This window comes from Phodopus roborovskii, unplaced genomic scaffold (assembly GCF_943737965.1).
Source record: "Phodopus roborovskii unplaced genomic scaffold, PHOROB, whole genome shotgun sequence".
In the NCBI taxonomy this organism is placed as follows: domain Eukaryota; kingdom Metazoa; phylum Chordata; class Mammalia; order Rodentia; family Cricetidae; genus Phodopus; species Phodopus roborovskii.
The window spans coordinates 31,285,664-31,357,752 of NW_026126407.1; positions in this window are offsets into that span (position 1 = coordinate 31,285,664).

Below are 72,089 nucleotides of genomic sequence, written 5' to 3' on the forward strand. Positions count from 1 at the left end.
CCCTCCAGGCATTTTCAGGTATGGGTTCCCTCTCACAGTATGGGTGTCAAGTTGGAACAGTCATTGGTTGGCTACTGCCATGAAGTTGGCTTCTTCTGTGCCACCTTTGCCCCAGCATGTCTTTGTAGGCAGAACAAATTGTAGGTCAGATGTTATGTGGCTGGGTTGGGGTACCAATCCCTGGAATTGGTTGCTGGAGATGGCAGGTTCAGGCTCTGTGTCTCTCATCACTAGTAGTCTTAGCTAGGGTTACCCTCATAAATTCCTGGGAGTTTCTGTTGCACTAGGTTTCTAGTTCATCCCAGAAATGCTCTTAGTTTCTCATTTTCTTTCTCTCTCCTTCGATTCTCCCCCCTACCTAATCCCTCTTGTTCCCACGCCCACCCCCCCCTACTGAGATCCTCTGTAGACACCTCTGATATCTGTTCTATTTCCCCTTCACAGTGATATTCTTGTGCCCCCCCCCACTTGAGTCCTCCTTATTACTTAGCTTCTTTGGGTCTATGTATTGTGGCATGGTTATCCTTTACAGCTAATATCTACCTACGTGTGAGTACATACTCTGTCTTTCTGAGTCTGGGTTACCTCACTCAGGATGATCTTTTCTCGTTCTATCCATTTGTCTGCAAATTTCCTGATGTTTGTGTTTTTTTTTAAACAGCTGAGTAATACTCTAGTGTATAAATGTACCATATTTTCTTTATCCATTCTTGGGTTGATGGACATCTACTTTGTTTCCAGTTTCTGGCTATTATGGACAAAGCTGCTATGAACATAGTTGAGCAAGTGTCCTTGTGGTATGGTATAGCATCCTTTGGGCATATGCCCAGGATTAGTTAAACTGAGTATCTTTGTAGCTGAAGTGTTTCATTTCTTTTTCTTTTGCAAGGGGATAGGTTCTTTTGCAAGTCAAGCTGGTCCTGAACTCTCTTTGTAGCTAAGGTTGGCATTGAAATTCTGTTCCTCGTTTAGCTGCTGCTTTCCTCTGGGAAAATTTACAGTTGTTGATTTGTCCAGTCAGTGCTTGATACTTTTTGTTTCTAATTTAGCCTATTAAAATGATTCCATGGACAATTGTGTACATTTCCTTTGGTATACATGAATGTATTTCTGAAATATGTAGTTCTAGTAGTTCTAGGGGTGAGATGATGTATTTCTGAAAGATGTAATTCTAAAGGTAAGATGACTTGGTCATAGATTAGGTGTATGTACAAAATTAAAGTGGGAACTGTTCAATTTTACTACATGGCTACATCAATTTAAACTCCTATCAGCAGAATTGAGCTTTCCTTACCCCCATTCTTTGCTTTCTGGTAGTCATTTTGTAGTCATTTATGGATCTTCTTGGATGAAGTGACTGCTCACCTATTTTCCTGGCTTATTCTTCTGCTGGATTTTCTGTCAATTTCATTATTTATTGGGTTTACTTTTATGTTCTTCATATAAATCCTTCCCTGGTTATATGTTATAAATGTCTTTCCTGTGACCCAAATTTCCAGTCTCATGATGATGCCTCCTATGGAGCAGGTACTCTTAATTTTTAGCTATTCAAAATTATCAACCTTTTCCTTATTGATAATTTTTGTCACAGAGTTATAAAAAAAATCTTCCTATGAATCACTCTCACAAAGTTTTACCTTCCACACTTAGATTACAACCTAGCTAAGATTCATTTATTAATGGAATAAAAATTGGGATGAAGTTTTATAGTTACTGTATGGGCTCCATGCATAAAAAAACAGCAAAAACTGTTATTACCTTCCTACTTAAATGCACTGCTGTGTAAGCTCCAGGGCAAAGACTTTCATAGAGGATGTGTGTTTGGCAACATATTTCCAAGAAGACAAATTACAGGAGAAGCTAATGAAACAAATCAAAAGAAATCAAAAACAAGGAGCGAACAACCAAGCCAGTCACTGATAAAACTCACTGGTGCTCAGACCTTATGAAGCAGCCTCATTAAATGGAACTCATATTGTGTCTTGAGACAAAAGGAGGAAAGTTTCCCTAGTGGGTCTCCCACTGGCCATGCTGGCTCTCAGCTTTGGTTGTGTATGTGTATATGTGTGGGGATATTAGGGGTTGGCTCTGCTCTCTCTTGCCACCTTACAGAATCTGGGGATTTTGCTCAGGTCTTTGGGTCCACAGGCAAGCACTTCTATCTGATGGACCATATCACCAGCCTTGTATGCATTACTTTAAAATATTGATTTATAATTATGAATAAGATTTGCTTTAATGATTGAGAGTACTATATTTCTGGGTCTCTTGCTTCAATCATCTCAAGTTGTAGTTCTGTGCTTGTCTTTATCCCTGCCATTCTTCCACGGGTGGAAAAGGTTTTTTTTTCCTCTCTCAGTTTCATTGAGATTTCATTTGTCCCAGGGACAGAAACCTGTTCTCTCTCTCTCTCTCTCTCTCTCTCTCTCTCTCTCTCTCTCTCTCTCTCTCTCTCTCTCTCTCTCTCACACACACACACACACACACACACAAACACACACACACACACAATGAATAGGTAACAGAAAGAAGGATCCAGGCAGTCTTCATAAGCCTCCTGCTGAGACTACTCTCGTTTTCTTCAGGTGTCCTCTAGGGACTCTTATGGTGTGACTTTTCCTGGAGAAATGTGAGCAAACATCCATTCACCTCCAGATCAAATGTTCTACACATGTCTGGCTTGAACAAATTAGCCTATTGGGGTTACTTGCAGGAGCACAGATAATTCAAAGGCAGCGTCATTACCTAAAAGCCCACCTCAACATGGGTGATCACTCAGAAAAATCCCTATTCCTGTTGCTCCTTGTGAAACATGTAGACAGTTCAGCCAGACGGTCTCCTATTCTCAGAAACAGTATATGACCTTGGGAAGGGGCCTTGTGAGTCTTCAGCTTTCTGATCTTTCTCAGATGTGAGCTTTCTGTATCTTGTAAGTTGCACAAACTGTTTTCTCTCTCTGTGAGAGAATGTTCTATTTTGGAAGAAATGGCTACACAACAGCTCACCCCCACCTTCTTCTGAGGTAGGGTGGTGGGGTCTCTGGAGAAAAAAACTATAGATGGACCACGAGGGCCCCATGTCTTTACAGCCCACAGAGCGCTCTGCACACTCTTGACTATTTCATGCTTAGCTTTTTGCAGATCATGAGTAATTCTAACTGAATGCATCTGCTTTAGATAAGTGAATGCTTCCAGCCTGCCTTTCCCCTTGCACCTGCTTCCCCTCCCACTTTGAATTTATCATTGTTTCATAACTTCAGCTCCATGATTCAAGAAAAACCACAGGCTTAAATTTCTCAGAATTTTGTGTTAGTAATGTAAGAGATGGAGTTTTTTTCTTGCTAAATATTCTATGCAAGCTGAAGTCCAATGAAGCTTTAATTCTGTACATTAATATCTATCACCCATTTCAGAAAATCTGTAGCCATCATCTATTTCAATATTTCCTCTGCTTCATCTAATAAAGAATAAGCATTCTCATTATGTCCCCCTTTTGAGACAGAATCTTGCTGTGTAGATGAAACTGCCCTGGAACTCACTATGTGTCCTATTCTGGCCTTGAGCTTGTGACAATATTCCGATCTCAGACTCTAGAGCAGTAAACTTAGAGGCACAAGGCACCACACCCACTGCTCATTATTGTCATTTTACATTTTATACTCTTTGGTATTTAGTGCTTATGCTGATGTGTTATTCCAAATAAAATCTTCTGACCCTTCAGTGAACCTATTTTTATCTTTGGGAAAATTTATTAAATTATCTTCATTTGCTATTAAGCTGAACATTGATGCTTTAATTTCATTGATTTTTGTTGTTTCCTATTTGAGAGTGTAATTGGCACTGTTCTCCTTTTCTTACATAGTTTTACCATTCTTGGTAGAACTTTTAAGTTGAGATGTTTTTCTTCATAGACATTATAATCACAGTGGTGTAGCATCTGGGTCTGGGAGTTTAATCTGGAAAACCCCTGTCAAATGACTGGTTTCTTGCTGTCTTTCTATCTGTAGGTTCTACTCAGGCCAGTTTATCTTTTGACTCTTCAGTTTGCCTCTGTTTTGTGTCTGCCATCACATTAGAAACTGTATAAATTATAGGCCAAAATGGCCTTCTATTGTTCTCCAGAAACTTAAGCTTACTTTGCCAGGTATTTCTGGTATTAGTGATCTGGAGTCTCCCTAACTTGTGTCTGACAGAATTCCTGGGCACTCAATCATCTTCATTGGGAACTCTAGTTCCCAAGATCAGGTTGTATTCTTTCTGAGATGAAGGTTTTAGTGTCATCAATCCAGTCCATCAGTGGTTATTGTGTCTTTCCTTCTAAGCAGGTTTTGGGAGATATTTTTTGTATTTCCAGCTCTGAAGAAAGTATTGATTGTCCTTTCTGTTGACTTTTCAAGGTAGACAAATACCCCATGGGCTAATACAATGGATATGCTTAGCCTTGGGGATTTTATCTTTCTCTGAGCTCTCTTAGCTCATTAGAGATCATTCCTTACAATGGTGTTAGCTCATTCAAAAATTGTCAGAAGCTTTAGTTGATGGTTTTACTGTTTTTTGTTTTGTTTTGTTTTTATTTTTGTTTGCAGAGTATTTAATTATCTGGACATCTTTGAGTTAGTATGGTATCTAAAAACTAAATCCAGCCAGTCTCAATTAAATATGAGCATCTGTAATTGTTTGAATATCCTCCCAAGATAGATGTTAATAACCCTACAGGATGGCTAAAGGATGAAGCTGTTTGACTTTAAAGGTGTCTTTCTTAGTACTAGGTGATACCTCCCTATATTCTCTACCAGCTTGTGTACCATGTTGAGTGTGTTTGGAGAATGAACGGTATGGAATGTTTGCTGGAGCTGGTGAATGGTGGGCTAACATCTCATTTTTTTAAAACAAAGCTTAGAGTAGTATTTGATTTTAGGTAATTAAGCAATTTAGGTACATTTTACTCACCATATATTGTATATCTGTGTTTTACATAGACTAGTGAACAGTCTGTCTACCTTATTCTTTGTATGATTCTCACATATACAAATTATTAATTACTTATATCTGTGAATTATATTGCTTTACTTTAGGTAATATTTGTCATATAACTTACTGCTCTTCAGTGCCCATAAAAGAAACAGCGTGAACTACACATATCATGTAAGAGAAAAAATAAAGGTTAATTCACTATCTCATTAATACACAGCTGCTAATGGGTAGGTTGAAAAAATGTTCCAAGGACTGGAAAGACAGCTCAGGTTTTAATAGCATATGTGGTTCTTGCAGAGAGCCCAGTTTGGTTCCCAGCACCCACACTGGGCAGCTCACAATCACAACCACTCTGGCTCTCAGAGATTTGACGTCTGCTTCTAAACTTTGTGGGCACTGCACTCACACGTGCACATATCTACACACAGAAATGCATACACACAATTAAAAGATAAGTCTTAAAATTGGATTTTTTCTCTTAATAACCATGTGATTAATGTTTTCATCACAATATGTGAAAAGTACCATTTTTCCATTAACAAGCACTTAAAATTTCTATAGGATAAACATTACAATAAGGGAAGGCTAAAATCTCAGATGCTGAAGACTCACACACTTTCAAATCTCTGCAGTGCTATTAGCCTATCATTAGTATTGGGAAAACACACAGTACACTTCACCTCAGTATATTCATCCAGAGAACTGAGATAAAGTGCTTTATCTAGGTTTTATTATGATAACTAAGTGGAGTAATTCATATCAATCCTTTATGCAGTACATGGGAAGTAGTGGGTACTTAATGAAGCGCCTCTGTTATCATTGCTGTTTCAGATGTGACTTAGGAAGAATGATGACCAATGTGAGGCTTTACTGTGGGTCAGAGTTAATGTTCTCAGATTAGAATCAAGAATAGTCAAGAATAGTTTCTTTTTTTTGTGACTTTATTTGTAACACTCCAAAGAGCTGAAAATTTCCTTTGCCTCCTTTCCATGGGCAGTAATGGGAAATAGAATTTACGTGAGTGTAGACCTCCGCAATGTTGACCAGTGTGTTTGCTTTCAGGGATTTTCATATAATTTTTTCTACTTAAAGCTAGAACATTCTGGAAATTGTGGTTTGTGAGGTCTGGGGGTAGAGCAGAGCCTGAGATAGTAAGAGATTAAATGGCTAGTTTATTCTACATCCCATTAAACATTTATTTCCTTCTTTTGAAGCAGTTAACTGAGCTTTCTGCTGTGCTCAAACCATGATGGAACCATGAGGTATCCACTCTAGTATTGCATCCTTCTTAGTAGTAGTGATTCTTGTAGAAATATGTATCTTTTAGTACTTAGGCATATTGAATTTGGGGAAGAAGAAGAGAGACCCATTTTATTTATTTTTTAGTATTTTTTTATTATTACTTTTTCTTATTTTACGTATCGATCCCAGTTTCCTCACCCTCCCATCCTCCCATGCCCCTGACACCCCTCCCATTCTATTCCCCACCCACTCCAGAGGGAGGGTGAGGCCTTCCAGAAGGAATCATCAAAATCTGTCAAGTCATTTGGAGTAGGGCCTAGGCCCTCCCTCCTGGAGAGACCCACTTGAACTCTGCAAACAGAAATAAAAGTACCAGAAAAATAGAGTGAAACAGGATATATTCTGACTTTCTAGTTTATTACAGTTATTCCTCTAACCTTAGGCAATGTCAAGAATTTCAAAGTGCTGGGCTGATTTTTAGCCTGGTCTATGTTGTTCATGTATTTAAATAATTGCTTCCCTTTAAGTGTGAATTGGTCTGTGATATGTTTACAATCCATAGCAACAAGTGACAGTGCATGCCACTCCAATGAGGACATTGCAGGCAGAGCAAAGGGATGGGTTGTGGTTGTGTTTCACTTATTTTTTTTCTGTATGTATGAGGCTTAGTCTTGATCTCCTTGCTGACTTTGAAGAAGTGAATTTCCTTGAGCTCTACTGTCAGAAACACTGAAAAAAAATCCAGCAAAATTGATTCTTTCAAGTTGGGTGAGTTTTATGATCCTAGAGAATTCTCCCAGCCAGGCATGATGACAATCCCATCACATGAGAGATGGAAGCAGGAAGATGGTGGTAAACCCAACAAGTGTGAGAAAGCAGGAAACAGGAAGATCAGGACTTTAGTCATCCATAGCCAATTTAGGGTGAGGATAAGATACATGAAAGTCTGTACCAAAGCAAACAAAAGGCTTTCTTCTATATTTTTTCCCAATTAAGAATCTTCATTTTAATTATAACATTTCTCTCTTTCCTTTTTACACTCCAAATCTTCCTAAATACTAATACCTTCTTTCTTTCAAATCATGGTCTCCTTTTTTATCAATTGTTGTTGAACCATATATGTTTGTTTTAGAATAATATGAAACAATTTTATTCTTTCCAAATCAAAGCAGTATTAAGCAATATTGGTTTTTTAAAAGATCTTTGATACTGTATGTGTTTCTTTAATTCTGTTACTAAATGATTTAGACTGTTACTAGATTCTCTTATATTGATTTATTTGTCCATCTAAACATTGTTATACTCCTCGTTATTATTAATCTATAACAATTCTGTTTGAACTTCATTATAATAGTCTTGAATTTTATAGATTAATTCAAATAAAATCTAAGTTACTAAATCTTTTTCTCAACATTATGATTATTTCTGTATTTATACAGATCTGTTTTTATAATCTCAGCATTCATAAATTTTCCCTGAAGTTTGAAGCTTGTTTTTAGATAGCTTTCTTGATTTTCATAATTAAAATAACTCTATTATTGTTGGGGTTTTTTTTGAGTGTTTTGTTTATAGTCATGTATTACATACAGCATGCATGTGCCTGGTACATGCAGAAACCAGAACTGGGAATCAAACCTCCTGGAACTGTAGTTATAGATGGTTATGAGTTGTCATGTCAGTGCTGGGAACTGAACTTGGAATTTTTGCAATAGTACCAAGTACTCTTAACCACTGAGCCATATCTCCAACCCCAATTCTCCTAATTTTATTACATTTATAAATGCAGATAATCGTTTCAGCACTCCTGTAACATTATATACTAGAATCGAGTCTATATTTAGGAGTCCTAAGGATTATTTCATATAATTGGCAGTTTGATATTTTGGGAAGACTTCTTTTACAAGTAAATCATTGTCAAATAACCAGGTATAATCCTTGTCTCGGCCTTTCTCCTGTCTCATTTCACTGAGTTAAATAGTGATAGAGTTATAGTGGGAACATTTGCCCTGTTTCTAAATTCAAAGGGAATTTGTCTAAAATTTTGAAAGTATTATGCTTTCTATATACTTTATCAGAAGACATTTCTTGTTTGGTAGAGCAAAACTTTTTCACTAGGGCAATTCTATCTGGAATATTGAGTGCCTGACAAAACACTTTCCTTGGGGAACGTGGCACTCTGAATATTCTCTAATGATTTTTCTGTGTGGATTGGAATGATCTTATGTTTTCCATCACTGATCTATTTATATGATGAGTTTTGAAAATTCTGATATTGAAACTGTCTTGTATTTTGGGATAAAGCTTACCTGGGACATGATTATTTTATTTAAAATACTACTGGATTTACCAAATGAGTACTTTATTTGAGATTTTTATTTCTATGTTTATAAATTAGGTTGGTTGATAATTCTCTCTTTTAATATTATGCCTTTCTCCTCTGGGTGTCACAATCTTACAAACTGAGTTGGAGTGTTGCCTCTTTCCTCTAATCTTCGAGATAATTTATACCACATGCAATTTTAATGTTCTTTGAATATTTGTTAGATCCTTTCCTAAAACTGTGCTTGAAATCTTTGCAAGAGAGGGATTTTTCACAATCCATCTGATAGTACAAGATGGGAAAGGGTTGTTTACTGTCAGCTCAGTTTGCCATTCTGAAAAAAAAATCATGAATATTGAATTTTTTTCTGTTAGAGGGAGGTAAATGTACAAACTTCTGTAAAACTATAGCTAAAACAGGTTCTCATCAATACAGGGTTTAGGGGATGGCTTTTCTGTATATGTAGGCTGGTGTTTGACATTGGAAAACTTTGCCCCAATCCACATATAAGTGGATTTCTGTTATTTGACACCTATAAATCTACTGCCCAAACGACTGAGGAAGGAGGATTAAATGTGGTATATTTCATGCCTAGATTGCTAGTCAGTAACCAGAGTTGGCATTTAATGTATTTATCTCATCCTTCTATATATGCAATAATGATCTTGTGAAAGATATTTTATTATTTCCCAAAAGATGCTTAAAAGAGTAAAATAGCTTGTTTAGCCTAATCATTTAAATTAATGAAGGGAGATGCCAAAGCCTTGCATAACGCTTTCATTTCATCATGGTTAGTTAGCATTTCCATATTTGCTCTTTCCCTTTAAAACAATTTTTTTTTTTATCTCTCAGCTCTTTATCTATGGATGGTACCTTGTGAAATGTTAACAGTCCACCTTGGCATGTCAACTGATGTTGTCATTGTGCAGGTCTTGATTAGACAATCATATTGTTGAGATTTGATGCCTACAGCTTCGCTATTTTATCTTAAGGATGATACATACATACACACACACACACACACACACACACACACACACACACACACACACACACACACACACATATATATATATATCATCAGGTACCCTGGTCCTCTAGCTCTTAGGTATTTCTTCCCATCTCATTTGTGATTTACCCCTGATCCTTAGGTGTCCGGATTACATTGAATCATCTATCAATTGGGCTTGTGCACACCATGATTGCTCTGAGACTAGCTGTGCACCTTTGCACTAGTCTTTATCTATTGCAAAAAAGATGTATCTTTGATGATAGGGGAGAGCTATACTTTCCTGTGGGCATAAGGATAACCTCAATTTCCGCATTTTTATACTTTAGGTTTCATATAGTGAATACATCTCAAGTTGTACTAGCCATATTTTGATACCTACAGGTTGCTAGCAACTACCATACTGCACAGCACAGGTTCATAGCTTAAGCAATGCATAGCACAGTATCTCTCCAAAAGATATGTAGCCAGAAACACCACAGCCTGCAGCCAAGGCTTCTAAGATGGTTACTTTCCATCTGCTTAGCTTCATCTTCTTCTTTTTCTCCAGCCCCAAGGCATCTGCTCACCTCAACTAAGTAGAGTGAGAAATTATGAATGATAGTTCTTTCCTCACATCCCAAGTCCTCAATAGTCAGTGCCCGTGAAGCCCACACAACAAGGGCATCATCTTTCCAGGCTGACAGCTCTGGGATGGTGACATTTGTGATAAATTAAGCAGAATACAGGTGAAAAATGAAGTGTGGCCACAATCTAGCCATACTAGCAGTCAGTAAACTCTACTGCTCCCCTTGATAAATACATTCTCTTTTAGGTCTTTCCATCCTCTTTGAGTATGGGGGCATCCATTATCCTTCATTTTATATGTGAGGAAGGAAATAAAATGAAATGGAACTCCCATGCTAATCATAAAGGCAGATTATCTAGACACCATCCCAGTATGTCTGGAGGAGGAAGTTCCTCTTGGAAAGGCATGCTTGTTAAAAACACTATATGTATAAAAGTGCAGTGAATTTGCACTTTTATATAGTTCAGAAACACAGGACCACCTTGGAAAAGTGAAAGGAGAATAAACTCTCCCTTTCATTGATCAGGGAGAACAACTAAGACAGAATATATATAAAAAACCTACAAAATGTGCAAAATTTTGCTTCATTCTTATTGACAGAGAATCCAGCAATCAAGTTATGAGTATAGTCAACAGTGTAGTTGGTTCATAGTTTGTTATTGTTAAGATAAACCTATAAAACCATCAAAGCATTAATATTTATATATAAAAATTGATATTGATGAATGCAATATGGGAATAAATATAGTGTAGAAATCCTTTCAAGACAGGAACTGGTTTTAGAAGTGCATCTATTTTATCATTTTGTAAAGGGGGCAAAGTGATGTGCATTTGACATTGTATTACAAATCAGTGAGGAATCCACAGTAACCAGGAGTAAGATATAGCTTGCTTCTCATCTGGGGCACATGATTCTAATTAAGCCTTTCTCCCAGAAAGCCTGAATATAGTAAGGAATGTTCTCTCAGGGAGGAGTTTCAGGCAACACATACAAAGCAGTTAGCAATATCAGGTGAGCTTGGTTCTAACCCTGCCTCCAGCCCAACCTCTCATCTTATGTAAGAGGATGTAGAGCTAAAGAAGTGATCCATGTTCTGTCTGCTCATTTTCCAGGAACTATGGGAAGGATGTGTTCAAGGGGTAGAATGCAACCATTGTTTCCAAGCCCTAGGGCTTTCCTTTTGCCAATGTGTTCTACCTGTGTGTGCCTTAGTCTTAGGAAAGTGATGGTGCAGAACTCTGTGCTGTGGATCTATTCTGGTACTAAGTCTATCCTTTAGAGACATGAATACAAATTCAGTAGGGTCTCATTCACTTGACAGCCCTTGAGTTTCATCACAATGGTTTTTATGCCTCAGTATAGAGACCTCTACTCTTCTCACACTTTTCTTGGATTGTGAGCATGATTCTACTTCCTTTGCCATCATCCTTGAGTCACTCTGGAAATGCTGTGGTATAATGGAGATGAAAATTATGTCATTTGATCTTTATTATCTAATAATATGGCATTTTAAACACTTACATTTTTTTCTTACACAAACTTATCTTAAAATCTTTTATCAACATACATAAAAAAATACTTGACATAAATAGTAGGCAGCTTTGAAAGTGAACACAATGAATGAAGAATAGTGTTATTCACTACAAAGTTAAATCCTGTGTTCCTTGCCAATGTCTACTTTTTGAAAGGGGAGGATACAGGTGTCAGAAAATTGTTAAAAACATACCAGTATCAAATTAGACTTTATAATAATCAGAAGAATGGTGAAGATAATGCAGAAAGAATAGCTCTTCCCTGTGTGATTGTGTCATTTGAAGTTGTGCCCACACAACCCTAAGATCATCACCCATGCTGCTTAGCACATCCCCACCTACCATCTCATGTCATTCCCAGAGGTATGTGCTCCACAGTGGAAATGCAACAGTTCTACCACTGCATTCCCTCTTAGCTGTCCGGAGAAGCAGTGGCTTATTTTCAAACTCTCATGTATGTCTCTCTCCTGAAGCCACAGTTTCTTTCTGTGCGTCCAGGGGCCTTCTTTCTTTCCCAGCTTTGTTCCTTTAATCCTGTGCAATGAATAAGGATGTTTCCCACATTCACTGAAAATCTCCAAGGGTTGTCACTAGTGTCCTTCTGAGTGATGTATTTTTCTCCTTGATGATTTCCAGGCTCTTTTCTGCCTAAAGTGATCCCAAAACAAAATCAGGAAGACCACAGGCTTCAAGAGAAACAAGGACATAAATTCTTAATAGACATTGAAGTCATATAGATAAAGTTACATGTTTGTGGTTGTTTGAGGGCTATAGAAGGGTCTTCCTGACAATTCACTTCGCTGAATTTGTCACCTAAAGTCCCAATATTTGAGACATGGTTAAGGGCACTGGGCTCTGAAATCAAGCTCCTTAGATTTCAATGATAGCATCACTACACTCAGCCTGAGTGTCACCACAGGCCCCTTTTTAAAATAAAAATTTCACCAGTGCCCTCTTCGTGTAGGAAAGTGGAGAATGTGTTTTATAAGGAAGGAACATAAGGATAGAAATGGTCTCCCTAATTTTCACTCCTGTCTGTGTAATGAAAAGCAGTTTTTGAATTGTGTGCTTTGGTTTCTCTTGTTATATATATATATAAAAAAGGAAGAACAGGTTAATAGTCACAACTTTAAATACTTGTGAAACAATTCTTGAAGCAAACTTGTAAGAGATATCTGGATCATTACAGCAGTTTACCCTCTCTCCCCCCTCCCACCCTCCCATTCCCCTCGACTACCCTCCCATCTCCCCCCCACCACCACCACTTCACAGATAGAATGATGCCTTCCAGGAGGGATCAACAAAATCTGTCAAGTCATTTGGAATACGGACTAGGCCTTCCCTCCTGTCTCTAGGTTAAGGGAGTATCCCTCCATGACAAATATGCTCCCAAAGTCCTTTTGTGCACCAGGGATACATCCTGGTTCCACTATCAGAGTCCCTTAGACTGCTCAGGCCTTCTAATTGAGACCCATGTTTAGGGGGCCTAGGTCAGTCCAATGCTTTTTTACCACCTATCACTCTGACATCCATGAGCTCCCCCTTATTCGGGTCAGCTGTCTCTGTGGGTTTCTGTAGCCTGGTCTTGACTCATTTGCTTATCATTCTTCCCTCTCTGCAGCTGGATTCCAGGAGTTCAGCTCAGTGTTTAGCTGTGGGTGTCTGCTTCTGTTTCCATAAGCTATTAGATGAAGGCTCTAGGATGGCATATAAGTTGGTTATCGATGTAATTACCAGGGAAGGACATTTAAGGTAGCCTGTCCCCTATTGCTCAAAGTGTTAGTTGAAGTCATCCTTCTAGGTCTCTGGATATCTGTCAGTTTTATCTTCAAACGTATAATGGCTCTCTCTATTACTGTATCTCTTTTCTTGCTCTCATCTATTTTTTTCCCCAACTCAATCCTCCTGGTTCCTCATGTTCTCCTCACCCCTCTTTTCTCCCCTTGTCTTTCTCCTAACTCCTTCTCCACTCACTGCCCCCCCAATATGCTCAGGAGATCTTGTCCCTTTCCCCTTCTGTGGGGGACCATATATGAAACTCTTAGGGTCCTCCTTGTATCCTAGCTTTTCTGGCGGTGTGAATTGTAGGCTGGTGATCCTTTGCTCTATGTCTAAAATCCATATGTGAGTGAGTACATACACTGTTCCTCTTTTTATGACTGGGTTACCTCACTCAGGATGGTTTCTTCAAGTTCCATCCATTTGCCTGCAAATTTCCAGATTCCATTTTTTCTTCCACCGAGTAGTATTCCATTGTGTAGATGTACCACAATTTTTTTTATCCATTCTTCATTTGTGAGGCATCTAGGTTGCTTCCAGGTTCTTGCTATTACAAATAATGCTATGAACATAGTTGAGCACATGCCTTTGTTTCATGGATGTGGATCATTTGGGTGTATGCCTAAGAGGGGGATTGCTGTGTCCTGTGGTAGACTGATTCCCATTTTCCAGAGGAACTGCCATACTGATCTGAATAATGGCTGTACAAGTTTGCACTTACACCAGCAGTGGAGGAGTGTTTCCCTATCTCCACATCCTCTCCAACACAAACTGTCATTGGTGTTTCCAATTTTAGGCATTCTGGCAGGTATTTCAGAGTTGCCTTGATTTGCATTTCCCTGATGGCTAAGGATGTTGAGCACTTTCAGCCACTTATGATTCCTCTATTGAGAATTCTCTATTCAGTTCTGTGCCCCATATTTTAATTGGATTATTTGGTTTTGTGACTAGTTTCTTGAGTTTTTTGTATATTTTGGAGATCAGCCCTCTGTATGCTGTGGGGTTGGTGAAGATCTTTTCCCATTCTGTGTGCTGCTGTTTGGTCTTGTTGACTGTGTCCTTTGCCTTACAGAAGCTTCTCAGTTTCAGGAGGTCCCATTTATTAGTTGTTGATCTCAGTGTCTGTGCTACTGGTGTTATATTCAGGAACTGGTCTCCTGTACCAATTCATTCAAGGGTACCTCCCACTTTCTCTTCTAAGAGGTTCAGTGTGGCTGGGTTTATATTGAGGTCTTTGATCCATTTGGACTTAAGTTTTGTTCATGGATCTATCTGTAGTTTTCTACACATTATCATCTAGTTAAGCCAGCACCATTTGTTGAAGATGTATACTTTTATCTGTTTTTTCAAAAATCAGGTGTTCATAGGTGTGTGGGTTAGTATCAGGATTTTTGATTCAATTCCCATTCATCTGTCTATTTTTGTGCCAGTATCAAGCTGTTTTCAGGACTATAGCTCTATAATAGAGCTTGAAGTCAGGGATGGTGATGCTTCCTGTAGTTCCTTTATTGTACGGGGTTATTTTGGCTATTCCTGGTCTTTTGTTTTTCCATATAAAGTTGAGTGTTATCCTTTCAAAGTCAGTGAAGAATTATGCTGGGATTTTGATGGGGCATTACATTGAATCTGTAACTTGCTTTTTTCAAGATTGCCAGTTTTATTGTGTTGATCCTACTTATAAGAGCATGCAAGGTCTTTCCATTTTCTGGTGTCTTCTTTAATTTCTTTCTTTAAAGATACAAAGTTCTTTCTATGTAGGTCTTTCACTTATTTGTTTGAATTACCCCAAGATATTTAATGTTTGTGGCTATTGTAAAGGGTGATGTTTCTCTGATTTCTTTCTCAGCCTATTTATCATCTGTATATAGTAGGGCTACTGATATTTTTTTTTTGAGTTAATCTTGTATCCTGCCACTTTGCTGAAGGTGTTCAGCAGCTAGCTGTAGGAGTTCCCTGGTAGAGTTTTATGTAAACTATTATATCATCTGCAAATAATGAAAGTTTGACTTCTTCCTTTCCAATTTGCATCCCCTTGATCTCCATTTGTTGTCTTATTGCTGTAGATAGAACTTCATGTACAATATTGAAGAGATATAGAGAGAGTGGACAGCCTTGTCCTGTTCCTGATTTTAGAGAAATTGCATTAAGTTTCTCTCCATTTAGTTTGGCCTTGGCTGCTGGTTTACTTTATATTGCTTTTATTATGTTTAGGTATATTTATGTTTATGATCTCTCCAAGACCTTAATCATTCAGGGATTTTGTGGAAGACTTTTTCAGCATCTAGTGAGATGATTATATCATTTTTTTCTAGTTTGTTTATATACACTGATAGATTTTTATGTTGAACCATCCCTGGGATGAAGCCTACTTGGTCATGGTGGATGATTTCTCTGATGTGTTCTTGGATTTGTTTTGCCAGTATTTTATTTAGTATTTTGCATCAATGTTCATGAGGGACAGTAGTCTGTAGTTCTCTTCCTTAGTTGTGTCTTTGTATGGCTTGGGTACCAAGGTAATTGTGGCCTCGTACAAAGAGGTAGCAATGAACCTTTTCTTCTTTTGTATGGAACAATTTGAGGAGTATTGGCATTAGCTATTCCTTGAATTTCTGGTAGAATTCTGCACTGAAGCCATCTGGCCCTGAGCTTTTTTGGTTGGGAGGCTTTTGATGACTGCTTCTATTTCATTAGTGGTTATAGGTCTATTTAAATTGCTTATCTGTTCTTGATTTAATTTTGGTAAGTGATAGTTATCCAGAAATTTGTCAATTGTCTTTGAATTTTCAAATTTGGTGGAGTACAGGTTTTCAAAATATGACCTGAGGAGTATCTGGATTTCCTCAGTGCCCATTGTTATATCCCCATTTTCATTTCTGATTTTTCTGATTTATATGTTCTCACTGTGCCTTTTGGTTATTTGAATAAGGGTTTGTCTATCTTGTTGATTTTCTTGAAGAAGCAGCTCTTTGTTATGTTGATTCTTTGTATTGTTTTCCTACTTTCGACTTGATTGATTTCAGCCCTCAAAGTGAGTATTCCCTGGCATCTACTCCTCCATCTTCCACATATTTAAATGCACTTCAGTGTCTTCATCAAAGTTGTTTTCCTCCTTTTGCTCTGGCCTCACTCACTTCCATCACTTGTGCTGATACCACCTTGGAGTCCTTCTACTCTTCTTCCATTTTTTTCATTGAATCATCATCTTTACTTCATATGGATCTATAAATGGTTCCTTTATATGTTTTAATATATAATTAATTAATATATAATATAATAATTCCTAATATATTTTTTAAAGAAACATATATTTTATTTGTGTGTGTGTGTGTGTGTGTGTGTGTGTGTGTAGGTCAAAAGAAGCAGTCAAATCCCCTGGACGTGGAACAACAGTGGTTGTGATCCACTCAACATGGATCCTGGGAATGGAACTGAACTCCATCTTCTAAAAGGGAGGCAAATGCTCTTAATCCCAAACCATTTCTTCAGCTCAGCCCTTCATTTCTAATCTTGATTTAATTCAGTAAGAGCCTCTTTACCTATTCCATTACTTGTTTCACTTGCCCCTTCTCATACTCCTCTGATCTATAACTGAAAGATTTCCTTGAATATGCACCAAGCCTCATGAAGAATGAACCTAAACACTTACATGTTCAGCCTGCCCCATATCTCTGGTTCTCACGCATCCTTCAGCCTCTCTTATAACATAGCTCTGATCCCAACATTCATGTTTCACTGTTTCTCTGAGAAGCAGGTTCCCTGACAACTTTCTCTTAATTATTTCTGTTTTTCTTTGGGGAGAGTAGTATATCCAAAAAGCAGTTCTATGTGATAAGTCAGAGCATGAATTAAACTATCTGGAATTTAACTTCAGCTTGTGTGGAACACAGTGGGAAAATTCCACAGTGATCCTATGACTAAATCTCATTGTTCTTCAGTTTGACCATGTTTTAGAAGAGGAAAGGATTTCCATGTTTGGGTCCTGCCTCTGGGGTTTCTGATTTAGTTGGTGAAGCCAAGCTGAGAGCCACTACACCATAAAACGTTTGTTAAAATCAGGATGATAATAATAGTGTGTACCTTCCAGTGCTGTTTGAAGATTGAGAGAACTATTACTGTGAAGTTCTTAGTACAATATCTAACACACTGTATGTAATCAGTAAAAGTGAGTTACAATGTACTCAAAAAGGGATTGCTTTATTATTAGCCTTTTTGTTAGGATATACATCACACAGAGAAAAGTTGTAAGAAAAATGTGTAGCCTAAGTAATTATTATAAATCAATGTATGTGGTTTGAATGTGAATTGAACACCCAGAAAAGCTTATGTGTTTGAATAATTGGTGCACAGCTGGTGGCACCTTCCTTGGGAGAATGTGGAGCTAGTAGGACCTGGAGATTTGCTGGAACAAGTGGACAATTAGGGGCAGGCCTTATAGTTATATAGCCAGGAACGTCTCCCATTTTCCTTTATGCTTCCTAGTCTATGGAGTTTAGAAAGATGTGAACAATACAATGTCTTATATCCCCACTGCCATGCAACTACACGTTGGCATGCTTGCTCTGCCATGGAGGGCCACATGCACCCAATCAATGAGCTAAAGGCAATTCTCCTTCCTTATGTTCCTTCTTATCAGATATTATGTCATAGTGATTATCAAAGTAACTAATACAGAAAATGAGTGCTGAGAGGTTGAGTCCTTGTACTTACAACATAACTATTGGTTTCTAGGCATTTGGAACTGCTCTGTGAAAGGAATATGGAAGAATTTAGAGTTATAGACTAGAGATACACCAAATCATATAAGCATAGTTTACTGGGTCATTCTAGTTGGAGTTTAGGGACTAGAATGCTGATAGGAATACAGCCAGTTAAGATTTGGCTTACAAGGTTTTATCAATGAACAAGGACTATACTGGGAATTGGACAAGAGGCTATTCATTTGGGTTACATTCTGGCAAAGAGTCAGGCTGCATTACCCATGTGTCTTGAAAATTGAAGTGTGTTCTGAATTAAAAAATAATGGACTAAATTCTTAGGCAGAGAAAAATTTCAAGATAGTATAACATTTGGGCTGAATCATGGTTATTACCCACTGCATTTAAACAAGTTTAAACTGAAAATATAAGATATGAAAAATGGCCATTTTGGCCAGGAAAATAAGGTAAACCTGGTAAATGTTAAAGGAAATTTGCAAGCAGTTGGGGATGAAAGGAGATAGAATCTGATGTAAGTTAGGGTCAGGATAGTTATGAACAAAGTTGTTGAGGTTGCTAAATGGATTAGCAGAAGTAAGGAGAAGCCCAAGACTTTGCACTGGGACAGTAGGAAAGATGAGTTGAGGTCAAGACCAAATTAACCCATTGAGAAATCTAGGCTATAATAATGTGAATTCACTTACAATACTTTGATCTGAAAAGCAATGAAACAAAGAGACTCTTCATGGTTCCTTGATGGAGCAGGGAAATCTGGGGAAATGTTTTCTAGTGCTTAGTCATGCAGACATATAGCCAAACTTGTAGTAGAATTTGGCATTACCTATGTGGAGAGTTAAGGAGACATGGAGACTTGCACCGAGGTCCCAGAAAGCCAGTAATGCCAGGGACACTACGGGAAGGTTTGATTTCTTACACAGAAATCCCATGTAAAAGTTGGCTCTACCTGAGGCAGTAAAAGTGAACCTTAATTTGCAGTGGAGATCTCAGAATATTTGAGGTACCAGAAGTATGGATGCTTATCAAGGAAAGATGCAGTGACTGAAGGCAGCTAGCCCAGGAAAGGGGCCATGTGTGCATCAGAGCTGTAGGAGCAGTGCTACCCAAGGCTGTTATAGCATAGGTGATACCATCAAGAACTCCTAATCTGGACATGGAGCTGCAAGGTTTGGTGTTTGGCCAGCTGGAGTTCAGTCTTGCTTAGCTCAGATTTTCTTTGCTGTCTGCATGATGATAACATTAGGAATGGGAATATTTACCTTGTACCATTGTATGTTAGAATTTATATTTATTTTATTTTATTTTATAGTGGTTCACAGTTACAGAGATTGCTTTGAGTTTCAGGAAGTTTTGAATTTTAGAACAGTGTTGAAAATGATGACTCTGGAGTCTTTTGAATGCAAACGGAATGCATTTTGAGTTATGAGATAGTCAATACCTTATGGGTTCAGAGGCAGAATGTTATGATTTAAATGTGATATGTTCCTTATATGAGGATTTGGTCTCCAGCTGGTGGTACTGTTTTGAAAGGGTGTAGAATGGTTAGGAGATGAAGACTGGAGGAAGTGCGTTAGCAAGAGAAGGCCTTAAGCTTTTCTGATTTGATTCTGTTTCCTGGTCTGCTGAGATGTGAGCAAGCATCTGCCTCATACTCATAGCCATGGAACCACCCACTACAATGCATCCCCTACCATGATGGAACTATAGCCCCTATATGCCATAAGCCAAAATCAGGAGTTTGGGGCACAAGTATCATTTCAGCATGTAGGAAGGCAGGAGGAGTACCATGAATTTGAGGCTAACCTTCGCTATTGAGTAAGTCTTAGGCCTTTCTGGGTTATATAGAAAAACCTACCTCAACAATTAAAACAAAATAATAAAATATTATTCAAAAATAAGCCTCTTTTCCATTAAGTTGCTTCCTGTCAGTTGTGTCAAAGTTATGAGATAAGTAATTAGTACTGCAACTACCTAGAGAACCAATCCTAACAGTAAATGGACATGTCTCTTCCTCAGAAAGACCCTTGGGGTTCTTCTGTATAATCATTACTATACATTTTATGACAAATGCAGTATTTCATATTTTTTCACAACATATACATCTGTAATCATTAAAAGCTGATATTTTCTGTTTTCCAATGTTGATTGAATGGAATAGTCTGGTGGATTTTTCTGTTCATCATTATGCTGAATATATTCATTCGCAATGGTCGTGTTTGGATATGCCACAGTGTATCTATCCATTTAGGTACTGGGGGGGGGTATTTAGATTTTTCTGCTTTATTTAAGTCTATCTTTTATTGAGAAATGTTAGTTTTTGTTTATTTAAATCATATGATCAATGCATTTATGGTCATTCTACATATAACTTTATCCATATGTATAAACATTCAGTAATAAAAAGACAAGGATGTGATAAATCACTGCATATATGCATATTTTGCTTTTGCAGACAAATCTTTTCCAATGTGGATGGACCAATTTATACTCCACCCGAGTACATAAGGGTTCCCATTGCTTTATTATCTTTAACACTTGGTACATTTAATCTATTTTTGGTCATTCTGGAACAGTCCTAGTTTTCCACTGTGGTTTTCATTTTTGTTTCCCTGGTTACTAATAAGGCTAATTATATTTTTATATGTTTTCTGACCATTTTATCCTCTTTTGACCAGTACCTGCCAAGTCGTTTGTCTAGTTTTCTATTGTCTGTAATTATCTTAAATATTGGTAGTTTAAAATATGAGACCCTTCTTAGTTTAAATGTAGAAAATTCCTCCAGTTTATTGCTTATACTTTTCCCTTCCTTAGTGATATGATTTAACAATAAAATCCTAATTCTGATATGATTTATCAATTTTTGTGCCTAAATGTTTTTAAGTTCTGTGTAAGATGCCTTTATCTACCACAAGGTATGAAATATATCTTCTTATTTTGTGTTCTAGATGTAGTATTGATTGCATCTTCTTATTTGGATCACATACTTGTTTCAAGTAAATGAGGACTTCTGGTCTAGATTTCTCCTTACACAGGTATCCTGTTGACCTAGTACCAATTACTAGAAAGTCTCTGTAGTGCAAACTTAATTTTAAGAAGCTAGATGTACTTTTAAGTACAAATCTGTTTCAAAGGTCTTGTTTTTGTCCGTATCCCATGCTGTTTTAATACTGCAGTCTTTTTAGGAAGTTTTTCTTTATGGTTCTGGGGATTGAACACTTGATCTTGAATATGCCAGAGTAGTGCTCAATACTGAACTATATTCTCGGGCCTTCTTACTTTTGTTTTTCGAGTGTCTCATTAAATTGGATAGACTGGCCTTGTATACTACTGTGTACTGTAGCCTAACCCTAACTCAGAATCCTCTGTCTCAGGCTCCTGAGTGCTGGGAATCCAGTGTTTACCACTAACGCAGCTCCTCCAGGCTCTCATATTGTCCTGTTTTCTTTATTATGTTATAAATATCAAGTTTAAACCTCTGGGAGGTGGCCTGATAGTATATTCCTCCGAAGAGAACTTTGATTTGCTTCTACTGTGTACCTAAACATTGTAGTTTTGGAGAGAAACAATTCTGGTCTCTGAGTTGTATTTACTGGTTGACCAAAATTACACATTTATACCAAAGCCCATGAGAAGATCCTGTGACACTTACTTCTCTATATTTTTAGGAGTCTCAAGATTAAGAATAAAGGGATTTCCCAGAGTGCCTATGAGCTTGGCAGATATTCTGCTGCAAGTCTGCTAGTCCTATGTCAGAGGGGTGGTCCATGACCTCTCATACACTCTTCCCATTTTGAAAATTTCCTAAGATAGCTCCAAATGTCTAACTTTAACCTAGATTTCCTTCCCCAGGTCTTGGGCCAGGGAATTTCCATGGCTTTGGCACCCACTTCTCTGTTTGTTAAACTAACTTTCAAACTTTGTGTTTTCTCACTGTCCTCAGCAGGAGAATGTGAATTATTTAAGTGCCCAAACAAGAATAACTCTCTTTATAACAAATGGAAAACAGAGTCTCCTAAGTTTTCTTATAAATGGATGTTGGTTTCCTGCTTGGACACTATTCTATTGAGCTATCTTAAAAGCCTAGAATGACTCAGATATCTTAGTTCTTATGTATTTGAAAATCCAGTCTGAGAATCTCTGTGGACAGAAGGAAGTTACCCCATGTGGTGAAGATGATGGTGGCTAACACTGGTGCTAGAAAGAGCTGTCAGTGAAAGTGTCATTCACTGGGAATGGTTGCCTGGGCAGGTCAGACCATCTTAACTGTCTTTATCAGCAATATAAAATACAGAAAGAAAGTCTTGTCCATTTCTCACTCTACTTTGTTACCACAGGGCAAGAGAAAAGAGGCTGCCTGTAGGAGCTCTTGTGACTCCCATTATATGACAGTATCTGATAAATATTTGTAGAATTGGGAAAGAAAATTTTAATTTCAAAGTGATTTTTTTTTTTTTTTTTTTTTTTTTTTTTGAGAACCACCGAGACTTACCTCCAGGATCATATGCCTGGAAATGTTAATGTCCAGTTCCTATATTTCCATTTATCACATCAGGAGATTATAACACTGTATAAATGTGTATGAGGGGAAGGAGTAATAGGGAAGGGATTTCTTATGATAGCTTAGAATCTAAGGTCTTACTGCATGCAGCATTTTTGCAGCTCAATGTTGTTCACAGTGACAGGAAATATAACATGAGATTTATCACTTTGGAACTTCCATGTCAATGACATCTCTGAATACTCCATAGATGGAGAAGATGCTTGGTAATAAAAACCTTTTCAGTGAGAAAGTGCTTCCTCCACTGTGAGAGGCTGCAAGAGCTGTAACTCACAAAGGCACACATTTCAAAATAAATCATGGGCTGAGTTTAGATTTCGTCTGCAACATTTGGAACATGTGTATTTAGATGATGCCTATCCAGTTCAAGCTCAAAGCCATCAAATCCACATCACTATGTGGCTGGTTAGTTTGCGAGAGGGACTGGAGGTCAGAGAGAGTCTTATCTGCAAATGAGGGTTCAACCCCAGACTTACTGTTATTAATGTGGGGATGTTCACTTTTCTAAGTACTTAACATCTGCATTGATTTTTAAGGGCTTGGGAGCTCAGCAAGGTCACCCTAGGAGAGGGTAACAGTTGATTCCCCTGGATAGTCAAGCTCCACATCTCCCTGCTCAAGAGCAAGAGCCTGAATTGCTCTTACATCTGCCTCTATTCTTAGGGTTGCCATTAAAAAAAAAAAAAAAACAGGTAAGGAGGCAGTTTCCTGTTTAGTTCAAGATGCACAAGTTAGCTTAATTCTGGGGCAAACAAAGATCACAGTCTTGTTGAGGAAGCAGACATTGTACAACAATTAAACATGCTGAAATGAAGGAAGCAAATGTCAGGAAAATTGAGGCCTGGGAGTGTGCATCTCAGCTGTATCATATTGAAAAGAAATCTCCAAGGTGCATGTTTCAGGCGCACAGCCGATGTAGTGGATCTCAGGATGAGAGACTCACTGTTGCCACATGCCAGTAGAATTGGTCCCACTGAAGTGAAAACTGAGATTTTACATTTTATTCCCTCTACATTGAAGTTTCAGGAACCTGATTAGGTGTTTGGAATTTTTCCCCTTAAATCGAGGTCTTATGTTCTTATTTACAGATACAGAGGAAGAAATACTACAAAGTTAATTTCACCATGAGATCCACACACATTGAGCACCACTGTGTCATAAGAATTGATATATGGCTCACAAAACAGAAGGAGGGACATCCTAAGCATATTCAATGTATGACACATGGGCAAAATGTAGCTTAGGATAGCTATAAATATTGCCCAAAACAAGATCACAAACTTATCAAAACATTATTCTTGAGGCATATCCTCAGGTCTAGGGATGACCTTGAGCTTTCAGATCCTCCAAGCCTCTACTTTTCCAGTACCAGAATTATAGTCTTGGACCACCAAACATCATTTAATTGGGGCTGTGTATCTTAGGCATCCACTCTGTCAACTGAGCTATATCCCAGCCCCAATTATAAGAGGCTTTATTTTCTGTGACTTTTTCTTTTTTATTTTTGGTAATAGAACTATACAGTTCCAAAACATGGACTTTGTAGATGACAATGTTCTCTCATGATATCAAAAGATTGGATATAGCAGGTAAAGGCATGAAACATGCCTTTATACCCATTGACTCTTAGTCTAGGGATTGAATTGTGATATGAATACAAGTACAGAGAAGATAAAAAACAAAGGACTATATGAATAAGAAAAAAGAATAATTTAGTTTTTGTTTTTATTTTTTAATTTTTTTATTTATTTATTTATTTATTTATTTATTTTGTAGAACACTTATGGATAGTTTCTGATGGCTTTGTTTGAGTCTTAAAAAGTGGTTTGGATTTTCCTGTAGTGAAATAAAGTAGGGATAGAGGGAATGTTCCAGAGTAGTCTCTATCTTTCTTCCATGTACTTCCTAGACACCTTGACTGAATTCAAGTGTACCTTGTAATCATGCTTACGGTCTCAGTAAGGAATTGTTCATTCAGCCTCACAATCAGCTTTCCATAGACAGGCTTGCCTTCCCTCCCACTTCCTGTCTTTAGGCTATCTATTGGGAAAGCGGGCCATCTGTTCTGGCAGACATTACCCGGAGCCAGCAGCGTTTCCTTTCTCTTCTGACCTACTTAAGTCTTTCTCTGAGTGATTTCTTCCCCTTCCTTTCCATATCACATTATGTGCTCATTGTCTTCTGTCCTCTGTTTCTCTCTAGTTGATACTTCTTGTAGGGAAGCATGTAGCCATGGGCATGGCTTCCGAATCCTCCTGCAATCTGTATGCAATCATCTGCTTATTAAGGTTAAATGAGTTCAACTGATACCATAAACCTGATTAATGTGAACATATGGGTAACACTTCTGGTTAATTGAATTTTCAGGTTAACTGAGGGTTAAATGGGAGATTTAATAAAGCTGCCAAGCTCTTATCTTTAATTGTTATATGACACTTATTGTATTTTCCCTCGCCTGGGTACATTGTACTTCATGGTTTATCTTTCTGGATAGACTAAATTCTCAGGGGATGGAGTCTGCCCAGGTACTTGTCTGCTATTTAGTGTGACCCAAAAGATCATATTTTATTTGTGTGTGTGTGTGTGTGTGTGTGTGTGTGTGTGTGTGTGGTGAGTTCATAGTCATAGGTGTGAGTATTCATGTGTGTGAGTGTATGGGTCAGAAGACAACCTAAAATTGTCCTTGTCTCCATATTGTTTGAAGCAAGGTCTTTCCTGTTGTTTACTGCTGCATATCCCAGACCAGCTGGCCTATGAGCAATGGGTGATTCGTGTCTCTCTACAACCCATCTTGCCATACAAACACTGGGATAACAGATGTAATAAACCACTTCTTGGCTTACCTGGTTTCTCAGGATCTGATCTTGACTTGGTACTCATGCCTTTGTAGAAAGTGCATGAGCTAATTTTTCCTGCATTAAAGATAGAAACATGACTGGAGAAATAACTCAATGGTTAAGAGCATTCACTGTTCTTCCAGAAGATCTAAGTTTGAATCCTAGTACCCACATCAGATGACTGATCATCTGCTATTGCTCTAGGGTGATCAGATGCCTCTGACCTCCAAGGATACACACATTACACACACACACACACACTCACACACACACACACACACACACACACAGAGAGAGAGAGAGAGTTAACTAAAAAATAATAAAAATAATCTAAAAATGAAAGTAGCACACTTACACTCATTACCACTGTTTTTGTCATTGTAGTCGTCATCATCATCATCATCATCGTCATCATCACCACCACCATCTCATAATATACTCTATAGCCAGGCAGTGAGAGTTTCACTATTTCCCCTTCTGTTTGCTATTTCTGTGGCTTGGACAAAATGCTTAACCTCCTGGTACCTGAATTTCCTTACTCATGCAGTAGGGATATGAGGATATACATCTTATAAGCTATTATGATATTAATTGAGCCAGTGTTTACAAACTACTTGGCAAGAAAGATGTTACTGAGTATTCTCCATGTAGATCCCAATGTTATCTCAAAGGAAGATGTCAATGACCTTACTGTGTTCTGAAGAAGTTTCTAATAAGTACTTGAACTTGCATCCTTGAATCTCTGTGGAGAACTCCTTTCCTTTGCTTTATTTCCAATACGATATCTTCTTGAAATGGCTTCTACAGTGGCTTTATACTCTGCAGAGTTCTTCAGTGAATTCACCTCAAATTGTCAGCCCTGTGATTTTCAGTGCATTTATTTTTCCTTGGTTCTCCGTGGAAGTTGGGAACAGCTGGCCATCATGTTCTGTGTAATAACTTTTCATATATTTGATGACTGTTATTAAACTAACCCAAGCTTCTTTTTTCTGGGTAGTTGTTATACTCAGACATGTGCTAAGAATTGTGCAAAGCCTGGAGTCTCCAGACTAATAGTTGTGCATTTAAATGGAAGGAAAACAAATTTTTGGCTGAAATATCAACTGAGAAATGAAGCTAAAATCTGAGGCTGTGAGGTTTAGTTTTCAGGGTTTTATTTTCTGGTTGTTTATTGTAAGCTAGAAATTCTAGTTTATTATCATGGAAAGTCAATGCCCTAATTAAGATTTTTATAGTACTTTTATCTTAATTGTATTTTAATAGTAATCCAATGGTGACAGTACACTGAGTCTCTGCTTGCCACATCTCAGGATATGACCTGACATAATGCAATTAACTGTACTGGCATTTATGAGAGGCCATGGCTTGGAATGAGACCTTCCTACAATAATATGCTACTTCGATAATCACTGATTAATAATGATAAAAAGCTCTCATGCAATCTTTGCTTTCTGTCTGCCAAACTAAATGCTGAGGGATTTACAAGAATTATATCTTTTAACCTCATTAATTCCAAGAAGTAGTTGCCCTTTTTATCTTGACTTTATAAGATTAGAAACTGCAGATCAGAGAGGTTAAGTAACTTGCCTAATGTTACAGAACTGGCAAGAAGTAGACCTAATGTTGGCAATGAGGCCATTTGATTCTGGAGCATGAAGACTTAGCTGTAATTACACATGGGCTCTGGGAAGCAGGAGTGTATCTTTTGTTTTATTGGTGTTTAGCACATAATGTCAGTTCTTAGAAACACTTATTGAATAGATAAGATATTAAATAGAAAATGACAAGATGTAAATGTGAACAATCACAGATGATGGCTTGGAACGTCAAATGAGAACTATCTGCTTAGTATGACTGTCCTGACTCAGCTGACCCTGCTTCAGTGGAGCAGACGTATCCTTCAGGCATCCTTACCCATGTGCCTTGCTGTCTTATGATGTTCAGTTAACCTGTGTGCCTGTGCCTTCTGTGGCAACAGTGAGTCTCAATCACTTTTGTCCTCTAAAGGACATCTGGGTGTTTTTGTTTGTTGCACTGGATGTTGTTCCTGGCTTCCAGTGTTTAAAAAGCAAGGATCCTGTTATTTGTTCTTTATTGCATATGACAATAGTTATCCAGACCCAAATTTTAAACAGGGGCAGGATAGAGTAACCCTTCAGTTTTCGGGAAGGTCCTTGGGTTCAGGATCATCTCTGCATCTTAATTCCATGCTGGACACAGGTGTCATTGTCTTGAATTACAGGTATCATTTGGGAAGCAGGATAGTGAGTAGATGTACTAATAGATGAAGGAGCATGCACAGTCCTACAGACTGGGTTCCATTTTGAGAAAAACCAGTCACAGCTTAGGTACTTAAAGGACTGCTATCAATTGAGGCAAAACTCTAATGGGTGAGGGGAATTTGGAGACAGTGGATTCAGATGTAGTCAGCAGGCAATTGGCATAACAAGAGGAATGGCATGGCATGTCAGTATCTCCATGAATCTGATTTCCACCTTACCTTCTCTTATTTTATAGCCCTTCCATTTTTTTATTTATTTTTTTTTTTTGGTTGCAACTGGAATAATAAAATGTCTCCTGCCCCCATGGAAGAGGATGAGGCAACCGAATCAAAGAAAATAAGATGTGTATATCTTTGCAGTCTCCAAAGACAGAGTTCAAATATAAGATGAAAAGACTGAGAAAAATAGTCAGTTATATCTCTTTTCCCCACCCAGAGAATAAATCAAATATTCATCACCTGGAGGGGGAAAAGATAGTTGGTCCTTGATTAGTTGCAGAGAAGATGCCCCAGAGTATGCTTTTCTGGGGTTTGAGACAAGGGAGAGAATATTCCTAGAGGGATGGAAGGGGTTTGAGAACAGGAATGTACTGCTTCTATCTCAAATTCCCAATCAGTTAAACCCCACCACCACCACCACACGTATTCTACACTTAGAATAGCAGAGAAATGGAAGAGCAAAATGACTCCTACACCTCTGTGGTATAAATGTGGTCTTGTGGTTCAATATTCTAGTCCCACAACCAGATCTTTAGAAGACTTGAGACTGCAGATAGAAGGCTGCAACAGAGAGTTCAACAGAACTGTATCAATGCCTCTTTATAGCTAAAAGTGTTCACTTAGGAAGCAGAGAGGAGCCTCTTCCAAGCTCAACCAATTTATGTCCTAGTTCCATTAATTTTTAAGAGAAAGATAGAGACTTTCTCTCTTATTTTCCAGCTTTTTCTTTTCTTATTTTACATATCGATCCCAGTTCCTTTTCCCTCTCTCCTTTCCTTCCTCCCTCTTTCCCTCCCTCTCTCTCCCTCCCTCTTTCCCTCTTTCCCTCCTTCCCTCCTTCCCTCTCTCCCTCCTTCCCATTCCCCCTACTACCCTCCCATCCTGTCCGTCCCCACCCCACCCCCCTACTCCACAGGGAAGGTGATGCCTTCCAGGAGGGATCAACAAAATCTGTCAAGTCATTTGGAGTAGGGACTAGGCCCTCCCTCCTGCCTTGGATAGAGATCTTTTCAACTGAGTGTATACAGCTTCTACCCTGCATAGGAAGCTCAGAATAGAATTTTTGTTGTTGTTGATTTTAAACATAGTTACATTTCTTGTCCATGTGATCTTGGGGTCTGTCATTTGTATTTATTACCACTTATAAGATAGCAACTGCAGCCCAGCTGTAAGTTTGAAGCTATATGTTCTAGTAATGGTTATTCTTGATATTATGAAACACCAAGACCAAAAGCAGGTTGGGGAGGAAAGGGTTTATTTGTCTCACACTTCCACATCATTTTTCATCACTGAAGGACATCAGGACAGGAACTTAGACAGGGCAGGAGCTGATGCAGAGGCCATGCAGGGGTGCTGCTTACTGGCTTGCTCCTTGCAGCTTGCACAGTCTGCTTTCTTAAAGACCCTAGGACCATCATCCCAGGGATGGCACCACTCAAAATGGGCAGCTCTCCCCTATCAATGAATAATTTAAAAATACTCTAGAGGACTGCCTACAGTCTGATCTAGCGGAAGTATTTTCTCAGTCAAGGTTCCCTCCTCTTGGATGATTATAGCTTGCATCATGTTAACATAAAACTAGCCAGCACACTAGGGTAACATTCCTAAGTGGGTAATATAGTAAGGAAATTACTTAGAACTTCAGTTCCTGGGGGCAAGGCAGGATTCCTGCCACCACAGCTATATTGTAAGACACAGGCAGTGTCTGCAAAGTAGAGATGGTTTAGTTACCCAGCTCTGCCACAGGGTCTGGTCAAGCCAGCAATGGCTGAGATCTGATGTTCTCTAAGCACTGAGTGGAAGTTTCTTAAAAGCCTTGCTTCAAAAGTAGCCATCCTAAAAGACACAGGCAGGGGTCAGAGAGAGAGTCACAAGGTCTCAGTCTTGAAGAAGTAGAAGCTCAAGACTAATTGTCTTACTGATCCATTCTTTGATAATTAAACCCTTTTAAAAGTGAATTACAAGATAAAAATAGTGTCCACGGTAATCTAATTAAATGGAGACAAAAGTTGATCTTTCTAATCCAATCACCTTATCATTCAATTATTAATTATTTTTCTGGCAAGGATTTTTTTTCCTACTTTTTATTCTGACACTTCGGAGAGCTTCTGTTTGGAAGACAGACTGCTGTAAGTATTTCTGGAATCCCTGTGGGGTGATCCAATTAAAACACAATTTTTCTATCTCTAAAGCTTTTGTTTTGTTTTCATGTGCATAAGATTGTATTACAGTGAGGCTAGGCCCCTGGAGTTTTAGAGAAATCCCTTCAAGGGCCCATGAAAGTCGCATTACCCACATTCAAGTTTTCTGTTGCTCACTGTTCTAATGAAACTCCAGGAAACAGAAATTGATAGATGGAAGAGAATTTATCCAAGACTGGCCAGGGGGAAAATGGAAAGGACTCTTTTGTCTTAACTCCCATCTTTGGCAGAGGGGTTAGGTGCTGAGGGCTTTTATGGGTGACACTAAGGCAATGGTTGGGAAAATTCTGCTCTGGCTGAAGTCTTCCCTCTTAAGGTATATTTGTGTGTGTGTGTGTGTGTGTGTGTGTGTGTGTGTGTGTGTGTGTATGTGTGTGTGTATCTGTGTGTTTGTATTTTTAAAGTTTCTCCAGATTTCCTATGAGGCAATGCCTGTCTTCTTTTCATACAAACATACTACCTTTCTATGACCCATTGATACCCACATTGTCCTCACACTGATGGATTAAAAACATCTGAAAGAGTAAGACCAAACATGCTATTCTTCTCTTAAGTTGTTTATGTCGTACTTTTTGTCTCAGTAACTGCAGTTTGTTTTAGACTGTGTTAGAATTCCACTTCATGGCTGAAGATAGCCAGACCCAGTGGATAATCCAGGATCCCTTGTGTCTGCTTCAGCCTCAATCTTGAACTCGCATTACTGCACATATTTACTAGCAAAGCAAATAGACCTATCAGGCCACAGATGCTTTAAGAATGAGGAAAGTAACTGTCATTGTTTATTCTCCTTTTTTTCTATATGTTATCTTACTGATTTTTGTGAGAATAAATCTATTAAGAGAAAGTGATTGTACTTCACTGACTGGCTATAGACTATAGAGCTAATGGTAATATGTGTTTGGTATTTACTTCCCAGAGTGTAAACTCCCAAGGTGATGGAGCTCTGTCTATAGAAAAGGAGCTTAGATCCAGGCACACTGACTTCTGAACCTGTGAGGGGCATTTTAAATTAGGTCATGTTTTAAGTTTCTTTTCATCTCTGATAGCTTATGACTTTTGTACATCTAGTGATTAGCTATGAGGCTTGCATATATTATACAATTAATGAATGTTTACTGAGTTGAATTTAGTTAATCATTATTTATTATTTGTCAAGTGTCATTGACTTGACATATCACTTAGCTTCTTGGAGATGATTGGTTTCTTTAATTGTTACTCTTAGGGGATGTGGAGTGATCATATACATTTCATGGTTCTAAGGATGGCTAATGATAATAGCAATGGTAATAAACACAGATAAGTATTTACTATGTCTCAAGCACATATGAGATATCTAAAAAGTTATTCATTAAGGTAATTTTATGGGAGATGTACAAACATTAACCTTGTAATGTTTTACATTATAATCTTATAATTAACCTTATATCTCTTATAGCTAAAGAGATTTATATTTTAATTAACTGAAAATGTTCATAATAACTGACATGAGTGACACAGCTAATAGATGGCATATCTAGAAGTTCAGCTTTTCTCCAAAGGAATTAAAATGCAGGGTAGTGAGCTAAATTTGAATCTTATGTAGATAATAGGTAATATCTATAAGCATGTCTTATACCTCCTACCATCAGGCTATATCTACTTCAAGAGAGTGATATCCTGTATTAACCATCAGTTTGTAGATCCACCTGACAAAATTGGTTTATTTAATGAAAGCCACATTAAGAGAGGGCACTTGTTTCCTACAGTATAGTTGACATTATATTCTGTAGGAATCAGAGAAATTTTAGTATTAATTGGAAAAAAATACAAAATGAGACAACTCCATATCAGGTAAAGTGGCTCAAATATGGTGTTACAAACTTTTCTCTTATCCTGTATTATTTACATTTGGTGTGTGTGTGTGTGTGTGTGTGTGTGTGTGTCTGTGGTGTGGTGTGGTATGTTTCTTGTATGAATCTTCATGAATCTTTCTACTTTGGGGATTTCTATTTAAATTACTGTATGAAACAAATTGATACTTTTTTTTAAAAAAAAAAGATTGAAGTAAAAACTGAAATTATGGACATGAATGGAGTCATGCTTCTCTTGTGGATCACTTGAGATGTGACTTCCATTGCTCAAGCTGGAATATCTTATCTTCTTTGCTATGCTGGTGGGTTGCTGCTAATGGGTGATGAAACTTGATGTGTGTGCTTACAGTGTGGGGTTGTGTTCCAGCCTCTTTGTTACAATACAAATCTCATGGATTATAAGGGTGTTCTACTCACATCTGGGAAATGTGTAGCAGGAAGTTATAAGGAGTACGGTTTTTCCTCCCGCTGCTGGTCTTGTCCCGCCGCCGCACCAGCACCAATTAATACACAGAGACTCTATATTAGATATAATTCTGTTGGCCAGGTACTAGTTTCTTATCAGCTAGCTCTATCTTAATTATTAACCCATTTCTGTTGATCTATGTATTTCTCTTACCGGGGAGCCAGCCAGCATTCTGCTTTCTCCAGACTCTCCATCTTGACCCCTCCTTACTATTTCCTCTTTCCTCCTTGTCTCCTAGTCCCACCTATCTTGCTTTCCTATTGGCCAACAGTGCTTTATTCATTAAACCAGTATGAATAACATATACAGAATGACATCTCCCATCAGGAAGTAGAAGATTTGATTTAATTTGGTGGTATATATGTCCAACACTTTTCTGATTTAGTTTTTTGCCTATAAAATGGGCTAATTTTAGTCCTTACTCCATAGGATTTATTAAAATGACTCATGGTGGTGACTTTTGTTTTAAGCTTACAGTCAAATTAGTAACCCTCAGTAGGTATGAGTACATTTAGATAGTGCATCACAGGAAGTATCAGTCAAGATTTAGGAAGCCATATCTCTGTCATCCAGTTTTCCTATCAAAGAGAGAAGGAAGAGTTCTAACTGAGAAGCAAGAGTTAGACTAGTGGGGACTCTGGTATCTGTGCTTCTAACTTTTTATGGACTTGGAGTTACTTTAACTATTTGGGACATCATTGTCTTTTTGTCTTCTCTACAATAGTTAGTATGTCCCTGTTCCCTCCAAAATATTGTGCTAAATGAGCAAGATAATGTACATAAGATGATTTCATTGTTGGAAAATGTTAAATGTACAGTGGGTCGCTTTCCTGAAAGTCAGCCATTTCCACATATGGTCTTGCTGGACTACGGCTATCTGGAATAGTGTTTACTTCTTTGGGATAAGAAGGTGGCCTTTAGTTGCCAGAGATAGACACTATTTGATGAGTCAGAGCATGGACATCCTTGATGGGGCATGTCCTGTATATATGTTTCTTTTACTGGTTCATGAATAAAACACTGATTGGCGGATAGCCAGACAGGAATATAGGTGGGGCTAGGAGAAGAGAATTCTGGGAAAGGTGGACTGAGGGAGTTACCATTTAGCCACCAGGAGGATAAGATGGACCAGGCATTCTGCCAAGCATGTGCCAAGACCACATGGAAATGCATAGATTAATAAAAATGGGTTAATAAGTAAGACAGAGGTAACCAATAAAAATCCCTAGACATCAGCCAACAGTTTATAAATAATATAAGTCTTTGTGTGCTTATTTGGGGCTGAGAAGGGCAGGAGAACCTGGTAGGACAAGAAAATCCAGCAACAGATCCTATTTCCATTGTATGAGAAATGCATTCATTTTTATTTTTATTTTTTATTTTTTGATAGAAAGTAACTTTCTGTTTCTGATGTAGAACTTAGACAAGCCTCTCTATGATTTAATTTCTTCAGCTTTAAAATAGCCTGGAAAAAACGTACTTTTACAGAGAATTTGTGTAACCATTGCATAAAATACATTACAGCATTTAGCACAACATCGGAAACCACTAAAAAGTATTAAATATTAATTGCCATTAAAGTTCTTTTTGCATTTCCATCTATTTCTTACAGCACCCTCTTGGGACCATGTGCAGCTTTCGGTTTGTTTGTTCATTTTAAGTTTTTGGAATCTGTAGCTATGGTTTGACAAAACAAGGACATCAATAAATGGTATTATTTTTCTTTTTCCCCCACTTTTAATTTAAATTTGAAACAAGTTTGTTTTACATGCCAATCCCAGTTCCCTCATCCTCTATTCCCAACCAAATCCTAGCCCATCCACTTTCTGTTCCTTAGGGAGGGTGAGGCCTTCCATTGGGGAGTTTTCAAAGTCTGTCATATCATCTGGAGCAGGGCCTAGGCCCTCCCCCATTTGTCTAGGCTGAGAAAGTATCTCTCTATGTGGAATGGGCTCCCAAAGTTCATTCGTATACTAGGGATAAATGCTGACCTACTACCAGAGGCCCCATAGACTTCCCAGTCCTCCTAACTAACACCCACATTCGGGGGGTCTGGGTGGGTCCTATGCTGGTTTCCCAGCTCTCAGACTGGGGTGCATGAGTTCCTCCTTGTTCACTCAGCTGATTCTTTGGGTTTCCCCAGCCTGGTATTGACTCCTTTGCTCATCACTCCTCCCTCTCTGTAACTGGATTCCAGGAGTTCAGCTAGTGTTTAGTTGTGGTGTCTGCTCCTGCTTCCATCAGCTACTAAATAAAGGTTCCATGATGGCATCTAAGGTAGTCATAAATCTCATTACCTTGGCAGAGCATTAAAGATAGCCTCTTCACTATTGCTTAGATTGTTAGTTGTGTTCATCCTTATAGATCTCTGGACATTTCCCTAGTGCCAAATTTCTCCTTAAATCTATAATGGCTCCCTCTATTGTGGTATCTCTTGTTCTCTATTCTTTCCCTGTCTCAAACTTCCTGTGCCCTCATGCCCACCTCTCTCCTCCTCTTCTCCCCTTCTCTCATTCTCTTTCTCCTAATTCTCTCTACCCTCCCTCCATGCTCCTAATGTGCTTGGGAGATCTTGTACTTTTCCCCTTCTCCAGGGTACCATGTATGTTTCTTTTAGGATCCTCCTTGTTTCCTAGCTTTTCTGGTGGTTTGAATTCTAGGCTGGTAATACTTTGCTCTATGTCTAAAATCTATATATGAGTGAGTACATACTGTGTTTGTCTTTTTGGGATTGGGTTAACTCACTCAGGATGGTTTCTTCTAGTGCCATTCATTTCCCAGCAAATTTCCATTGTGTTTTTCCTCTGAGTAGTATTCCATTGTGTAAATGTACCACATTTTCTCCATCCATTCTTTAGGTGAGGGGCAATTAGGTTGCTTCCAGGTTCTGGCTGTTGCAAATAGTGCTTCTGTGAGCATAGTTGAACAGATGTCCTTGTGGTATGAATGTGCATCTTTTGGTTATATGCCTAAGAGTGGAATTGCTGGATCTTGAGGTACACTGATTCCCATTTTTCTGAGAAACCACCATAACGATTTCCAAAGTAGCTGTACAAGTTTTCACTTCCACAAGCAGTGGAGGAGTATTCCCCTTTCTCCACATCCTCTCCAGCATAAACTGTTACTGGTGTCTTTCGTTTTAGCCATTCTGACAAGGGTAAGATGGTATCTCAGAGTTGTTTTGATTTGTATTTACTCGATGGCTAAGGATGTTGAACATTTTCTTAAGTGTCTTTCAGTCATTTTAGATTATTGAGAATTCTCTATGTAGTTCTGTACCCCACATTTTAATTGGATTATTTAATGTTTTAGTGACTAACTTCTAGAGCTTTTTTTGTATAGTTTGGAAATCAGACCCCTGTCAATTGTGAGGTTGATAAAGATCTTTTCCCATTTTGTGGACTGCCATTTTGTCTTTTCGACTGTGTCCTCTGCCTTACAGATGCCTCTCAGTTTGAGGAGGTCCCATTTATTAATTGTCGATCTCAGTGTCTGTGCTACTGGTGTTATGCTCACGAAGCAGTCTCCTGTACCAATTCGTTGAAGGGTACTTCCCACTTTCTCTTCTAAGAGGTTCAGTGTGGCTGAGTTTATGTTGAGTCATTTGATCCATGTGGACTTAAATTTTGTGCATGGCCATAGATATGGGTCTATCTGCAGTTTTCTACACACCATTATCCAGGTATGCCAGCACCATTTGTTGAAGATGCTTTCTTTTTTCCATTGTATAATTTTACCTGCTTTGTCAAAAATCAGGTGTTTCTAGGTGTGTGGGTTAATATCAGTGTTTTCAGTTCTATTCCATTGGTATACCTGTCTATTTTTGTGGCAACACAAAGCTGTTTTCAGGACTATAACATTATAATAGAGTTTGGAGTCAGGGATAGTGATGTCCCCAGAAATTCCTTTATTGTACAGTGTTGTATTGACTGTCCTCGGTCTTTTGTTTTTCCATATAAAGTTGAGGATTGTTCTTTCAAAGTCTGTGAAGAATTGTGCTGGAATTTTGACAGGGATTGCATTGAATCTGTAGATTGCTTTTGGCAAGATTACCAATTTTATACTATGTTGATCAATGGAAGATCTTTCCATTTTCTGGTATATTCTTTGATTTCTTTCTTTAAAGACAAAAAGTTGTTGCTATATAGGTCTTCCCTTACTTGGTTAGCATTACTCCAAGATATTTTATGTTGTTTGTGGCTATTGTAAAGGGTGATGTTTCTCTAATTTCTTTCTCAGCCCCTTTATTGTCTGTATATATTAGGGCTCTGTATATATTAGAGCTACTGATTTATTTTAAACTAATCTTGTGTCCTGCCACTTTGCTGAAGTGTTTATCAGCTGTAGGCATTCCCTGGTAGAGTTTTTCAGGTCACTTATGTAAACTATCATATCATCTGAAAATAGTGAAAGTTTGACTTCTTCCTTTCCAATCTGTATCCCCTTTGATCTTTTATTGTTTTCTTGCTCTAGCTAGTACTTCAAGTACAATATTGAAGAGATGTGAGAGAGTGGACAGTCTTGTCTTTTTCCTGATTGTAGAGGAAACACATTGAGTTTCACTCCATTTAGTTTGATGTTGGCTGTTGGTTTAGTGTATATTGCTTTTATTATGTTTAGGTATGTTCCTGTTATCCCTACTCTCTTTAAGACCTTTATCATGAAGGTGTGTTGGATTTTGTCAAAGGCTTTTTCAAGCGTCTAGTGAGATGATCATGTGGTTTTCCTTTTTCAGTTTGTTTATATGGTGGATTACATTGATGGATTTCTGTATGTTGAACCATCCTTGCATCCCCAGGGTCATGGTGGATGATTTCTCTGATGTGATTTTGGATTAGAGTTTGTTAGTATTTTATTGCATATTTTTGCATCAATGGTCATGAAGGATATTGGTCTGTAGTTCTCTTTCTTGGTTGTGTCTTTGCATGGCGTGGGTACCAGGTAATTGTAGCTTGTAAAAAGAGTTTGGCAATGACCCTTCTGCTTCTCTATTGTATGGAATACTTTGAGGAACATTAGTATTAGCTCTTCTCTGAATTTCTGGTAGAATTATGCATTGAAACCATCTGGCCCTGGGCATTTTTTGGGGGGGGGGACACTTTTGATGACTGCCTCAATTTCATTAGGGGTTATAGGTCCATTTAAATTGCTTATGTGGTCTTGACTTAATTTTGGTAAGTGATATCTATCCAGAAAATTGTCCATTTCCATAAATTTTCAAATTTTCTGGAGTACAGAATTCTAGGAAGTCTTTAATTTCTTTCTTTATTTCTTCCTTGACTCAGGAATGGTGCAATTGCACATTGTTCAATTTCCATGAGTTTGTCGGTTTTCTGCAATTTGTGTTGTTGTTGAATTCTAATCTTAAAGCATGGTCATCTCATAAGATACAGGAGGTTATTCCATTTTTTTTGTACCTATTTTGGTTTATTATATTGTTAAGTATATGGTCGAACTTAGAGAAGGCGCTGAGAAGAAGGTATATTATTTTGTTTTGAGATGGAATGTTCTATAAATGTCTACTAAACCCAATTGGTCATAAATTCTGTTAGTTCCTGTGTTTCTTTGTTAAGCTTCTGTCTGGTGTACCTGTCTAGTGTTGAGAGTGGGTATTGAAATCTCCCACTATAAGTGTGTGAGGTTTTATGTGAGATTTGAGTTTTAGTGATGTTTCTTTTATGAATGTGGGTGCCTTTGTATTTGGGGCACAGATGTTCAGAATTGAGACTTCATCTGATGGATTTCTGCTGTGATGAATAAGAAATGACCTTCTTCAACTCTTTTGATTTTAGTTTAAAGTCTAATTTGTTATATATAAGTATTGTTACACTCACTTGTTTCTTGGGTCCATTTGATTGGAAAGCCTTTTCCAAACCCTTAACTCTGAGGTGACATCTGTCTTTGAAGTTGAGGTGTGTTTCTTTTATGCAGCAGAAGGATGGGTTTTGTCTTTGTATCCATTCTTTTTGCCTGTGTCTTTTTATAGACAAGATAAGACCATTAATATTGAGGCATATTAATGATCATTGGTTGTTAATTCTGGCTTGTAGGGCTAGATTGGTTGATGTTTATTGTTTAAAGCTTGTTTTGTTATGGAATGTCTTGTTTTCTGCATAATTAGTTATTGAAAGCTTTGCTGGGTATAGTAGTCTGGGCTGGCATCTGTATCTCTTAGTTTTGGCAGAATACCTATCCAGGACCTATGGCCTTTAGAGTTTCCATAGTGAAGTCAGGTGTAATTCTGGTAGGTTTGCCTTTATATGTTATTTGGCCTTTTTCCTTTGCTGCTCTTAATATTCTTTCTTCATTCTGTATATTTGGTTATTATGTGGCAAGGGAACTTTATTTTGTGGTCCATTATATTTGGTGTTCTGTAAGTTTCTTTTATTTATTTATTTATTTATTTTATATAACCAAGTCCATTTAAATGAAAACAAATATTTATAGACAATATTTGAGAATTTGGGCATCGTTCTTTCCAAACTACTTCTTGCTGGTAAGGGGCGCTGTCATGGGGGATTCGAAGAAGATTCAGAAATCCTGGCTGCAGTCTGTAAGGCTGCTTTGTCCAGCTGTTTTGAATGTACTCTATTTCAGGTGGTCTGGCTTGATCAAACCACATTAGTCTGGAAGGAATCCACATCTTTTCATTTTCTGTGGAAACAAAAATAGAAATCCTTTTCCCCAGTAACTTGTCCTTGAACTTAAATTTTGGAGTCAAAGCATTTTTTTAAATTTAATTTATTATTTTACGTGTCGATCCCAGTTCCCTCTCCCTCACTCCCTCCCTTCCTCCCTCCCTCCTTCTCTTCCTTTTACCCTTTCTGCCCTCTCACATGCACTCTAACCACCCTCCCCTCCCATCCCCCCACCCCAATTCCATATGTAGGGGAATGCCATCCATTTGGGGTCATATAGATCTGACAGGTCATGTGAAGTAGGGACTAGGGCTTCTCTCCTGTCTCTAGATTAAGGCAGTTATCCCTCCATGGGGGATGTATTCACAAAGTCCTTTTGTGCACCAGGGATACATCCTGGCTGGACTGTCTGAGGTCCCTTAGACTGCTCAGTCCTTCTGGCTGAGACCCATATTCAGGGGGGCCTGAGTCAGTCCCATGCTGGCTTCCCAGCTATCAGTCTGTTGGCCCTTTAGTTCCTCCTTGTTCAGGTAAGCTGTCTCTATGTGTTTCTGCCACCTGGTCTTGTCCTCTCCATCTGCATCTGGGTTCTACTTCGACTCAGTGTTTATGTATGGGTGTTTGATCCTGTTTCCAACAGGCATTAGTTGAGGGCTTCATGGATAAGTTAGTTGTTGATCTCACTCTCCAGGAAGGGCATTTATGGTAGCCTTTCCATGGAAGCTCAAATTGTTACTTGGCAGCAGTCTTGTAGTTCTCTAGACCTTTCTTTGTGTTCAATTTTATCTTTAAACCAATATTGGCTCCTTCTTTTATATTCTCTCTCTCTCTCTCTCTCTCTCTCTCTCTCTCTCTCTCTCTCTCTCTCTCTCTTCCCTGTCTTCTATTCCTAACCAGGCTCAATCTTCCTGGTCGCACATGTTTTCCTTTCCTCCCCCTCGTTTTCTCCTACTTCTTTCTCCATTTGCTGCTTCCCCCCACTTCCCCTGTGCTTTGGGGGACTTGTCCCTTACCAGTACTGTGAGGGACTTTATATGAATCTCTTAGAATACACCTTGTATCCTAGTTCCTCTGGTGGTGTGAATTATAGGCTGATGATCCTTTGATCTAAAATCCATATATGAGTGAGTACATACTGTGTTCCTCTTTTTGTGACTGGGTTACCTCATTCAGGATGGTTTCTTCAAGTGCCATCCACTTGCCTGCGAATTTCAAGATACCATTTTTTTTTTTTTTTTTTTTTTTTTTTTTGCAGAGTAGTATTCCATTGTGTAGATGTGCCACATCTTCATTAACCATTCTTCAATTGAGGGGCATCTAGGTTGCTTCCAGGTTCTTGCTATTACAAATAGTGCTGCTATGAACATAGTTGAACAGATGTCTTTGTTGTATGGAAGTGAATCCTTTGGGATACTTAACTTTATTTTGTGGTCCATTATATTTGGTGTTCTGTAAGCTTCTTGCAGTTTCATTGGCATGTCTTTCTTTAGGTTGGGAAAGTTTTTTCTATGATTTTTGTTGAATATATTTTCTGCACCTTTGAGTTGATTTTCTTCACCTTCTTATATATATATTATTCTTAAGTTTGGCCTTTTCACAGTGTCCCATATTTCCTGGATATTTTGTGTCAGGGATTTGTTGGACTTAAGATTTTCTTTGCTCGATGAATCTATTTCTTTTAGTGTATCTCCAATGCCTGAGATTCTGTCTTCCATTTGGTTGGTTATCTGTAATTCCTGATTGTTTGTCTAACTTTTCTGTTTCCAGCATTCCCTCAGACTGCTATTTATTTATTTATTTGTCTCTATTTCTGCTTTTAAACCTTGCACTATTTGAATTATTTTCTTTAATTTTTGGTTCATCTTTTCCTCCATTTCTCAAATTTTTTCTTCTATTCCTTTAAGGAATTTTGTCATTATCTATTTGAGGGTCTCTGTCATCATCATAAAATTGTTTTTAGGGTTGTTCTCTTCTGCTTCATCTGTGTTGGGATGTTCAGGTCTTGCTGGTCTCCATGGAGTCTCTAGACTCTGGTGGCATCAAATTGATTTTTCTGTTGTTGACTGTATTCTTATACTGTCATCTACCAATCTCTTCTTCCAATGCATACTGGTGGGGTCTCTCCCTCTTCCTGTGAGTATGGGACTAAGGTTCTCTTCCAGTGGGTGCAAGTAGTTCCAATACTCTGATGGCTCTCCTACTCAGTGGGTGGTAGTAGGACTCTTCTTGTGGTTGGAGGCTGGACCAGGATGCTGGCAGAGTCTGGATGGGCTGGTCCACTAGGGTGGGCTCTCCTGCTCACAGCCCTCTGTCCTCAGGACACCCCAAATAAATGGTATTTTTAAGACTGCTCTGCCTTACGAATTAAGGCTTCAGAGATTAGGCACTTGTAACTCACTGTTTACTGTATACCAGAGAATTTACACAAAACCTAACTATAAACAGTAACACTAAAAATACATGTTAGTATAAAAGAACCATGCCCTTCAGCAGGCAATGGGATGAAGAAATGGGTTCGTAGGTGGCAAGTTTTCTGATTTCTTCAATTTGAGATATAACAGTTATCTTTCCATTTTCAGGGCTTGATATCCTCTGCCTGGTTAATATTTATATTGTTTCTCTCTGCCATACTTAGTGATATATTTGCTGTGTGCATTTATGGGTGTTTAATTCAACAAAAACTCTTGGCTAGCAAACCTAAACCCTTCTCTTTCACACTAGCAAGTTTTGTTTTCATTTGTAATATGCATGTATGGTGTATATGTGTATATGCAGACATGTTTACATGAGTGTAGGCATGTATGTGGGCATGTATGTTAAGACCAGAGGTTGATATCATTTGTGATCCTCAGTTGCTCTCTATCTTACACACATCAGCAGAGTATCTCATTTGAACCCAGACACCACTGATTCATCTTGTCTAGCTACATAGCTTGCTCTAAAGCCCTTGTATATGCCTACAAGGAGAGTGCTCTGAGTTACAGGTGGAATGCTGCATGCACCCAGCATTGACAGAGGAGTCCTGGGGATCCAGAGTCAGGTCCCTGCACTTGCATCGTAAGCATTTTATCCACTAGACCACATTCCTACCTACCCCAACACATTTGGTTCTTCTTGAGATTCTGGCTCATCCTTTCTGAATTGATAGAATTATGGCAGTTCCTTTGACACTATACTATACTCTGATGCCTTGTTTATAGAGTAGGAAATGAACCTTGAGTAGTATGGGGCAGAGATTGGGTGTCCATACTTGCTACCCTGAACCTTCTCTTGTATGGCACTCTTATTGCAAAACTAAAATCCCTTGGGGCATCCAGACCTAGTTTAAATCATACCTGAAGTGGACAGCAGGAGTCAGATGAAGGTTGGAAATATGATGCACTTTGAGGTCATTGCTAATCTCTAGCATAGTCCTATGGCCAACATTATTAATTAAATTCTGACTCTCAACTGCAGAGAGGGCAAATAACTTCCTTTCTCTCAGGCTAGGTTTTAAGTCATATTTTATTAAAAACTTGAGACCATTCTTTCTCATAAATATCCTACCATAATGCAGAGATAGATGGCTCAGTAGTTAGGGGCACTTTCTTTTCTTCTTGAGGACCTGAGTTTGGTTCCCAGCACCCCCGTTGGACTACTATAGCTCCAGTTCGAGGGGATTCAGCATACTCTCCTGATCATCATGGTCACCTGCACACTTGTGACATTCATCACCCCCCATGAAAACTTACAAAAATAAAATGAAAAATAGCTAACAAAATCTTATTTTTCAACCATTGAAGCAATGTTTCTTCTCATAGCATTACAGGAACTGGCTCTTGGGACTCAATTTCTATACTATTTGTAACCTACTGTGAAAATCTTAGATTGTCCTGAACTTGCAAACAACTGACTACCCAATGAAATCAAGACATTCTGATGGGAATATGAAAATGGTACTACCACTTTGAGAACTGTTTGGCAGACTCTTACAAAATTATTGTAGCTGTAAGTGGGTCATTTACTATTAGTTAGAAATAAAAATGTGTGCCCATATAAAACTTTTACATATATATATATATATATATATATATATATATATATATATAATAGCCCCAGACTTAAAACAATAGAAGTGTCTATCACAAAGTAGTGAAAAATTCAGGCAATAAAATGAATGGTTTTTTTTTTTTTTTTAGTAGTAAGAAGAGTTAAACCATCAGAACACACAAATAGTAATAGTATAGGTTAATTGGAGGGGCTCTATGTGAAGTGAAAGAACTCTTAAAAAAAAAAAAACTACATGCAGAATGGTTCCATTGCAGCAAGATTGTAGAATAGCTCAAACCAATCCATAGAGATCTGAGGTGAGAGTTATCTAGAGGACTGATTGCAGTGCTCATTGGGAAAATCTTGGAATGATGAAAGTATTCTTTGTGAGCTAGAGTGATGGCTCAGTCAAGAAAGAGTTGCGTATGCAGAGGGATTCATTTTGACATTCAGAACACACACACGCACGTACGCACACGCACACACACACACACACACACACACACACACACACACTGGGTATGATGGCATGGGTTTATGATCCAAGGACAAGGGAATCAGAGACAAGCAGATACCTGGTGATTTGCTAGGCCAAGCTCTAGATTAATGAGAGACCCTGCCTGAAAATAAACAAGTTGGACAACTTCTGAAGGACAATGCCTAAGATTATCCCCTGGTTTTCACATATATGTGTACAGTATACATATGAATCTGAACATACATACAGCTACATGAACACAGATACAGACACACACACACACATACACACACACACAAAATGCTCTTTGTTTTAATTAAAGTTATTTTCAAAATATACATGTTTCAAAATGCATCAGAATATATACTTATAATGGGTTTACTTTTTATCTTACATTGTTCAGCTATAAAACTGGTTTTTAAAAAAGAATTCAAGTCTCAAAGATACCTTTAGCACAGAGTTACAACAAACATTTTAACTGGGTAATGGTAGTATTTATCATATACTTTTTATCAGATGGTTAAGAGTTTCAGTAAATAGTAGGTCTATGAAGCAGAGATTTCAGCACAAGATCTAAGTAAACTGAAGCCACGGACATGGAAGATAACCCATGGCTTCTCACTGCACTGTGTTCCAATAAAGCAGATACAGAGGTTGCTAAATCCTTAAGGAATAAGAAATAGCCTCACAGTGTCCCAAATCCATCAGTCTTTTCCTAGATAAAGTGTATGTTATTGCTTCACTGAGTTTGCCAAAAGTTACCCTCGTGTAAAGAACATTCTGTTTCTTTGTAATTCATTTTTGTTTTTATTAGGAAGACTCAGTGCCTTTACCACATGATGTATATTATTTAACTTTCGTTAATGTAGGGAAAGATATCTTGAACAATCAACCAGTTAAACCTAAGTAAAGCAAATGATGAATGGCAGTAAACTATAGTATTGAGGAATAGTATAGAGAATTAGGCCCAGATTTCAGAGTAGCTACTTCTAAGGGGCATTACTTCATTTCCACAGAGGTTAATTTACACACTTGTTAAATGGAAACAAAACACAAAACACACAGTCATGAAACTTAATGAGGATTGAAAGAGATGACTATGGCTTAGGCACTGTAATTGTAGCATGGAATGGGAGAAGTGCTTTTCTTTGTGTTAATATATTAGGAAACAATGGGTGTTTATTAATAGGAAAAATAGAGAGGAAGGCAGACTGTGACTGTGACTGTGCTATATTCTGATTAGGGCAAAACTCATTAGGTTGCAAATATGCTAACGGTATGACATTTTCATATAACTTTTCACTCTTTGAAACAAAGACCTGTCCTAAATGTCTGAGGAGAGACAGATTGGGAGCAAGGAACTTGGAAGGACATTTGCTTGATAATCCACTCCATGACAGACATCTTTTGACAGGGAGATCAAAGGCTAAAAGGAAACTTGCCTGCCAAGGCTTCTGATAGATAAGGGTCTAGAGGTTCTTCGGGGATTTTGCTTTTCTCTAAATAGAAGGCTCCCATCTGTCAGAGATGGAAGTTTTCTCAAGTGTGAAGATACGATCAAGATTTTATTAATTACTGATAGGAAAAAATCTAATTTCCTATGAAAAGTTTGACTGCAAGCTGTTCTGGTTGTATTTTTAAAATCCTGACTCGTATCAATCATTCATGTTTAGGAATGTATTAATTGGTACTCCTGGTTAGCACTTTCAGTAAAAATGGCTCTTCTGACAATTTGAGCATTACAACAGCCTGTTTCCATCATCTGGGGGTGGCAGGCAGAATGACTGTGAAATCAGCCCTGACTCACCACAGTTAACCTGGCATAAGTTCATATTAACTCTAAGTTACAAATCTACCGGGAAAAGGAAACCACCACCTGGGAATTTGCAGTGATGTCAGAAGAAACCAGAGTGTGAATGGACAGAAATATGAACAGAAGGATGATGTAGTTAGTTATGACATAGCTAAGTCTGCCATGAACAGCATGGCCAGCAGACTTTTCCTGAAAATTGCAGGCAGTGTGTGTTTTTAACTGTGCCAGTTACATGGTCATATTTTCTCCCTCCCTCCCTCCTTTCCTTTCCCCTTCTCTCCCTTTCCTCCTCTCCCCTCTCTTTCTCTCTCTCCCCTGTTCTTCCTCCCCTCTTTCCTTCCTTGCCCCAATTAATATAGGATCTCATGCTGTCAGGCTGGCCTCAATCTCTCTACCTGTCTGAGGCTCACCTTGAACTCCTAATCCACTTGCCCCTGACTCACAAATTCTGGGATTATAGGCACAAGTCACTAAGAACAGCTTTCTTTTTTATTTTTCAGACTAACAATTGAAGACAGGTTAGGCAGGCACTCTACCACTGACATATCCTCCACCATCATTTACTTTTCATCTTGGAGGCAGGGTCTTGCTAAGTGTTCCAGGATGCCCTTCAGCTTGGTCTGCAGTCTAGACGGTCCTTGAATTTATAATCCTTTGGCTTAAACCTCCTGAATATCTAGTAATAGAAGCAAGTGTAGGCTCCATAGTCTCTTCTGTAGCCTTTCCACACCACTTTTTTTTGGAGAAAGCAGCCTCAGGCATTGCACAGACAGCACTGGCCATGTCAACATAAAACTTGTTTGTGTGCATTGAAATTTGAGTTTCTTGTCATATTTATGTGTTATGAGTTCTTTTCATTTATTTAAACATATAAAAACCACTCATAGCTTTCAGGTCATACAAACATTAAAGGTTTATTAAACTTCCTTTTTAGAGACCATGTTCAGTTGTAGAATACTTGGCAGTACCTATGATTTTCAACCTTGATCTTCATATTTCAAATATGGATCCATGTGGACAATATTTATGCTCTGCTCTGGAGTTAGTGCACTCTTTGGGTTGTTTTTATAGTTCATACAATAACCCAAGAAAATTGTACTGTTTTTTATCCATATTTTCAGAGGCAGAAGCTAACTATCCTCTGTATTAAATAATTTGACCATGGTTACATATCTAGGATGGCAAAGGGATTTGCGTTTGGTTTCTTGGTGGCTGGAGTCTCACATCTTTCTGAAGGTGATAGAGCGTGAATGAAAGGCTTAGTGTCACCCTTAACTTCTGTAGTAAGTACCATTCACACCCTTTAGTTAGTAGGCTCATGGATCTGTCACCATTCACCAAGAACTGTCCGTCATTTCGTTGTCACAGCTGCTGAATTTTCAGAGACGCTCAGCGAGTCACTCAGAAAGTGTTTTACTTAACTGCGGTGCCAAGGTTCTATTTTCCAGGGGTCCCTTAAGATCTGGGTATTGTGATTTTCCTTCAAATGAAACAAGACAAAACAAACAAACAACAACAACAACAAACATGGTCTTTGTCAGGGTGTGACAGTTGGGAAAGCATTTCCCAATTATCTTGGGGGAACCAAAATCTCCAGAATTTAGTACAGTTTGTAAACAGGCCAGTCTCATTTAGAGCTGAATTTCCCATACAACTTTAAAAGCATACTAAGTACATGTAACTGTACTAGAATGGCAGAAAATTTAGAAACCCAGTCACATCACTCTCTAGCTTCAGTTCCTTCAATGGCTTTGTTCTGCATTTGAAACAAAATCCTGTCATCTATAATGACCTCCAGGAGCCCTTATCAACAGCCCTGTGCTTATCTGGCCTGGTATCATTTATCCTCATCTTGCAATAAGCCTTTGTCTCTTCACTGATCTTGTTTCCTTTGCACCTGTGGAATGCTTCAATGACCTCTGCTCTCAGTATTTTCTCATCTGCTAGGCCTCAGCATCCACCTCTACTCTACAGATCCATCTTTCTGAAGCATCCTCGTTTATTGCCATGCCCTGCCTCATCTTCCTCAATCCCTGCCTTGGCAAGTACCATTTTATTTGAGTCGTAGTGCATACTATCATTTAAGATAATCTTAAAACTGGGGTAAGTTCAATAGAGTGCTTGTGTTGCAAGCATGAGGATCTGAATTTGATCCCCAGAACCCACATTTGAAAAAATTGTAATCTTGGCACTATAGAGACAGAGACAGGCAAATCTATGGCGTTCAGTAGAAGCATAAGTTAATTGATGAGCTCCAGGACAGCGAGAGACCCTGTCTCAAAGAACAAAGCAGGGTCACCTTGGAGGTGAGGAACCACACCTGATGTTGCCCTCTGTTCTTTACATACACAATAAATAAATAAACTCTCAATTTGTGACTTTATTTAATTGGTTATATCCTACTTCCTAGTCATATGACAAATCCAGGAATGATGCCCTTATCACAAGTGTTTGCCCCTCCGTCATAAGAGCCTATTGCAGCCCAGTGTTCATTTAATGAAGAAATGACTATTCTGGAAAAGAGTGTACTATGCCCTGCCTAATTGGCTAGTTTTAGGCTTTGTCTGGCCTTGGATGCCACAGAGAGATGTTGAAAAAGTAGGAGAGGTCTTCCTGGTCAACAAAAGTCAACTTGGATTTGTTCTACTTTCTTGTCCAAGCCTCAAATTCACTGTTAATGTATAGCCAGTTGATAAGATTTAGATTTCTCAAATAAGTCTATGAAAAACTGGATATATTATTATACAATAAGTTATTGTATCAATAAGTTATTGATTTATGTGCCCCCAGAAGATGTGCACATTTTTCAGGATGTATATTCAATACAATTCAAGCAGTGCAGCTTCACCTGGGCTAAGGCATATTTAGATAAAAACTAAATATGCTCAACTCATGGCTCATCTAAATATGGGTATAAAGAAGGCATATAAAATTAGCACCCTATTAAAATGAGCAAAATGAGGGACACAGCTATAAAGAGGTACTTGCATCACCTCAAGCATGGGAATGCTGGAGGTACAGTGTGGGTGCTCTGGCTTCTGTAGTGTGGAGGTATTGTGTTAAACTCTTGAGGCCTGAGTTTTCACTGATGTTTTATAGAGGGCACATAAGAATGTTGTGGTTAAAAGAGTGTTAAGGAAGAGGGAGATAGGCTAATATTCTAGTTCTCACATCTATCTATGCTCGTGGTAAATATCTATACCTTACTTTATGCACTAAGATATGCAGAAAGGGCCTGGATAAAATAGATCATCAGTTAAGAACACTTGATACTCTTCCAATGGATGCAGGTTTCATTCCCAGCACCCACATTAGGAGTCCCACAGTCACCTGTAATTCCACTTTCTGGGAGTCCAATGCCCTCTGGACTCCACATTTACCTTCACACATAAAATATAGTGCAGAGGAAGCATGGGATCAATGCAGTCACTGTTTAGGGGATTTCATAGTTTCTTTTCTGTGGTTGTGGTAAAACCCTGACCAAAAGCAACTTAGGGAAGACAAGGCTTTATTTGGCTTACACTTCAGATCACCATTTATCATTAAGGGAAGTCAAGGCAGGAACCTAAGACAGGGCCCCGAAGAAGAAACCACATAGGAACACTGATTGCTTGTTCACTAGGGCTCACACTCAATTAGCCCTGGGCTGGGAATGTTGTTACCCATGGTGAGCTGAGACCTCCTACATCAATTAACAGTCAAGACAATGTCCCACACACACATCTACATGCCAATCTGAGCTGAGTACATCCATTCTTTCCCCAGGCAGGTCTAGGCTTCGTGAAGTTGGCAGTTAAAGTTAATGAGGAGAGGTGATACTAAATATCACTGGCTTCGTGCTCGATGCACCCTTGAACAAAATCTATCTACCAAGTCAAGGAAAGAATATTTAAGCGAATGTCAGGAGCTCTGCTGTCCTCTCCTCTTTCTGCCAGTTAGTATGTTTCTCTGAGCAGGTTGCTTGATGTTTGTAGGGTTGAACACAGAATTTATTGATGGACTTTGTGAGATTGGTATATAGACAAGTATTTCCCAAGCATCTTCACTCACAAAACATACTCTTTATAAGGTTAGTCCATAGCCTTCTATTTGAAGAAACATCTGTCTTATACACTAGGGGTTATAAAAAAATGTGTAAGATTTATTTATACTGTCATAAAGTATAATGCAGCCATAATAAGGAACAAACATTTGAAATGATGACTATGGAAATTATAAGATGTAAAAAATAGCAGCTTCAGTATGATATGGTGCACACAATCAAAAAGGAAGGAAAATGATAAAGGGTGGAATGATCAGGAGAGCATATTTTTATCTAGATAGCAATGTTTAGTCCTTGGCAAGGTAAAAACTTTTAGCAAAATGAAGAGAAAGTAAAATGCATTTCTGAAAAAAAAAAATGCTATTAGAAAAATTTTGAAATGCATTTAGTCTGGAGAGTGACAGGCTTATGGCCTAGTGTTGAACAATGCAGATAATGGTTTTACATAACATACTTCATTAGTGTTAAGTATGCTCCCTGAGCCTATTGCATGGAGGATCAGCAGCAAAATAGCACCACTTATCCAACTAGGCATATTACCAGAATTTTTTTTCATGTAATTCTTTCAACAACTAGATTCCTGTGGGCTTACTAGGTTGGAAATGACAGACATTAAAAAGATACTCACAATTGAAGAATCCATGGGTGGGCTGACTTGTGCACCAAATTGTTCAGGCAATGTCTTAGGATTCTGTCTTCAACACATCTCAAGTACAACTTCTCTTGAAGTAAAGAAGATGACTCTCTGCAGTCTCAAACTCATTCCTACATACAGCAGCCAAGGTGAAGAACTATTCTTCAAATACATCTCAGTAAGAAAGGTTCCAGACAGGATTCTTACTGACCCAACTGTAGGCTTACCCCTGAGACAATACCGAGGCCAGTGATATTGACCTATGTCAAAGCTACCTATGTGAATGTGAGCATTCTGGCTGGCACACTTGTATTATCCTGAACACTTTGTTCATTGGAAGGAGAGACACCATTTTTATCACAAAGAACAAAAGAGAAGTTTTTGGTAGGGGAAAATAGATTGATGCCATTATATCGATGTTAGTAAATTGTAATCAGCTCTATCTTTCAGAGAAGAAATTGATACTTGAAGATGTTAGAGATCATTGGTCAAAATCAGATAGGTAGGGAAGTAATGGGACCAGAATAAAAGTCTCAGTCTGCAAAAATTGCTGTAACCACTAGACTTTCTCGTGGCTCTTATTTCTCTCTGATGTTCATTTCTTAGCAGTGCTTACTTCTCAGGACTGTGGCATTCTGTCCATACTTTTTTGTGGTACCCAGGGCTTGTTTCACAAGTAGTAGATGTGAGTCTTTAGTCTTCCTCCCTTCCTATCTAATACCTCTTCTGTGTTTGGGCAATTGGCTAACTATGGATCTCAGGTCTCACCCAAGAAGCTTAAGATGTCTGGAAGTTAGCTTTGCTCTCTGACTATAGCTGAGGCACAAATATATGAACTAAGTTCCAATCTACATTCACACAGATTCATGAAGAAGGATGAAGAGCCTCTGAAACTTCTGTCATGCAGTACAGGTACTTATACCAGCAATTGCTGGCCATGGACTCACTGGCTATAGTAGGAAGTGGGTGTTGTATGTTTGGTTACTGCTCCTGATGAAATCGAACTTTGTTACCTTGATCATTTGGCAACTCCCCAACATCTTTCTAATGAAAAACTTTCTGTTTAAATTGACCAGAGTTGCCTGAAGCAGAGAACCCATCTGAGACAGATCAAAGAGACCTTGGTTGCCTATTCTCTCCTCTGGTGCTAAAGAGATCCAACATTTGTGAATGAGATCGATGTTGTGTGTGGTCTTCCCAGCTCCTCCTGCCTCTCCTTTTCCCCTTTCTGCTCTCCCATTCTCTAGAGACCTTTGCTATCTGAGGATGAAATTTGGAGCATTCAGTGGTGCTGTAGTGATCATCCCACCAAATCTCTCATTCCTGGTGAGGTCAGACACTTTGTTGAATTCTATTCCTGGCTTCCCTTGCTTCTGGGAATCTCTGTTTTCTCCTTATACTTGCAACACTTTCATTCGGCCTGAAAGTGTTTTCCAAAACTTGCAATTAAGAATCACTTTGATTCTGATTTCCTCAAGTTCAAACACAGATGCAAAGCACAGCAAGAACAGACCTGGCCTTGAGCATGTTCATGAACTCAACCCGAAGCTCATTATGAAGGATGTGACTTGTATCCGTGGCCGGCTTTCCCTCTAGGGAATTAGAATGGATGCCCTGTTAGACAGAGGTTCACTCCCAATAAAATATAGGAGCTTTAATCCCACGACTCAAAGAGATGTGAGTCCCAACCAACTTTGTAAGAGGCTTGACCTGAAATGGTATATTTATTTCCTATTTGCTGAAGTAAAACTGCTTAGTTTTGGAGATCGGCTTCAGACAATGTTAGCTAATAGAAGAGGCAAGAAAGAACTGTATTAAGAAGAGATTGTGTGTGTGTGTGTGTGTGTTGTGGGGGGGTACATCTGTGTTTTAGCTTCCTTACTAAGAACAGTCCCCTGCTTGGTTAGAGCATACTGAAAATCAGACTTAATTGAGCCGTGTCAGCTCAATTTAATGATTTTTTTAAAGAAAATTATTAAAAGTTGTCCCTTAGGTATTTAAAGAAATTATTCTTTGAGGATAGAGATTGCTATCTCAGCTTCCACATTAGCATTTCAATATAGTACTTGTGTTTTCCCCCCTACTTCACTGTTCTGCTTTCCATGAACAAAAGGGGGTGAGGGGTGTGCAATAAAAAGAAAACTTAAACAGTAACTTACACTACTGAATGGAGAAAGTATTGTGTAGATCATGCTAATGAAGATTTCCGAATTGTACACAGACACCTGGCTTTTTCTTTCTAATATTAACAATAGAATCAAGAAATCTGTAGCCTTATAAGTTTTCAAGTCAGGTATCTGAAATATAAGTATTAAGGAATAATAACTTGGAGTGCAGTGATGGCTCAGTAATTAAGAGCACTGGATAATCTTTCACATGCTTCAAGTTCCTTTCCCAGTACCAACATGGTGTCCCACAAACATCTGTACCTCCAGTTACAAGGAATCTGGTATCTACAGGCTCCAGGAATGTGTACTGTGCACAGACATGCGTGCAGGCAAACATAAACACACTTATGTGTGTGCATGCACACGCGCGTGCGCGCACACACGCAAATATTTTTTAAAAAGAAACTGATACTGATTAACCATAATGGATTAGATACAATACTAGATACTGGGATTATAAAGAGAAGAAATTTTATCTCGGACTTAAGGAACTCTTAGGTTAGGTCAGAAGAGAGGAATACATATGGACTTGACTTAAAAGCAATTCTACTGACTTCCATTTATCTAATATTCATCTTATAAAAAGGCCACATATCATCTCATTTAATACTACCTAAGACCCTGGCATAAGTTCTAACATTGTGTTTACCTTCTGTCTTAAGAAACTGAAGCTTCCAAAAGATAAGTCTCTTCTCCCATGTCAAATATAAGTCTAGGTGGGTCTGGTTTCTATTAAACTATTATTAAATGTAAATATCTATACTATATATACATATATATATATATGGATATATCTATACATACATACATACACACACACACACACACACACACACACACACACACACACATATATATATATATATATGTAGACTTAAGGGGGGTTGTTGTAGGCTGGAAAGATGGCTCAACAGCTGAGAGTACTTGTTGCTCTTGAGATGATCCTGGTTCAGTTCCTAGCATCACTCCTGTTCAAGGAAATCTCATATACTCTTCTGACCTCTCTTGGTAACAGGAAAATATGTGTTGTACACACATACACATACATGTAGTCAATCCACTTATGTACATAAAATAATTCTTTTTTAAACTTTATTCTTCTCTCATACATTATATCCCGACAACAATTTACCCTCCCATTGCTTTTCCCAGGTCCCCACACATAATACACCTCCCTTCTCCTCCACATCTGCTCCTCCTTCATTCCCATTCATAAAAGAGCAGGTCTCTCAGGGTTATCAACCAAACACAGCATAACAAGTTATAATAACATTATACTTATTATACAAACCCTCATATCAAGGCTGGACAAGGCAACTCAGTGGGAGGAAAAGGGTCCAAGAGTAGGCAAGAGAGCCAGAGACCGCACCACCACCACACAAACACTACTGTTAGGAGTCCCACTAAGCTATACAACCATAACATATATGCAGAGGATCTAGTTCAGACCCACACATGCTCTGTGATTGCATAAAATAAGTCTTAAAAGTAGTTTTAGAGGGTTGCTGCTGTCTGGGGGTTCGTTTTTGTAGAGAGGAACTAGGAAAGAATGTAAAAAGCTGTACTGTTGTAGAGACTGGCATCATACAAAATGCAAAGGAATGAAGTATAAAGCTCCAAAGTCCAGGCTACTATTTATCCATTTCGAAAACTTAAGCCTGTTATCTTGGATGGTAGAATTAGTTCTTTGGATAGAGGTGAGTGTCTAACAACACCCAAATCTAGACAACCAGATTATAAAATGTTCACTACTTTCTGTTCCCATTTTCTGGGGTCATAATGACATTCTACAATGCACTTATTGAAGCTGGGATTGTAAAAGAGCAGACCAGGCAGACTCAGAACAAGCAATGTTCATTCTTGTCCTATTCATGGTGACGTAACCAATGGTAGTGACAAGCAAATCATTCTAAGACCAAACCAAAAAACACAGGACTGTTTCCTTTTGTCTTTATTCCTATGCAAGATCACTCTTACATATGATACCATGACTCTCACTTGTGATAAGTCTTTGGGTAGGGAGCCACTGTAATCTTGTGGGCCAGGGTATTATCCTATGTGAGATAGTAGATTTATGATTCAACAAGGGGTTATATTTCAAAGATCACCTGAAGGGTTTCTACATCTGAGAAAGCCACCACAAAAGTCCATCTCTCCTATTTCAAAACTTGAAGCAATTTTTGCCTTTGCATAAGATCCCATTGATACCCCCTGAGAATTGGGCATACCTTGCCATGATTATTTACATACCACTCCCAACTACCATTCCCAAGAGTTGGTATTTGACGAAAAATGAATGTTTACAGTTCTTTGTCACTTAAATGTGTAAATATTTATCACTATTAAATGAAAATAAAATTACTGTAGTGAGATGTTCATCTGTGTGTGCCGGAATGAACAAGACCTGGTGATTTATTGTCCCTTTTCCTTCTATTTGCCTGATAGTCATGATGTGCCACTATGGTACTTAGAATGAGAATGGCCCCTATGGGCTCAGCTATTTAAATACTTAGGCTCTAGTAGTTGGAGATATTTGGGGAGTTTTAGGAGGAACAGTCTTTCTGGAGAAAGTAAATTCCTGGGAGTGAAATTTGAGCATTTATAGTCTCATGCCAGCTCCAGTTTACTTTCTTTACTTCATGACTGTGGCTGAGGATGGAAGTTCTGAGGTTCCTGCTCCAGCCACCATGCTTGCCTTCCCCTCATGATGGCTTCTTATCACCCTGGAACTGTTAGCCCCAGGACACTCTTTCCAAATGTTGCTTTTGTTGGTGGTGTTTTATCGTAACATAAAAGTAATTAATGCAGCTGACATTATCCAAACAGTATTTGGAGACTGGAGGTATTAAAAGGAGGTAGTAGAATTCCTGACATGGTGATGATAATGGTTTCTTCATTTGAGTCAGCTTTATAGCTTCTTCAGTATGATCACTAGATTATTCTTTAACAAATGCAAATATGTTTTCAGGGAAGGAGGCCCCTTTTCTTGGGATGGAGGGAAAAAACTTGACCTTGGATGTGCTGTTTTGATCAATGTTTTGGGATTTACTGGAAGAAAGAAAAGTTTGGATTGCGGAAAGTATATTAGATTTATTCGAGAGAAAGTTGCATTATTGTGAACAGTTTTTGAGACATGGTCTCATTATGTAGCCTTGGATAGCCTGAAACTTGCTGTATAGACTAGGCTGGCCTCAAATCACAAAGATCCACTTGCCTTTGCTTCCTTAGTGCTGGGATTAAAAGTTTGTGCCACGATTCCTGGCTCTGTAGCCATTCATTTGCTGAGACATCTTTATGATAAAGTTTTGGATGGACAATTGGGGTCTTTTCACTTGATAAAAAGACAGGAGAGATGTGCCTGCACATTTCATGGAATTCATCTAGACCATGCCACATCCATGGCACTATAACAGGGTCAATAGAAAAGCAAGTGAAATAGGCCTCAAGGACTACACTGGGTCCTTTTGCATTTGGCAAAGTGAACACATTGTTAGCTGCTTCTGGAATAGATTTTCCCCAAGGTACATGGGCTACCTTGTATCTGGATGAAGACATATGCTCAGGACTTGTTAAAGGAATTCCCTTAGCACCCAGCAAAAGAAATCATAAATGAATGAATGCCGTTTACACCTCCATTCTCCAGTCACTCCTCATCCTTGAAAGGCTGTCCTGGAAAAGAAAAAGACCTAGACTATATTGGATTTTAATAGAATATTTCAACCAATCAACCATCAAGTAGAATAGCAGCCAGTCAATTAATTAAGGGAGAAAGCAAGCACAGATTCATCAAAGCCACTATTTTGCTTTCTAATTAGTACTCATAATCACTGTGCTGGGTGTTTTTCCTCCAAATTCATCAAGGTCTGATTTAATTGTCACAAAAAAAAAAAAAAAAAAAAAAAAAAAAAAAAAAAGCCTGAATAGAGAATTAACATTGTGAGTTTTTCTAGACACAGGGGACACATGGGTTCAGAGCAGAAATGATGAGGCATGCCTTCCTTCTTAGGTGAGGGCAATCAAAGTTTTTGGTGGGTTTGGGATAATTTGTGTATCAACTCTGCATTTCCATGCCATGAATTGGAGTGTTCGCTTGGGGGAGGCCTTATGCTTTCTTCTGTAATGACTGCACGGATCAGCTCTTTCCCAATCATAGCTATAGCATGTTGACTAACAATTGCTAACTTGGATTGTGCCAATTTTTCAAAGGCTGCTTCTTTGGTTGAATGAAGTTACAGCAATTCAAATAGATACGGTTGTATGTTTGAATGACTGGTGGGGAAACATGTGACACAGGCATATGACAGAGTTCCTTTGGTTTTTTTCTTTGCTTTTTTTATTTCTCTTTTTTTGGAGGGGGCAGTTCTGGATGAAAGCAGAAACCTTAAGAAATCACGAATGCTGTTTTTCTTCTTTTATATCTTCTTCCATTTCAGTTTCTTCTTGACCTAGGCACTGACTGGCCTGTGGGTCCTAAGAACCAAGATGTCCCATACTAGGTAGGGAACAGGGAGTTGCTCATGGTTCCTCTCCCTTCACCTTTGCTGCCTCGTGTTCCACAACCCATTCTTTATTCTGAAGTCAAGAATATGCCTCACAGTCTAAGTGTGATCATGTGTTCATCATTGCCTATTTCCTCTGTGGCTCCCTATTATATTTAAGAAAAAGCCCAAAGCATTATGGATAAAAGGCCATAAACAATATTCTCTTACTTTGTCAGTGTCTTACTCTTTGTCTCTCCCTGTGAGTATGAGTGACTTATATCCTGTTGCCCTGACTTCTCATCATCCCTGACCAATGTGCACATGTGTGTACATTCAGTATTCATATCACACACACACACACACACACACACACACACACACACACACACACACAAAGCTTTAGCCATGAGAAATTGGGGGAAGATGGGTGAATGAACACAAAGGAACTGGAAAATACTTTGCTCTTTCTCTGAAGCTCTTCCCAAACCTGTACATCTTAAATCCTAGTTGCGCCAAATTATATTATTTCTGCTTCCTGAGTACAAGGGAATATGTTTCCAAATGCCTGCTGAATTCTGGAAGCTAGGATAATAGCAAATCTTGTATGTATAGCATGTTTCCCCTATATGTATATATTTTTAGAAGGCTTCATAGCTAAGCTGAATACAGGATGTCAATAACTACTACTACTACTAAAATAGAATAGTTATACCAACATACTATAATAAAAGCGATGTGATATGTTCCTTCTCTCCCCCATGTGTCTTATGGTTCTGTTCATTTCTTCCCTGTGGTCACTGAGATACTATAGTGGTCACTTGGTTTGAGGTGACTGGTATAGTATGAGGCTTCAGCTCTTTTGCTTGCAACGTCATTACTTGAGCTGGGCCCTGAACTGTAGTTTTCATGCTACACCAAGCTGACCAAGTGGCTGACAGGTACCATATACTGTGTGGATGTGTGGTAAAACAAGCTAAGTCATGGTCCAGTTGAGATTGAGTGGACTGACATAATACGCTTTTATCACACTGTTCAGATTTGTATATGATTTAAAGCTCAGTGATTATTTCTGGAATTTTCAGATATCTCTTGAATGGCATGTGTAGTACATGCCATTTAAACTGGCTTTAGGAAAAAAAATTTAAAAAAAGGTATTTGAAGCCCATTCCACAGATTCAGATTCAGGTCTTCCTGGATCAAGAAAGACAGTGGCCAGGCAATGCCTCCATCTTTCACCTCATTGTTCAGCTTTGCTTCTCTTTGATTTAACTCTCTCCTGTTGCAGACACTGCTCCATTCATCCAGGGACAGTGTTGCTGGTATTATGAACTTGAAGCTCATCAATTTTGTAATCCCATAAAAGAGAGAGTCTCTCTCTTGCTCTCTCTCTCTCTCTCTCTCTCTCTCTCTCTCTCTCTCTCTCTCTCTCTCTCTCTTGCTTTCTCTCTCATTGTTTCCATAACAAATAACTCAGGAAGTAGGGAGTGCAGTTGTGTCGGTTAGTTTTAACTCTCAGCTTTACACAACCTAGAACTGCTTGGGAAGATAGTCCCAATTGTGCTATGTCAGTTACACTGGGATCTTGTCAGTGGGGGAAAATTATCTTGATTGTTGATTGATATGAGAGGATGCAGCCTATTTTGGGCAAGGTCCCTAGGCTGGACCCTGAACTGTGTAAGAGTGAAGGAAGCTAGCAAAAAAGCATGCCATGACCCATGTGTTTATCCTCTGTATTCTTGAATGGTGGTATGATTTAAGCTCCTACTTTGACTTCTCCATAATAATGGACTGTAACCTGGGATTGTGAGCCAAACAAACCCTTCTTCTAAGTTACTTAATAGGGCATTTTTCCACAACAGAAATGAGACTAGGAAAACAGCTAACAGGTTTTTTTTCCTTTTAACACATCAACAAATTTAATTAGGCACACAGGGAAATGTGGCACATTGAATAATAGACAAATACAAAATGTAATGCCAAATATAAAAAAGAATTAGACAATGAAACCCTCAACAATTTGATAGACTATGTGAAGACTTCTTTTGTGGTCCTGGCTTTAGACTCTTTCCTGAATTGAAGTTATGTGATTTTAAGAGGAGCTCACTGTAATTATCTTTACTTAGAAAATTGAGATTTAATCATATTGTATAAGAGATACAAGTTTACTCCGCTAACAAGAAGCAGAGCCAGGTATATAAATCAACCAGTAAAAGATATTTTTTTATGAATTCCTGCCTGGGCTGGGATAAGCACTATAGAGGGGCAAGCACATGTCACCTGTGCACCCCATAAGGCTAGATAATAATAAACCCCATAGCCCATCACACATCTCATTGGCAGACAAGAAGAGAGATTTTGGAGGAGAAATGTTATGTGCCTTCTAAAGTGAAGACCCGAGATATTACAAGGAAGACATAAAGCAGCGCACCAAGTGCTTTCTCTCTGGTCCCCAGCTGCCCTGCAAAAGAGAAGAACATTTTATTTCCAAAGGGAGGGGGGAGAATACTCCCAGCCTCCAAAGCCAACACAAAGCTCTAGGTCCATCAGCAGAGTGTGCCAGTCTGAATTAACTGTGAAGGGTCTCCAACACACAATTTGAAGAGGCTATTTCCCGGGTCCTACCCTGAAGTGTCTGTAAAAAGCATTAGTGATTGCCTCTTGCTTCCATGGTGACAGAGGGAGTGGGCTGGCCATCTGGTGCTCACCAGGGAGTGGTGAATGATTGAGCCCTGCTTTCCTGAGTAGATACCCAGCCAGTAGGTCCTCCCCACTTACTCCTTCAGATGGGCCTCTGCTTCCCAGAATCAAATTAGGTTGAATTTCCATAAAAAAAGAAGGAATCTTCCAGAGCTCAGCAGAAGCCCTCCTTGAAGTTAGCCATTGATAAAATGTGCTCCAGAAGTGAGAATTTCCCTTTGATGTATTTGGGGGTTGACAAAGACAGGGTTTCACTTTTTGTTTCCCAGCTCTCCTTTGCATTATTCCCCTCTCCTCACTTGCATTTATTTTACTTGTGGCTGAGGGAGTCCTATCCATGTAGTTTAAACTCAAGTAGGAAGGGTCTAGAATCCCTTCTTTCCCTCTTTTAAAACTCTGCTAGGTCTAGGAGCATGACTAGGAGTGTGTATCTGCAGAGATGACCAATAAGTGCCTTGGGTGGGAAATCCAGCACTGCTTTCTAATGCTGTGCAGCCTCTGCTGTCTAGTTCTTATCCTCTGAGCCACTGAGTGTTGTCTGTGTCCATCTGATCTGACCCCTTTGGAGCAGAGAGGTTATGACAGGCTAGTGTAAAGGTGCTACCCATATGAAGGGTGGCTTTGCAAACTGTATGTGCCAGGCTACCCTTAGGACATTTATGTCATGTCATACTCTTCTTAGTTTGAGCCAAGGAAAAGTTTCCAAAGGACAAAATTTGTGGTTGGCAGTCTGGATTCCATCCTGTCCTTTTGCAAATAAACTTTGTTATATTGTCACACTGTGATTTGAATGTGTCCCCTTATCTCTTAAGGTGATGACATTAAAAGGTGGACTGTGTGTGTGTGTGTGCACGCATGTGCATGTGAAAGCTCACAATGCATGCATGTACATGTGATTAAGCTATAAGGACTGTGCTTTCATGAGCAGGATTAATACCTTCATTAAAAAAGAAAACTTCAGAGAACCACCTGGTCCTTATGTGTCTTTTGCCTTATGACAACACATTTATCCCTGTGTCTTCTAAAGGATGTAGCAACAAGCTTCCATTTTAGAAAGCAAGACCATCTCTTGCCTATGACATGTATTCCTGGCCCTTACATCTCTCCTTCCATGAGAGGACCACTGGACAGTACCATCCATGCAGAAAAGGTCTCAGCAGACACTGAACCAACCAGTGTCCTGCATGCGCATCCCCTGGCCTCCAGAACAGTGGCATTTCTAATCTCTCTAGCTTACCTACCCTTAGGTGTTTAGTTGTAGCAGCACAAATAGACTAAGGCATGCTATATTTGTCCAGATACAACCTCCAAGGAGAATGCTTTAAAAACATCACTTACCTCAAGAGCAATAATGGTTACATCATTTTGAAATAAGACTCTGTTAAGCTATAAAGTATGAACATTTGAGATTAACTTCCTTTCCTCATTTAGAACCAATTCCTTGTGAAAACAGCCAGTGGAAAGATTGATGGCTAGGAGCATCTCATGGAGAGATTTATTCTGAAAGTTCAGGGTTGAGCAGATGCTGACAAAGTCACATTACTATGTCTGAGGAAGAATTCTGCTTGTTGCAAAGGAGTTTTTAACATGAATAAATCTATATTCCATAGGGTTGACAGCATTGATCTATACTACAGCTCTATTTTATATGGCCACATTCACATGCAAGCCTGCCAACCAATGGTTTTATCAGCAGCTGTAAACAATGAACATGATTTTCATTTATCCAGTATCAGGTATTTTGGTGTGTGTGTGTGTGTGTGTGTGTGTGTGTGTGTGTGTGTGTGAACTTTCTGAATGCTAAGACTTGGGTTGTACTTTGGACCTGTAATATGGGGCAAGATAAAGGTTCTTGCTCTTCTATACTCGAGGGGAGAATGAATGATGGATACCTTGCTCTTCTGCATCAGTGGGGGAATGAATGATGGATACCAGAAGACACCTGAATCCTAAACTCTGAACTTGTGAATGTCCCTCAAAGAGTAGAAAGGAATTTGCAGATGTAGCTAAATTGAAAACTTCAGTACAAAAATGTTGTCCAAACAAGGTCATTTTTGAGTCATTAGTAGGAGATGTGACAATAAAAGTGACAGGTTAGTAGTTTGAGGAAGAGGTCATGAGCCATGGAATGTCGGTACCTTTTTGAAGTTAAAGAATGTGAAGATTTTTCCCTGAACTCTCCATAGTGAACCCATCCTTTTGACACCTCAGTTTTAAACTTTTGATCTCCAGAAATGTAAAAGAACAACATTCTGTTGTTTTAAGCCACCTAGTTTGTGGCAGTGTGTTACAACAGTGATTGGGAACTAATACAGGAGCCCATTTTCCAGAAAGAAGAAAGAAAATGAATGTTAATCCACAGGGATCCACTACTGGTATTGGCAAGGGTAGGGTGGCAGATTTACTGTGTGGTCTCATCTAATACGCATGGGATGCTGACCACCTTCTATCCCTATTGACCAAATGCCAACCTGGGTTTTAATCACCATGCCAATCAAAATTGCCTCTGTACCTTTCTAAAGCATTTTTGTGGGCAGCAGAGTTGCTCTGACCTAGGACTGCTGGTTTGAGTTGCATAAAGTTGTAAGAAGACACTGAAATGGAAAAACTGAAGTTCTGGGGTTCCTGTCACTGTGTGTGTCCCAGGGATGCCCTCTCCAAATTGGTCAGATATGAGTTGAAGCTGAATGATTGATATGAAGCAGGTCTGTAAAATTCTGCAGACATATTTTTAGGTACTAAAAATATGGCCTTGTGTGTAAAGGTCCTAAGGCAGGAATGAAAAGGGTAGGAAAAACAGACATCTGGAATGGGATTTGCTTGGAGTATGGAGACTGACATAGAAAGGGAGCCATGACAAGATAGGGTCTTCATTGCAGGGCTGTCAGGGCATGGTAAGCATATGCCTTTCATTCCAGGACATAGCTAAGAAGAGCTGCAGGAATAGAAGAGGTGGAACAGAGGTAGGCGGTGAGAAGTTTGGGAAAATAGAGTGGGTCTTTGGAAGGCTCAGAGGGATCAAAGGGATCCTCATTGAATATTTCACTTCTATGACAAATTTTAATATGTTACCTAACTCAAAAGGGGAAATAGATGAAAGAAACGAAAAGTGAAAAGAGAAAATAAAAGGAACATACTTTTCTAGTAGAATTTTAAAAATACTCACAAAGCTATTGAAAGAATCTCTTTATGTTGCTGAGAGATTGTTTAAAAAATAGATTTGCATCTCTCCCCTTATTTCAGTGTTGTTTACCCAACCCTTGGGAGCTAAGAAAGGGTTATTTCCATTTTCCACAGGAGTAAGCCTGGTGGCAGGGAAGATTCAAAGTCCATATCTATCCATCAGTAGATGAGAACATCTTAGCAGATTTTCTGAACTTAATCTTGGGGACGTTTGTTTGTACTGTGTAGATATGAGAAGATGGGGCGTTAGAAACCTTACCAACCAATGTCTTTCCCTTTCAAATTGCCTCGTTTGTTTTTTGCAGTTGTTATATTCATGTGGAGCTTGAGATTTTTTTCTTGCATAATTTCCCAATTTAAATATATTCAATATTAAGGTAACTCTAGAAAATGTAGTGCCCTTTTTATGAATGCGACAGCTGAGGCTAAGGCCGGAGGCAAGGAGATTATCTATGAATCCAGGGTTAGTCTCTGTCTCTATTTTCTCTCTCTCTCTCTCTCTCTCTCTCTCTCTCTCTCTCTCTCTCTCTGTGTGTGTGTGTGTGTGTGTGTTGGTGGCGAACCTAAGGTAAAATACACAACTAACCTTCTGTCCTCATTTTATTTTTTATTTTGAGACACGTCCCCAGTAAATAGCTCCAGCAGGCCTTGTCCTCACTACATAGCCCAGGCAGAATGTGACCCCCAGTTAGCTGAATAGCTAGGAGTCATAGGCCTGTGCCAGCAAGCCCAGCTGACTTCAGGGTTCTTTCTGACCTGGCCCACTGGCCCATGATGCTTTATATTCCACAGTTTTCTCCATCCACACTTGTTTCACACAAGCTTATTACAGTTTAGATTCCAGGACTGAAGACAGACACATGTGTTTTTAAAGAGGCAATCTGATGGCTAATGGCTCAAACTTTAGTTTCATGAAGGGAAGCTAATATTTTACTGCATTCATCATGACCTCATCATTTGTTCTAGGTAGATTAATAAAGCCCTCTGCTCTCTGATGGGGTAGTAGCATGCTGCTTTAGCTCTGTTAATTTGGAATAACTTGAACTGCATAATACTATTTAGTTAGTAGAAAATCAGAATGAAACAGCTCTTGGGACCTATCCTTGGCAAACTGTTTTTCATCTGGGATCAAATCTAAAGATATCCATAATGATGTAAGATAGCCCATGAACTTCCCAAAGGAGACAGCATCTGCCCATTCAGCTGCTGACCCCGATAACCACAGTCACATATCATAAAACATAATCACTGTCCTGTTTTCTTTTTTTCCCAATTTGAATTCTGCTCAAGTTTCTTTTCCTTCAAAGCCAAGAATGCTGAAAAGGACATCCCTGAACATCTGTCTAGCCTTGTGCAGTTTACTAAGCAATCCCATAGGAGGTGGCAGGCTGAGGGGTTATTCTCATTTTCTGGATTATTGTACCAAGTCTCTGAGAAATTAAGCTAGGTCATGCAAGTTGCTGCAACCCTGGCAATAGCATGAGTGTATCTAAGGGAGATCCTCTGACTTTGGGATTCAGACTTGATGAACTCTCCACTGCTGGAGCTCCTCAAGGTGCCCTCCAGTGTACTGAGAACATCTTATCCTAAATACAAAGGAAGGCACTCCACTTTTGATTTGGTGCAGTCATCATTCTGAATCATAGCTCCTGTGAAGATAACACAGGACGATCAAGCACAAGAGAAGAGGTAGCAGAAGCCAGACAGAAACAAATAGGAGAAGAAATAGGTATAGCTAGAGCAAAGCAGGAGATTATAACAGTCTGCTGGAGCAGGGACGGTAGGTGAGCACAACGCTGAGCATGTCTTCACATCATCCAATTGTTAAAGGCACTGTATATGACTAGTAATACTGTTAGAGCCCAAGACATAGAAAGGACATTAGCAAGATTGACTTAGGCAAATTCAGACAGCAAGCTATCAAGCTGGGGTTCATGCTTTGATCTAACTCGAAACCTATTTTTACTTGCTGCTGAAGCAACATGGGACATAAGTCCTGTGTCAGCCTCCCCATCAGGGTTTTCCTAGCAAGTAATCCCTCTTTACAGACTTTCAGTGGTCAATAGATGGAGAAGGCTGCCTTGGTCTGTCTATCTGCAGTTGCTTATTCAAACAGCACAGATATCAAAGTCAATACTAGGTCTGAGGTTGTAGCTCAGTTGGTAGAGTCCCTGCCTAGCATGCATGAGGCCATATGTTAGATCCCTAGCTCAGCAAACACTGGGTGTGGTGGTACTCACCTACAATACAGATACTTGGGATCTGGATGCAAGGAGTTCAAGGCCAACTGACTATTTAGTGGGTCTGAGGACAGAGTGAACTTTGTGAATCTGTCTCAGAATAAAAGTCAGCGCTAGTCTTTGAGATGCATAAAGAGAGTAGCAAGGGAATGTTCAAGCTTAGTTACCATTCCATCTCACACAAGGTTTTAACTCAGAATATTTGCCTTTTGTTGTTGCTCTCTGCAATTGGTCATCCAATTAATAAACATATCCCCATGCCTTGAACTCTTGAACACAAGGGGAAATAGATATAAATGCAGACAGATTTATTATAGTCTAATTTAATAAAAATGTCAACAAATAAATGTATGTTTCCCTGGGAAATAAATATCAGTGATGAGGGAAGCTGACAGTGGAGTAGGCTGTAAGAAATTAACATTAAATAGTTTGGGATGACAGAGACTATAAAACAAAATTGTACCTTGGAGACATCTTGAAACAATTTAACAAATGTATGCTTTGTATGTAAGAGAAAGCAAATGAGTTCAGGCAGCTTAGATAGAGGATGGGGCCCACAGAGCCAAGGAGAGTAATCACTGACCTTTGTCCCATACAGCCACAAGATGAAATCTACTACAAACCAAAAACAATGGTCTGAGTATGGGTTTCCCCAATTAAATGTGCTTCACACACCAAATTGAGCTTTTGTATAAATTCCCATCAAAAATGAATGAATGCAAAATTTTCTCTTAACAAGATCTGCCTTACAGACCCCTGGTACAGGAAAATGAATTGATTTCCAAGCTTGCTAGACCTAGCTTCATAGTCTAGAATCTCACCCATTAGTGGTGTGACTTATATGTGTTACCAAATGTCTCTGATCCTCAATGTTAAGAAAGAAAATTTGTGTACTACACATGGTCATGGGTTTCCTACCACATGTTATAAAAACTTTTAAAAAAAATCAACGAATCATAAGTCCCTTAAAACTCTCATTTTCAATGACTGTTTACTCAGTATTCACTATGTGCCCGTGGAGTTCTGGGTTCTTGCAATATAATGAATGAATGTCCCTATCCTTTAAGAAGCTGGCATTATAGTATAGAGAAACAGATTAATCTGACAAACAGATAAATTATCTAGAACACTGCATTGAAAAGACAAGAAGAAGGGTAAACACAGTTTTACGGAGGAAGAAGATCAAGGTAGGCTTTATGAAAACATAGGCATCTTGGTGCACTTTCCAGGTTTAGCAAATAAAAATAACATGTCTCCAGTGAACTTTAAATTTTGTGTAACATGCTTTTTTTGCACAAGGATATCCCAAATTAAATGCCCTCAATTGCATGGCTCATATCACTACCCCATTCACATGTGTCCTCTCTTTTATCTATAAATCCTACAATTTATAGATAAGTCCTTGGTATAGAGGGAGCAGAGTCATTCTGGCATTATGGCTAGCTCACACGGGGCTTAGGAAGCACATCCACTTTCCCTCTGGATCATTTGGGGAACAATTACAGAATTTTTAAACAGAGCTGACATAATCTGACATATTCTGGATGCTTGCTTATGAGAGGGATTAAGCAGAGAAGCCAGTTAAAAATAATCACAGCCACCCAGACAAGAAGTGATAATGGTTTGGACCAGGCTGGTAGTTGTAGCACTAGACGAGGTCAGGTTGTACGTATCTTAGAGGAAAAAAAAAAGTGTATGTCTTAGGAGAATAGGATTCAGAAAGTATTGTGGTATTTGTGGGTTGAGTTACTGGAAGAACTGAGTTGCCTTAATGGAGAAGATGTGAGTGGAGTAGAACTTGGAGAGTTGAGAAATGAGGGAACAGCTTGGTTCAAAGTTTCTAGAAAGTTTCCTAGCAGATACGTCTGAAATACCTTGGGATGTGTGTCTGGAGTTGAAAAGAGATATCTGAGCAGCAAAGATAAATTTAAGAATATTTTGATAACTACATGTCATGGAACTGGATGATGTCAAGGGAACTGACTAGAGAAAGAGAGGGTGGAGATTAGGCCTTGGTTTACTGCAGTATTATATGCTGGTGAGAAGATCATCAGACAAGCCTGAGGGTGAACCAGTGAAGCTGAAGGAAAACCAGAGAACCGTGGTGTCCTGAAGGCCCAATGGAGAAATACATCAAAAAGGAATGAATGATCAGCTGTGCAAAATGCCAGCAGTCTACAGAGAAGCATTAATTTATATGCTAGATTTAAATGAATAATGTTTTGGTTCTGTTATGAGGGAGTCCATGACAAAGATGAAATTACCATTCTGTCCTCTTGCTAAATTATAACATGCTTCTGTCCACAGTCTCAGCTCCATTCTTTATTTCTTCATGAGTTACTTGGTGATTTCAACAAACTTGGACAAGTCATGTGGCATCACACACTAAGACGATGTCATTTGTCATTGTTAGCATAGAAGGACTTTTTCTTATGGAAGGGGTTGTAGGTAGGTCTACTGAGCAGCAATGAACCTACTGCTTCTTATTGTGTGTCAAATGGCCCAAGAAGACTCCCTGATTGGTGGAAATTGATGACCTGAGACAACAATGCTTGTCCATCACCAGGGCATTCAATCCTTAAGCAAGTAACAAGTCCTGAGGAGATAGCTCCATTTAGAAATCTTCCCATGGCCATAGGGCTTTAATTTCCTGTTTTGTGTCTTCAATGACTATTTCAAATATATATATACATACATATGATAATGAATACATAAACTCATATGATTTTATATGTTTAAATTTTCATCATAATTTTAGATTCATTTTAATAATTGAAATATAGTAGAAGGCTTGTCTATAGATTCAGTTCTTCACAATGTTAACATTTCACATGGCCATGGTAAGTTTGTCTACATGAAGGAGCTGAACCTCTGATATTCCTGCAACTGGAACTAAGGACTTTAAAAAAAGATCTCACCAGATTTGTGCATTCCAATTCTCCTCCTATTCCAGGATGCCACATTCAGGAACCCAGGACCCACGCATGTCTGGGGTCATAGCTCCAACTTATCCTCTAGGGCAATTGCTCAGCCTTGGTAATTTTAATCACTACTGATCAGTATTACATTTTGTGAGATATTTCTTCTAACAGAATTTTCTGGTGTTCTCTCCATAATTAGATTGAGGTTATTTATTTGTTTTTGTTTTTGTCTTTTAAGAAGGAACAATTCAGTGTTTTAATTAGTTTCTCATCACTGTCTTGCAGAAATAACTTGAAGGGGGATCCCTGTTTGCTCATATTTTCAGAAGTTTTGAATCCATCTTGGTAATAGATCCTTGGCAAAGCATCTCATCTCTTGCAAAGCAAGAAGTAGAACTGACCAGTAATAGAGGAGACTAGAACTCACTTCCTCTAACTATATCCTTTGTCCCACAGCTCCACAACCTCCCCAAAGTCTGTAATTTTGAATCTATCCTGAATGAGAGTTAAACCTGCACTCCCATGATTTAATGGTCTTGGCAAAACTCTCACAGATATGTCAAGATATGTGTACTTTATCAATCTCCCAAGTGTTTTTTTTTTCCTCAGTCCAATCAAGCTAGCAATCAATGTTAGCTATCACATCCAGAGAGAGAATGCCATCTTGAAACATCAGAGGGCATGCAATATTAACATGAATCCTTGGTGGAAATACGGCACTACCTTTGATCATTTGGTATAGTTATAACATACCAGATTTTTCCTTGATGAAGTTATTGTCTTTTCCATTTTCTATGTACCTTCCTTTGGAGGTAAGTCATCTTCAAGCCCACTCTCAAAAGTATCAAGGAATACAGTTCTACCTTATTGACCTTAATAACAATAACAATAATAACAACTTATATTATTTGGATTCTATAAAGATGTTTTTTTTAATTCAGTCATTCATTCATCATGCATTCAAGCAATCAATAACGTATTTTAGTAGTACAAAATTTAGACATATGTCTACTTACTTTTGATTTTTGGAAGTAGTTGGGACCACTATTTGTTTTTGGCTCAGAGGACTGCAAGATATGCTACTAGAAGTTTCTGTGTTCCTTTAACATGCTTGTAACCCTTCTTTAGTGAATCTTAATTTGGGATATGGAAAGATGCTTTGTGGTCATCTTGTATTTTCTCTCCTAAGCCCAAGGACAAGCCAGTTCCCCAATGGAAGCTTGCTTCTTTTCAATTGAAATTTATTTGATAAAATATAATCTGGGCATGGACTTCCAAAGGCATACTGGATCAAAATGATTCTACCTCGGAGGGCTTGTGAATCAATCACTTGCACCAATTGTGTATTACCCAAGGGAAGCCAGCAGAGGTCACCAAGTGACTGGGTTGGGGGTGTGACAATACTGGCAAATTGGGGGCGTGGACAGCTTGACAATTTTCAAGTTGGAGCCACACTATCTCACTGGTAGAATCTTGTCTATGTAGTATGGTTTCAGAGGCACAGACATGCCTGCTTTCTTCCCTCCTCATTTCAAGACTTCCAGTTTTACCTATAAGATGCCTCCAATATATGTGTTTCAATATCTGCCTCTCTTTCTCTTAAAATAGGTGCCAATTGCAATAAAATATCTTATTTTGTCTAAAATGACCTTTCTTCTAACTTAAAACATCAAATGCATCACTTCCCATTATTGGTTTCAAATTTGGTCATTGTGCTGTAGTAGGCTCAACCTGATTGGTGATGCATTTATCCATTCAGCAAACTTGTTACCTGCTTGGCAAAGCTGGTACCTAAGCAACCTTCTGAAGTGTAGGTTTTGTCCCCTTGCTCATTGGGAATTTCTGAGCATCTCCCCATTATCTGCTGTATGCTTTTAAAGTTGTTAATGTCAAATTCATAATGATGTCCCTTTCTGCAGCAGAGTTACCGCAAGGAGGCAGGGATTTCAGGCGAGAGCCCTCTGCAACAAGGTGTTCCCAGGGTGGACAAGGCCCAAAGCTGCACTTGGCAAATGATGTTCCTTGTCTGCCAAAGTCTCCAAATATAACCCCCAAGGGATCTAGGGTAGCAATTAGGAGTCACTGCTGGAGGAAGATTGACTTAAAAAAATAAGTTTTGTCATTAGTGTGCAGCACTGAGTTTAGTGACCTGTCAAATACTGAAGTTTTCAGCAGTGACACTGAGGTTGTGCTGAGTCATTCTCATACCCTCACACAGAGTGCCTTGAAATTCATAGCAGGAAGTACTGAGACGGTTGCTTCCTGGTTAGAATGCTCTGTTGCTGTTTCAAGCACTTATGGCAGTTGTAACAGTACTCTATGGTTGTTGATGTGTGCATATACACATATCACACTCAAATATATACATACAGACATATATACATACACAAATACACACATACATAAACACATACATACACCATATACATAGACATGTACACACATACAAAAATGTACACACATGTGCACATAAACCCCACACAAAACTTATTTATTTTAATTTAAATCAATTTATTTTACATACTGGCTCTAGTTTCTCCTCCTTCCTCTTCTTCCAGTCCCTTTCCCCTACCCTCCCTCTCTGTTCCCTACCCCTAATGCCCCTTCTGTTTAGGAAAGGGCAAATCTCCCATTACTAGCAGCAAAACATGGCATATCAAATTACAGTAAGACTAAGCACCTCCCCATGTATTAAGGCTGAACAAGGTAACCCAGTAAAAGAAGTAGGGTCCCAAATGCCAATAAAGAGTCAGAAACAGGACCTGTTCCCATTAATAAGAGTCCCACAAGGGACCAAGCTATACAACCGTCACATAGGTACCTAGATCAGTCCCATGAAGGTTCCCTGGCTGTTGGCTCAGTCTCTGCAAGACCCTATGAACCCAGATTAATTGATTCTATGACTTTTTTTTTTGTGGTGTCTTTAACCCTTCTGGCTCCTACACTCCTCTCTTCCCCTCTTCTACAGGATTCCCTAAACTCTATCTAATGTTTAGGTGTGGGTTTGGATCTGTTTCCATCAGTTGCTCCCAATTTGCTATGGAGATCTTGTCTCTTTCCCCTTCTCAGTGGATCCATGTATGTCTTTCTTAGGGTCCTCCTTGTTTCTTAGCTTCTCTAGAAATGTGGATTGTAGGCTGGTAATCCTTTATTCCATGTCTAATATTCATATATAAGTAAGTACATACCATGTTTGTCTTACTTTGACTGGATTACCTCACTCAGGATGGTTTCTTCTAGTACCATTCATTTGCCTGCGAATTTCAAGATTTTGTTGTTTAATTCTGCTGAGTAGTACTCAATTGTGTAAATGTGCCATATTTTCTGCATCCCTTCTTCAGTTGAGGGGCATCTGGGTTGCTTCTGGATTCTGGTTATTACAATAATGCTGTTATGAACATAGTTGTATTAATATGTATCCTTTGGGTATATGCCTAAAAGTGGAATTGCTGGATCTTGAGGTAGACTGATTCCCATTTTTCTGAGGAACTGTCATACTGGTTTCCAAAGTGGCTGAACAAGTTTGCACTCCCACCAGCAGTGGAAGAGTGTTCCCCTTTCTCCACATTCTCTCTAGCATAAACTGTTGTTGATGTTTTTGATTTTAGCCATTCTGACAGGAGTAAGATAGTATCTCAGAGTTGTTTTGATTTGCATTTCACTGATAGCTAAGGATGCTGTCTGAAGCTTGGCAATGTGGATTTAAATGTATTTCTCTCTGTCCTAACCCTGTGACTTTGAGCAACTTAATTTCTCCATGTCTTGGTTTTAACATTAGTAAAATGGCATAAGACACAGGCATAAGACATAGGATTGTGTGAAAATATATGGACATGCTGTCTGGCATGTAATACACACTCAATTATTTGTATTCCCTGTTTTTCCACTCCATCCCACCTCACAGGTGTCAAGCTAAACAGTAATAAAAAGTTTCCATGTGGTCATAATGACATGCTAAGTGGCTGGTTTACATGTGGGGGACTAGAAGGACTTTGTTGATTATTAACACATGCTCCAGTAGCCAGGTAGCCAGTACTTTTGAGTATAGAGGAGGTTTCACTTTTGCATACCCCACTGGAGACTAGGCAGTAGGTATGGACATCCTGTGTGCTTAAAGGAGAAGCTATCCCTGTACCAGAGTCTGATCTCCCACAGCAATCATATGACCTGGGAGGTCATGCCTCCTCTGACCTTCTCTGCCTCATTCGAGTTAGCTG